At 40.7% G+C, this 63,152-nt stretch overlaps 1 protein-coding gene across 5 annotated transcripts; it reads left to right on the top strand.

The window, feature by feature from the left end:
- The first annotated feature begins 8,396 nt into the window (after positions 1 to 8,396).
- PCBP4 (poly(rC) binding protein 4) lies at positions 8,397 to 62,770 on the top strand. Of its 5 annotated transcripts, none has more exons than XM_088134033.1 (14): positions 8,397 to 8,609; positions 9,097 to 9,252; positions 29,007 to 29,176; positions 29,711 to 29,734; positions 29,829 to 29,861; positions 30,945 to 31,061; positions 31,747 to 31,878; positions 32,320 to 32,448; positions 33,553 to 33,627; positions 36,626 to 36,670; positions 37,416 to 37,491; positions 40,425 to 40,477; positions 45,231 to 45,400; positions 51,367 to 62,770. In XM_088134033.1, exons 3-14 carry the CDS (start codon positions 29,066 to 29,068, stop codon positions 51,488 to 51,490), a joined length of 1,089 nt encoding a protein of 362 aa, XP_087990159.1. In that variant the 5' UTR covers positions 8,397 to 8,609; positions 9,097 to 9,252; positions 29,007 to 29,065; the 3' UTR covers positions 51,491 to 62,770. The 5 variants fall into 5 exon arrangements, with proteins under 5 accessions (XP_087990159.1, XP_025020989.1, XP_007425952.1 ...); XM_025165221.2 differs by lacking the exons at positions 9,097 to 9,252; positions 51,367 to 62,770 and adding exons at positions 17,371 to 17,427; positions 46,745 to 49,985; XM_007425890.4 differs by lacking the exons at positions 9,097 to 9,252; positions 51,367 to 62,770 and adding exons at positions 17,371 to 17,457; positions 46,745 to 49,985 and having other exon boundaries at positions 8,398 to 8,609.
- Positions 62,771 to 63,152: the final 382 nt, after the last annotated feature.

The following is a 63,152-nucleotide window of genomic DNA, read 5'->3' as shown; positions in this document are numbered from 1 at the left end:
AAGTAGCATTGCCTCCTTAAAAGATCAGAAAAGTATCAGCAACTGTGCTACTAAATTCAAGACTTGAGGCTCACAGCCCAAGACACTGACCATCCACAGAATCTTAACTAGGTGGTCTTCAAAATTAAACTTAGCCTCAGGCAGTATAGCTCTAAAATTCTAGGAAGGGACAAGAATTAGTCTCAATTGCAATGCAAATTTGCACAATGTTGGAGGGGAAATTTGTGGTGTAGCAAGTAAGAATAATTAGAAGACTGAGAGAGCTCTCTCTTTTACTGTATCTGTATTTACTGTACTGTTCTATCAGGTTGGTCAAAACTTCAGCAGAACAATGGGAAATCATACAGTAACAGAAAGAGTGAACCTCTAGTCCTCCAGATCTGAGTGATTTATACCTTCCATCATCCCTGATCATTGCTAGAAAGGACTGATGGGAGCTGAAGTGCAACATTTGGAATGCCATCTGGAACAGATGGATCTGTCTTATACAATACCAGATTATTTATCTAACCAGGACTGGGATCTTCTCTGTGTAGAGCAAAAATATGCAACATTTGGGATCAAAAAGCCACAACTGGCTTTGGAGTGGTATGTGGGGACTGTACTGCAAAATGTAGATGGGTTCAGGACAAAAGCTTACATTCCTTTTAAATTTAATTAAAATCAAATTAAAGCTGTTAGCATAATTACTCCTCATGTATTTAACAACTTTTTCCTTCTGTAATATTCCGAATTACAACATGGTGGCAATTTTGGGATGGGCTTCAGGAATCACCTGCAAGACTTTCTAAACAACATCCAACCCTCAGACTGTGTATCAGTGAGGTAGGCCATGTGCCCTGCCTAAGCTGAGGCTGACATCATTGCACTGTCCTTTCCCTTACTGCAAATACAGTCTAACTTAATACAGTATAAAAGAAAATGCCAGCTCAGCCCTGGTATAAAACCACAAGTAGATTCCTTTAAACTCATAGGGGATTATTACATTAACAACCAAGGTGAACAGATGGGAAACAGGTTAAAGATGGCTATTCCAGAGCCACCTGGCCTTGTTCCTTTGTGCTTGTGTTCCCCAGATGGACCCTGGACAGATGGAGCCAGCAGTAAGAAGTAGTGAAGAAGTCTGTAATTGTCACACTGAGTAGCTGAAGGCTGGGATGGCTGACAAGCATCCAACTTTATCCTGTCAGGCAAAGGATTTGTTGGCAGAGAGTTGGCCAGCCCTGACGGGTCTTTACCCCACAGCCAGAGACATCCCTTGAAATCTAGGATCTAAAGCCCTGGGGATTGACTGCACCTCAAAATGCGCTGGCATTTCTATGAAGCTGAGACTTTTAATACTGAAATGTTGCGGTATGAAAACACATCAAAGCTACTGGAATGTGGAGTGGACTCATGTGCAGAGGCGTCGGTGTAAAACGAGTAACTGATGGAGAAGGATACAAGTCCTACAAGACCAACCACAGCTATATTAGCCAAGAATATAATCTGCCATGGTAGCACCACTTTTAATGCATCTTCAAGCCAAGAGATGCCAGGGCTTCTGATTTCTGGCCCTCCACATGTTGCTACACTTTCTTTCCAGCCAGCTGCCGTAACTAAGCTGACCAATGGTGAGGGATGCTGATCGGTGTAATTCAGCAATATCTACAGGGCCAACGTCCTTCACTGCATTCAAAGCATTCCGCAAGACTTAATGTCAGAGGATCTCAAACCTGCCTTCTAGGTGTCTGCTGGAGTTACAACTTCCAGAATCTCAGCAAGCATCACTAAGAACTATTCAGAAAAGGAGCATGGCTAGAAAATGGCTCTGTAAATCACTACTCATCTGTAGCAAATAAATTATCTCTGTGACACGGCAGGTTAGTTTTTGTAACTGGAGAGACTAATGTTTTGCTTCTCTGCACTCCTAGTTCCAGGCCTTTGAACAAGCTTTCTTAGGCTTAACACATTTTATTTCATGGTAGTTCAGTGTAGCTTATTGTCTTGCCATCCAGTTTTTGATCCTGCATTTGATTCTATTGTAGTAATACAGATTTTTCTGTTTATGTTACAACAAAGCATGAGAATATGGACAAAAACTTACCAACCTCTTTTTTATATTTGCAAGTAAATCACTTTTGTAAAGTTGGATTTTAGTAGCTGCGAAAAAAGTAAGGTTTACTGGCTGGATGAAAACGCAGCTCTTTTTACTTTAGCTTTGGAAAGGGGGAGCGCGCTATAGAAAGTCCAGTTAGGCTTTCGTTCATAGCCCTTCATTCCTGTATGTCCTAACATGGTGCTGAGGCTGCCATAAAAAGCACTGGATTATTTCCATACAAATATAAGTAACAAAAACAAATCCACAAAGAAGAATTACCCTCATCAGTAATCTTTGCCCTAGTAAAAGCATGGTGCCTGCTGTTCCTTCTTTTTTTTCCACAATGGTGAGCCCTTGCTTTCCCTGGGAGCACACTGCATTCCGGAAGGTTGATATCCCATGAATGACACCCATCCAGACTCTGTCAGGTCTCTGCAAGCTAAGCCCCCATCTGGCTCTGTTCATGGGCACACACACACATGCAAGTGTGCACACACAAACACATGCCTCATTCCCAGCTTCCAGAGAGAACTACTGGCTTTCTACCTTTTGTTCAGGTGAAGAAATGATCTGATTATGTTGCTGGTGGTCCACTAAGGAGGAAGTTCACAGAAGAAAAATCTGCCCGCTACTAGCTGTGACCCTAAATGAACACTTTCCCCATTCACTTCTCAGCTTCAAGGAATCTTCCACTATCCAGGATATGGAGCTTTCCTGACTGCTAAGGTCCTACCTTACAGTGGATATGGTGCCACAACAGGTGCTTGGGACCGAGCCCTCAGCGTACTCACGAAGCAGACTGACAACAACGGCAGTCCCTTCCCCCTCCCCACCTTTGGAGCAGTTGTTGTTTAGTGCATACACAATCTCTTATGTACTCAGTTGCATCCAGTTCCTCTGTTTGGATAGTTGGTAGCAGCTCACATTACTGTGTAGCTTTTCTCACATCCCACACAAGCGTCACAGATCTCTGCCAAGGCTGTGCTGATGACTGCTTGCTGGTGTAAGCAGCATTCTTTATTGTGTGCTTCAGATTTCTGTTCAGATTTAATTGTGAGTGAATGGGGTGAACTCTACCCCACCCCCTGCATATAAACATTTCCTTTTCTCCCACTTACGTGTTCAGAAAACACGGGGATAGTGTCATAGAACTATAGGCCAAAACAACAGATGAGTTTTGCTACTCATTACAGAATTCGGGTTGAGAAGTAACTTTTCTTCAGGACAGATCAATAATCTATCCTCTTCCCATTTTTTTAAAACTTACATGTACAGGGGAGTCCCTTGATGCACTGGCCTTCCTATGTTGATAGGAAGGTTTTCAGATGAACTGAAAGCACAACTAGTACAATAGTGCATGTGATCAGAGGCCTGATTGCACAAGGATCTCCATCACATAGACCACCATCGTCATAGCGGTATTCTTTTGACCTATCTAGGCTGTTTAACAGAAGTAAAAAAAAATCTGGAAAATTTAAATCCAAATTGCTTCTTTTATGGGGGAAGAGAATGGAAATGTTGGGGGGGGGGGATACTTTTCAAAAGTACCATTTACAGATCTAAAGTCAATTTGTTGCTTTACAAACAATGACCCCCAGGAGGCACCACATTACTGGATAGGCAGATGTTATTCTATGGGGTTCAAACCCTCTATTGGAACTTGAACTCACATAACGTTGCACTTTAGATGACTCTATACCATGTCTTAACTTTAGAATTGACACTTTTGAACTCTGGTGTTGGAGAAGACTCCTGAGAATACCACGGACAGCCAAGAAAACAAACAAATGGATCATTGAACAAATCAACCCAGAGTTCTCACTTGAGGCACAAATGACCAGGTTCAAATTATCCTGTTTTGGACCCATTATGCAAAGATCTCTCTCTCTGCAGAAGGTTCTAATCCTGGGAAAGGTGGAAGGAAAGAAAAGATGATGACTAGCAGCAAGGTGGATGGACTCAGTTACAGTGGCAATGAGTGCATTGTTGGAAGATCTGAAGGACCAGGTTAGGGACAGATTATCATGGAGAAAATCTATCTATGTGGTCACTAGGAATCACAATGACTTGATGGCCAATATCAATTAAAAGATCTTGATGTTCAGCAGTTGCAGGAAGGGGTATCTAGAAGCATTATCAGAATGGTATATACAACCCACCTTCTGTCAAGTTCCCAAAGCAAAGAGATACAGATGTTATATCATGCCCCCATTTACAGTGTTGTACATGACTTCTGCCCTGCCCTAGTTTTACATGGCTTCCAGGGAGGTGGAAGTCATGTAAAAAACCCCATACTTGGAGGTGTATAACATCTGTCATTTTACAAACGTAAAAGTTGTGTTCACCCAGCTTCCTTAATCTGATTATTAAGTGAATCCATTTTCTAAGTTTACACAATACATTAATGAAACACTTTGGGTCTCAAAACATTCAAAGCCACTAAAAGCTAACCCAGGTTAGTGCTAATCAAGGTTAGTATGCTCCGCTCTATTTTTTTAACTGACCTGGTTAACAATATTATGTAAACCCATATATTATACATAACAACTCCTAAAATAATTCAATTATATTGTATATCAAAAGTATACAATTTATTTAAAAAATGGTTGATTCATACATCTAAAAGGAGGGTTGTGAGTGATTTTGCCAAAACATATCATATGAGTAAGAATTCAATATAATTTACATACGTTATTAAGATATAACCATATAGATATTATAAACTAGAATTCAATATACCTTTCAGAAAACCCTGAAGCCTCTCCCAGCCTGGAGAAGGATAGGAGATCTAAAGAAACCGCTTTTCTACTGTATTAAAATGATAGTGTCCCCTGAAGGCAGAAATAAATTTCTTCATTGTAAATATGGCTTGTCTTCAGCAGAATTTTAATGATCCTGGATAGAAAAACTGAATAGCATACTTATTTGAATGTAGAGGTTTGCAATCCTTAGAAATAAAGTATATAATGCTAGAAAATCAACTTCTTGTTTCAGGAACCTGGTCCTGTATCTTTGGTATTGTCCATGATACACAAAAAAGAGGAGCAACCAGAAGGGTCACCCTGCCTTTGTACGCTGAGTACGCTTACATCTATACCATCTGCATTAGGTCCCCTTCACCACAATCACAGGTATAACAATGGACCCACCTCTGCTCAGCAAAACCAGCTTACTATTTCACAGGGCTGAATGTATTTCGTTGCATGTTCCCTTTTTCCCCTCCCCCCCTGCAAAAAAAAACATGTATTTGTGGCAACACTGGGCAATTTAAGAGATCTGTTGGCAGTCATCTGCTGGCAGTAATACTACTGCCAACAAATAATTAACATGCATGTGTGAACTGATTGCTCCACTCGCCTTTCTTTCTGTGATGCCAACTAAAATAGATAGGCGCATTTAAACAGCAATTGCATTATGAGACAATGCTAAGCATCCGAGTTCCCTTCATTACTTCCCTTGCAAATTGTCGGTCCTTCTCTTGCATTTGTTAGTCTGGTACAAACAGCTGGCTATGTTACAGAACCTGCTGCACGGACTGAACAATTATATATTTATAATTATAGTCCCCTGTGACTGCAGCACACGGGGTCGTCAGAACATCTTGTAAGCTAACTGACGTGTTGTAAAAGGCACAAAGAAATTGGGAACTTTCTCAAAATAAGAGCAAGTTATTTGCTTAACTTCATTGCAGCAGAAAAGGAGGGAAAAGAGGCACTTTGCTTTAATACTTCGGGAAAATAATGCATTCATTTACCTTATGATAAAAGCAATTATCAGTGGAACCCTTTTTCCCTAAAAGTGGTGGGCTCCCCTTCACTGCATATATTCAATCAGAGGCTGGGCAACTCTCTGTTGGGGAAGTTTTAATTCTAATTCTTGCCTTGAATGGATGGGGGTCTCAGCTATCTAACTCTGATTCTAGGAATCCTTCTTTCATGTTTGTGTAATAAATAATTGACCTAAAGGCCATAGAGGACTGCAGCTCCATGGTAAACCACGTGATATCAGTTGAGGGTCCCATATTCAGAGCCTAATGCCTGGATCAGGTAGCAAATGATGGAGGGGGGGGCTCCTGAGACCTTCGGGAGTTGCCAGCAGCTAGAGGGATAAATAGCCTGACCTGCTGCACATACAAGGGGGCAGAGGTGGCATAGCTGTTGAATGATAGACAACATATGGATTTCCTTTTCGTCTTGCACTACAGGGCCCGTCTACTGTAAATGGATTATATCTTTCATCAACAATCCACTCTCTTCCTTATACTTCTCTCAGCTGCAGCAGCTTCTATTAGAGGACAGAATTTACTTTTAGGCACCTTTTTTCAGCCAGTGGAGGCGAGGAGTAATCACATATCAGAATGCTTATATTTTATTTATTTATTTATTAAATTTTTCAACCACCCATCTCCCTCCAATGTGGTCTCAGGTGAAGTTTTGCCATGCAACATCTCGCATTTCCATTTCGTACCTTTTTTTCTTTTTCTTTTTATTAGACATGAAAGGTTTGTTTTTTTGGTTTGGTTTTTCCAGCCCAGAGCTATTGTTTAATTTAAGGCGGGGGAAGGAGCAATCCTCAAATAGACATCATAATGCAACCCTGTATTTTCGTTTGCACTGGAGCACCGAGACAGGAGTTCAGCGTACTGAATAAGGGGGCTGTCACTGAAACAGTCCAGAAGCAATTCAGAGCATGGCTGAAAGACTGCTAACTCTGAGTGGGCAACAAAAGCACATTGCACCCTGCTTTGTCATCGTCATGGGCTCCTAGTCTATTTCTGAGCCCAGTTGACCTTTAGGGCTCTTTTTCACAGCTCAAGATTAGGGTTTTCTCCACACATATTTTTCAAGTGAAGGAGGCTGTAAGACAGTGTTGTCCAAACTTGGCCACTTTAAGATGAGTGGACTTCAACTCCCAGAATTCCCCAGCCAGCCATGCTGGCTGGGGAATTCTGGAAGTTGAAGTCCACTCATCTTAAAGTGGCCAAGTTTGGACAACACTGCTGTAAGAGAAAGAGCCTCTTCAGTGGTGGCCCCCAGCTGTAGAACGATCTGCCCAGAGAAGCTGCTCTGCATCCATTTTGGTCTCATTTCAGCACTAGGTAAAAAATGTTTGAAAGCCCTCCTAATCCGTATGAATATCAAAAACATCTCCGTAACTATTCTAAACATTTCTTCTTGTTTTTATTATTATTGATTTTTTTTTAAAAAAATCTTCTGTTCAGCCTGCCTATAAATAACCAGAAGCATGGAAAGGGCACAGAGCTTTTAAAGACAACCTATAGCTTTCCTCTGGACTGACAGGAACACAGAGTTCCTGTTCAGAGGACATGGTCTGTGCTAATGGTGCTGATACTCTCTCTGCTATAAGACTGCAATGGCCCTGAGGGTGTAAGAACAGTTTTATCATCTTCCTGAATGTATTCTGCCAAGACGGAAAGTATATTCAAATAAAACGGCTCTTGTCCTCCTCCCTCCAAATGTAAAATGAATTATTGAAACCGGGTGGCTCCTTGAAAGGTACATAGGTCTTACATACAGCAGCCTCTTCCCAGCTTAGTGCTCCCCCCCCCCCGTTTGGATTTCAATCACCATAATTCCCCACGAACATGTCTGGATTTCACAAATCCAACCACATTGTGGAGGGAGGGGGTACTAGTTTAGCAGCGTGGAGGAAATCTGGTTGAACTATCACACAACCAAGAGATATATTGGCGGAGGGTTCTTGATCTGGACGGTTGAAAAATGCAATCAATGCAAAAGACATCATCATAAATCCAAAACTCACACATTTAAAGGATTGAGCCTATCTTGCTTTAGAACAATCTGACTCACTTTTCTTGCTGGTGTGATTGCATGATATGCACAAGTCACCACAAAGACGCGGTAACCGCACAGGGATCCTACATCAGGGAAACAGCTTCAACTACCTCCCCCGCAACCCTTATTGCAGAATTGAAGCAAGGCACCGTTTTGGTTTGACAGACAGCAAGCAACCAAATCCACCTGCGTTTCGGGTAAACAAATCAAGGGGAAAGCAGCAAAAGAGGGAAGATCAACTACTGCAAGCGCGAGGAGGGCAGCCTTCCGCTACCTCCCGCCCTCGCTGGCTGGAAAGCAGGCTAGCGGTGCCCGCTCGCTCACCAGTTTCCAGGAAAAGAATGCAAACTACAACAGAGGAAGGGCGATCTGCATTGCAAGCGGGGGGGGGAGGAAGGGGGGTGTAATGTCTCTGTCCTTGGCAGATGGTCTTACCCAGTGTGCATTGTTCCTTTAGTGTCTCCTTTATCCACTGTAATTGGATCCTGGAGGGAGCCAGCGAGCAAGGGAGGGACGGAGGGAGGCTGGGCGAGACCGCTGGGGGCGGAGGGGAGGCAAAATAGTCCCGAGGCTTTGGCCTGCGCCTCCCTCGCCTGTCAAGCGCTTGATTTCATTGTTCCAGGCTGATGTCACTCCCAGTTGTTACAGACGCTTCTCCGGGTAACAATGTGGGACTAGGAGGCACAAAAGACCTTTCTGGAGATACCCCAAAGGTAAGAGGGAGAGAGAAGTCTCTGCGTCGGATCCATCCACCAACTTCGGGGGAGTTGGGGATGCTAAAGGACCCGGGCGCCGAGGGGGAGCGAGCCCGGAGCAGCATGCGCACCCCCGGCACGATCGCCTCCAAAGCAACTTTTGCAGCTGCAGGAGTCGCTCGCTCGCCTGCCCGCCGCTGCATGCAAGACGCGCGGCTCACGGGAAAGTGCGCGGCTCGGCCGGCGGGAATTCTAGGGAAGGGGAAGAAAAAAGTTTGGCCTTCCATTTGCCTGAGCCATGTGTTTCCGCGCTAGTTTGGAAAGGAGTTGGAAGCTTTTCTTCAGGGAGCGGTCAGGACGGGGTATGGTGGTGCGGCAGCTGACCGCGCAGGGACCAACGGCACTGGGGACGGGTGGACTAGTTGCTGATGCCCAGTTTTCCCACGCGCGCACACACCGCGACGCGCCATCCCACGCCACACTCTTAGCCCTTCTATCCTTGCAGTGTTCAGATCCAGCGCGTCCCAAAATCCGATGCCTGGGAAGACCGCTTTTCCCCCGAACCCACCGATTAGTAAATCCAGTGGCATGATCTGGCGCAGCGTCTTTGCAGAACTTTGGCACGTGTGACCGGTCGCACGGACTTCTCACGTTCTCGGAGGCAAGAAAAAGTGTTGAGTTGTTGAGGCGGGTTGGAGTCCAAGTAAGAAAGGGGCTATGATCTCTCGCCGAAATCCGGCGACCCCTCCTTGATCTTCCTTAATTCCCAGCTCTGGACTATGTACTAAACCTCGCTGTCGCTCTGGGATCCTTCATCCTTCGGATGCCACTCTGTTCGCAGCTGACCCGCCTGCTCTTTCCATTCGTTTTCCTCCTGGATGATCCCCTCAAACGCAGACTTTTCTGGTTTAAAATCTTCAGCCAGCGAGCTCTTCTGATTTTATTAGCTTCCTCTCCTGCTTGGTCTGCCTGGTCCTCCTTTCTTTCACTGGCCAAGTTCACCCGCACAGATGAGTTGTTAGCACCTTTCAACTAACTTGTCCGCTATGCCCTTCTCCATACCCTGTGGTTGCTTACACCTGCCCGCTGCCCCCCCTCCAATTCCTATATTTGTACCCTGTTCATCTTCTTGTCCTGAGCTTGGAACTGGCATGGCCTATTTCTGTGCTCAGATTGCTATTGCGGTGAAGCCCTTGGGGACAGCTTGGGTGATGAATCTCTACCCAGCTCATTCCATTTGTCACACAGCCTCTGTTTCCAGCACCTGCCCCCCCCCCGCACTTTGGCAGCAGATTGCATTTGTTCTGTACACATCCTTTTGTTCCCTTCCACTCCTCTCTCGCCAGCCCTCTCCCAGTCATTTCTCACCCTCTTTATTAAGAGAGGCGGGGGGAGCACCAAGTATGATAACCAAAAAGAAGGGTGATGATGGTACTGGCATGTCAAGGGAGGGGAACGTTGTTTCCGCCAGCCTTGTGTTAGCATGATGTCGAGAAGGACAGACTTCATTTTCTGGCTGCATAGAACTCTTTTCAGCAGCATGTGACATTCTTTTCACCTGGTGCCCTCCAGCTATGTTGACACTGCAACTCCCACAGTTCTCAGCCATGCTGGAGAGGGCCACTGATGGCCCATTGTGTCACATGGACCACAATACAAAATGGCCCACTGTGTCACATGACCACGCTAGGGCATTCTGTGGAGATAAATTAGATTTGTCTCCCCAAAGCTGTCTGACCATTATTGTGGAGGAGGCTCTGGTATCAGGTCCTAAACACATTTACTTAAAAATAAGTCCCAGATAGTCTTAATTCCAAGCAAATGTGTTTAAAATCAGAGACGTCAGCTCTACCCAAGGTGGTACCTCCAGATTTGTTAGAACTACCAACAGCCTGAATGTCTAGCCAAAGCAGCAGATCTGGAGGGCACAATCTTGGGAAAGGCTGGAGAAGCCAATTTCTTACAGAAACCCAGAGTTAAAGTGAGCTTTTGCTTACTGTAATGTCATTTTCTCCTAAAAGGCAGAAGCACAAGAAGGGCCAGGGGTGGGAAGAATTCTTACATGTTTTCTTTCATGTTGGAAAAGTGAAAGCATACAATTGTGATCTTGCCAGCTCCAGGTACAAAGGCCTGACCTTATTCACATCCAGAATTTTTCTCCCCAGTCAGGGATGTGCAACTTCTGTCAGCTGAAGGGCCGGACCACGCTTTTATGCAGCTTGTCAAGAGCCACGCTCCAAAAAAAGGCTGGGTCGGAGCCCATTTTGAGTGCAAGATCAGGAGTTTTAACACATGAAATAGGCTCCTTGAATATCTGCAAGGCTTAAGACACCCTTAATCTTTCCCCTAAAAACAAAAAAGGGTCACAGGTCTTTGGCTCCAACTTCTCAGGGGCGCTGATGGTTACAAAAAGATGCTGGAGGGCCACGCACAGCTCTGGGCTGTACCTTTTACAGAATTGTCCAACCATTTTTGTCTTATTTTAAAGCAATCATTGACCTCATTAAATAAGTAAATAAGAACCTTGTCTCTTAGGGATGCGTCTTCCTCCTCCCTCCACCCTTCTGATAATAATCTGTTTCATGTGACCAGCTAACTCATCCATAAGGGCTTCTGTTTGGGAATTCTGCAGGGCACCCTCTACAGTAAAAGCCCTGTTCTAGTGGATTTTTCATCCTCCTCTGGTGCTTTTACAGCCTTGATTAAATTATCCCAATTCCCCTTTCTCCTCAAACATTTGCCTCTTTGTCTTGTTAAGATCCACACATCCTCCACCCTTCCCTGTCCATGCAGTTTGGGAACTGCACATCAATATTCAGAGCAGCAATGAGGTCATTTTTCCAAGGGCTTCTCCTCTCCTCCTCTTCACTATTCAGGAAACACACCAGGAATTGTTCTTGTGCTCCAGTAAGAGATCCCTCTCATGTGAAAGCTGGGGGTGAGTGGGGGAAGATTAATGAGAAAGCTGCCCACATAAGCAAGCTTCCATTGGCAGCTTATTAAAACTATGTTATTCTTTGTGCTCTCCAGCTGCATTGGTAGGAAAAGGAAAGAGAGTTCTTACTTGGAGTAGCTTTGTAAAAAGCTAAGACACAATCAGTCATATGGGCATTTCAAGAAAGTATCGGTGTTCAGGCATTATTAGGAAGATAAAGTAAAATCACTGAGTGATTAGGATTTATCATTTTTAATTGCTTTACGGTGTGATTAGGATCAGTCCCAAAGATCCTTTCTCACCACTGCAGCATATCCCACTATTGTCATCAGGTGATAAAAATAAGTTCTGCTAATAGCAATTTCAAACTGGTGAGGTACTCCTTTTAAAGAGTCCTCTTCTGAATTTTTTCCAGCGGACCTATTCATATTTGATTCTTTCTACTGGGTGGAAAGAATCAAAGGCAGCTACTCTTTAAAATAAGAAACAGTTGGAAAGGATTGGATGTGGGAAATTGTTAGTCTAGCTTCATTACAACAAAATCAACATTAACTTTTAGCAGAGTTAGTGTTGGTTTTGTTATGATGAAGCTAGACTAACGGTTCCACCTCTGTGTTTCATTTCTGTCTATTCCAAAGAAGGTTCTTACAATTAGTAAATTAAAGATACTCTAAAGAAGTATCAGGATGAGCTCAAGAAGGACAACACTGATGATGTCATGCAACTGGGAGGAATTGAGTTTTCTCAGGGGAACAGAATGAGACAATAAATCAGATTGCAGATAATCAAGGTCAGGAATGAGAAATGATGCAGAGCCCTCTTTACCACAAAGCAAAGTGAAACACTTGTCTCAGATATCAAATTGTTAAAGGAGCCCCATTTTCTTTTTCCAGCATCCGTTCCCATATATCAGGGAACTCCAGAGACTGTAGGCATTGTTTTGATTGGTACTTTTAGGTTTAAAAATGTCTAAAGCAAACATTCATAATTTGTCAATACACGCTTTCAGAGGGAGCTTTTTTAAAAAACAGCAATTTTATTTGAAAGCTTTTCTTGCATGAATGTTTATGGGTTTAGGTTTGACTACAGTATTTCAGACCAGACTGTAACAGGCCTTTGGAATAATGCCTGTGGGTCTTACTAGGCCTGGGCCCAAGTTTCTTCAGCCTGAATCCATTTTGTGGAGCCTGAATGTCCAGTGGTGCCAGGAGAAGGGTTATAAATGCACTGCGAGGGTGATTTTCTGAGATGCTGGTAAGAAGAGAAATTTCCTAGTGGTACAGACATGGTGAAACCTTTTGCACTTTTTTTTTTTTTTTTTGCGCATACTGAAAGAGATGATGCCTGAGGTCTAATTTTTTGAGAACAAAAGGTGGCAGATCTATTCACCATGAAATTCTGTATGTGCAAATTATACACCCAGCACAAAAAGTAGAAACCAATCTTGTCAGTCTTGGAAAAGGATGGGAATAGTGCCAGGAGCCTGCTACTGAATGCTACAAAAGCTTGTATGAAATTAAAAATGGCCCAGGAGTCCTGTGGGAATGTAAGGATTAAGTAATATATTTATCATCTTATAAGCTGTCTTGGAGCTTGCACTTAGTACACAGATTCATGAATGCGCAAATATCAAGAGGTGAATAATATGATACACATAATAATAAGGAGCATTTGTGTATGACATTTCACATGTACTGAGTACTTCAAGTATAGTAATGTAGCCTGGCAATATTATTACTGTCCTACTCAGTTGCTGTGTATGGTCCAATGCGCAGCCCTGTTTCCTTAGCTCAGAGTATACACAGCTTTTCATCAAAGTGGGGGGGGGAAGGTGATAACCGAGAGGTGGCTTGATGATGTGTGCTAGATGGGCTTGATAGCAGGTTGCATGTACTTTTCCATCCTGGGGCTGTGATGTCATTCAGGATGGGATTTGGGGGCAGAACGGCAAGCCAAAGGGCCCCCAAACATAGTGTTAGTTTATTCCGGTTTAAGATAGAGATTACTGTCTGAAGCCCAATGCCAAAATTACAGCTGCACCATCGTCTCAGGGTACACCCTGCAGCAGCCAGGAGGGCTTCTTGGATTGGTAAAGTATGTTACAAGCCAGTTGCTGGAAAATGGGCTAGGCTATGGAGCATTTTCTTTGTAAAGCCATAAACTAGTAAGTTTAACTTTAAAACTGTGTAGGCGACAGCTCTACAGCTCTAGGAGAAGAGACTAGTGTAAGATTTGCTGGATCCTTGATCCTTTTCTTTGAGGGAGATAATTTGACGTTGGACTCTCCCTCCTATCTGCCAAAGGTTGGCTTTTTCTAAGATCAGGAATCCCATCTTCAGCCACAAAAGAGAACATGCAGGACAGGCAGGCTAAGGATCAGCTAAATCCAAAGTCTCCCTGTCACCTCATCCCAGAGACCCCAAAAATAAAAAGAGGTTCAAGATTTAACAAAAGGAAAAAAATCTCTAAAGTGGAATAGTGAATTCTGAATTCTCACTTCCATCCTGCTGATTTGCAGTTGGAACATATTCACTCTCAGATATTCTAACAAGAGCTTGATTTGCTCACGTGTGAAATAATTTCATTAAATAATGTTTTATTACTTAAGAATTACGTATAATGAAAAAAAGTGTATCCACAAATTAGAATGTAGCCAAGGAAATATTGTAATCCTGGCTAATAGGAAAAAAAGACTTTAGTTTTTTACAAGAAAGGGAGGTACAAAAAGCTGCCCTATTTATGCAATAAATAAATGCATATGAATGAATGAAATTAATTAAAGCAACTTTCAAACTTTCACTGTCAGTTTTTCCAGGCTTCCTGCATCCATTGACTAGGATATCACAAAAGATGGTTTTCATGATTCTTGTACATGGGTGTGGATTCTAACTAATACATTGGCTAAGGTTAGTTTTATTCAGGATAAGTGGGTTAATAATAAGATATGTGGTCTGGATTATGAGGCAGATAAAACCCCAAATCCCCCTCCCCATAAATTAATTCACCCAAAGAAAATCCAAAGAATCAAATCTCCAAATTAAAAAAAAAATCAGTTTATCAAGTTGTATAACTCTTTGATTGTGATTTGCTTTCTAGGACTTAAGGTCCCATCTTCATATTTTTTCAGTGATCCATATTAATATTCACTTATAATTAATGAGCCTGCACTGGTATTAAGTTTTCAGTAAACCTCCTCTATATCCTGACCATTGGGTAATGTTTGATCTTGGTTCTTCAAGTTGGGTTGCTCTGGGTCTTTTTATTGAGTTGACCTTGTCCTACATTACTTCATGTTGCTAATCTCAGTAAGCATTTAGGGTGTATTAGAAGAACAGTGATCTGGACCCTTGCATTTCTACAAAAGCCTAACATATTAACCTGATGTGACAGGCAAGGCCTATCTCAAAAACATTAATATCACATCTCTAACTGTCCAGTGACAGCCCCTGGCTAATCTTGTCTGTGCTCAAAAGCTAGGAAGGATTTGGTCTGATTAGTACTTGGTTGAAAGCCTCCAGAGAATTCCAGAACTGTAGACCACCCTGGGAAAATTGAAAAATCACCCTGAAAGAAGGCAATACAGCCAACCACTTCTGGGTTATTGCCAGGAGAACTATGTGGATATATCCTTGAAGTCGCCAGGAGTTGAGATAAACTTGAAGGAACTTCACTTTAAGCTTGCCTAATATTAGATGTTTGTTTGTTATGACCCACCCAGATATATATTAATGTGTTTTTTACATAGGTCACTAATGCACTGGTATCTATCTTGCAAATTAAGAACATTTACTTGATTGGGCCTCCTAGAGAAACAAGAAAAGGCCATCTTTTGAGACCTCTGACCCAGTAATTCAGTAGGTTCCATAGCACTTTGGCAACCCACCGCGTGAACTGTTTGTGGCTACAGCTGGATAAAATTCAGTTTTCTCCTCATGCTTCCTTACCCTCTGATGGTAATCTGAGCGTTTTGAGAGCTGTGCTGAGACCTGGGAGCCAAAGTGCTGTCAATGGATCAGGCACTAATAAGATGCGAGGGCTGATGATCCCTTCCATTGGCAAATATTGCTACTCTTACCATCTGCTGTCTTTTCAAGCTGCTGGTTGCTTATACTGTCTGTGGCATCTTTGTTTTCCCTGTCATCTGTGAAATCAACAATAGCCACAGCAGGAGATTTCCTATCAGACGGGCTTACTTTGCCCCAATTTCTAGAGGTGGGGGGTTGGCATTTCTTCCTACAACCAAATCCGTCCAAAGTATGAGCAAATGTTGTTTTTAAGATGTCTGCTTGTTCATTATTCCACATAACTGAGTAGCTGTTTACTTCTCACTTGTCCTTTATTTTTGAAATTTTATTCAGCCGGCAACAGAGGTAAAGCAGCATTTCTCAGTTTCCACTTTCTGTGAGCAAGTCACATATCTGCTGCTCAGAATTTCATCTCTGTAACTTTATGTCAGAAATGTAACAGTGACAGTAAAATGCCTATGTAATCCACTGAGCAGTCTTTGTTTTTTTAATCACAAGATCCTTTGTCATGGTAAAAATAACTACTTGGATTGTGCGAACAACCGTCTAGGATCTAAATTGACCCTTATAGCATTGACGTTACTGCTGAAACTTCTAAACTAAGCCAGTCTCCATGGTCACCAACAAAGAATCAGGATATAAATGAGATTAAATGCTCAATGAGGTTGTGTTTCAATCACATGTATGGAGTTATATTGATTACCTGCTCAAGAAAAATGCTTAGAGTATTTTGCTATGTTGAACCATGCAGATGGCATGTCAGTGTGTGATCAGCCAAAGTAGATGGTAGCTTCCCATGATCAAGAAATATGACACAAGCTGAAGTGTAACATTATGCTTTAGTAACATATGACAGTATGTTTATATGTGAAAGCTCTACGTTCTTTAGTCAAAATAAACTCTGCTTACAAAGTTAAGCTCCCTCTATTATTTCTACTCTTCTTTTCTTGTCAATGTATTTATGCCCTAATGTATAAACCTCTAGCTGCACATTAATAATAATAAATGCTTGGTATAGGTCAAGAGCAGAAATCCATCTGCAGAGATAATGTTAAGAGAAATTCATCTGCAGAGATAGCTGTTGGCAGCAGTTACATTTTTTATTGCATGACTTTGAAAAAATATGCGCCCACTGCCAGTTGGCTTGTGAGTAAATAAAATATAGAAAGCAACTTCTTTTACATTGAACATATATTAGGCACAGAAATATAGAAGAACATCCTTAGTGGAAAACTAAGTATTATGAAGCATGCAGAATAAGGGGAAATTACATGGATAAGTAACCTTAATAGTGGTATAAATTTATTTCAGCTGATTACATTGAATTGTCTTCTATAGCATTTTTTAAACTTATTGACTTAGAGAATAAATAATACCTTCATCTATTCATACCTACAGTTTATAATAGAATATTGGGTTGTTCCCAAGGTAGGGGAATGAGGTAGCAATATATCACATTCTTAGTCATGTGCTTTGATGAAGTTGTCAGGCCCCTGGATTCTTTCAGTCCTCTTGGGAACTCATCTGGAATCAATGCTACTCTGGTGTTACCTGCCATGCAGTAGGCCAAGAAAGGCTCAACACAGTAAATCCCCTTAAAATTACATTCCAGAGGTCCCCAAATTTCTGAAGCTGAGGTTATATTTGGGATTTTGAGAACATGTTATGGGCACTAAGCAGCTTTCCTATCCACCAAATGGCTGCCATAGAAGAATCTAATCATTTACAAAGCACTGATTTACCAGAATGCTACCTGAAGCTAGTCCCTCTCCTGCATGATGCTCTCTACCACCCCTGCTTACCTTTGTCTTTTTTCTAGGCAGCTGTGCACACTTCTAAACAAAGTACTGTACTTCAGCCACTGATCATGCTTATGGTGAGGCCCAGAAACATCTTGAAAATAAAGGTGATGTTAGATGTGTGTTGGGAGTGGGTTGGGGTACTTTGCAGCAAGCTGGCTTTCTTTTTTATGTAAAAGAATGGGTGGGATAGGAAGAATGGGTGGCAAGAAAAGTGTCTACAGGCACATTGGTGCTTCTAGATGTGACACTGGGGTCCTCTATTTTGTCCTATGCAGTTAGAAAGCTTTTGTCAGCCTTACAGCTTTAGAGCCACTTGAATTTCATGCCATGATAAAAGTTCATTCTACCTTTTTTCACAGCATATCAGAATTTGGGGTTTGTGAAATTAACATAAATAATCACAAAAACAGCTTTAGGAAACAATGTCCCATAGTTTCCTAATGGGAATATCTATCCAACTAATGTATCAGTTTGGATAGATTTAGATATTTAGGAAAAAGTAATACAAAAGATTGACATCAATGACAGAAATGTAATTATGACTCTCTGCTATTCAGTATTAAAACAGAATTCAAGTCATTGTAGAGTATCTGCATTTAAAATCACTATTCTTAAAATTCTATTTGTTTTAAATACTCCCAGTTCTCATGCCTTCTGCCTGGTTTTGTATATGGTAAACATGTAGAAACAAAAGCATAATGGAAGTTAAGCATACCAAATTTGAAATACGTTCATATTTATCAATTAAACCAATTAATTCATATCTAGAAATTCAAATAGCATTCAGTAGGTAAAAATTGAATTAGCCTTGGCTACCTACAGTACCATTCCTCTATGACTTTAAAAAATTAATATCTACCATCTCAAAACCATTCTTAAGATTATGTTAAATTTTTGAAACAGGTAGAAACAATATTTAACTCCAGGTCTTTCCCCTTTTTCCCCATCCCTAAATCATCCTCTTTTTAAGCATGAGGATAAATTTATTCTATTCAAAGGATGGGATAGAAGATTTTATAGAATTAACGATTAAATTATTGATGGAAACACTGGTACTGATGAATATATTCTGCAAAAGATTTGTCACAAGCTCCAATGAGTCAAGTTCAATCCTTCTCTCATGAATTATTTATGTTTCATCAGCTCAGACTATTATCAGCAGTTGAAGGATGGTATACATCTACTTCACTGAAAGCAAGGGATTTCTTTCAATCTTTTACATAACTTTTATATTAATCATAAGTCTTTAAGAACTTTAGGAGGGCAATCTAGGATCACTAGATGAATCTGACTGGAACTTTTGGACAGAGAATTTAATGCAATTTGTCAAGCACTGACCATGAAGATAATCCACAGGTGGCATTCCACTCTGTTAAAATTACAATTATGTAAGTTTTTTAATTTTATTGGTAGGGTTGCCACCTTTGTGACTACGGGCAATTAGCCAATGCTTCAAATTAATGATGTTGATGAACTGTTGTTGAAATTAGATGATCATTCAACTGTCTTCACAGTTAATCCTGTTAGTTTATTGTTCATTCTTTCCTAGCAGATAAGAACTCATGCAGCATAAGAAATTGATTCATTTCCTATTGCCAGTACTAGGTTTTTTAACCCATAACACTAGAAAACTCTAGTACATCTGATCAGTGGCATTTAAAAGTGTTGGAAACTGCTTTGGCTGAAAAATTCAAGCACTTCAGTAACCAATTATTAACTATATTAACAATAGTTTTCCTAGGGAGGCCACTAGGAAATTCCAGGATGTAGGAAAAAGGGGGGGAAAAAACACTGCAGTATTCTTCAGAATTGCTGCAAAGAATATGCATCAACGTGTATGAATGTGTCCATACAATCACCAGGAGATCAGCATCTCTCATCTATCCAAGTGATGGCATAAAGTCATATTTCAAGGCAAGTTTGGCTCACAGTGATTTCACAGGCACATCTGTGTAGCTTTGTTGTAAATAGTAGAGAAGTGGTTTTCTTTCAACTTCCTGGTCTAGCCTGTCGCCCTAGGATTTCCTTGCATCTGAAGTTACTGCCTTTGGCCCTGCTTAATTTTTCAAGATTAATTGACTAGGTACTGCCTAGTCAACCTTGCTGGGCAATAGCATAATCTTCACCCACTGTTCTTATCTTTTTTTTTTTTGCAAAATTAGAGGCTTGATTTGGTAAGCAAGCATGCTTCTCTTTGATCCAGTCCAGGAGAGTTTTATCACATAAGGCTGCAATCTGCATATTAAGCAGCCTGTCTCACTTGAATCAGTGTAAAATATTTTTGAGTAAAATTGCACAGTAGTGGATTGTAATCAAATTTAATCATGATATACAACTATACCATCATCTTTAGAAATCCAGATACCTGAAGATAAGAAAGGAAGCATATGTGCAAACATGCATAGCGACACAAAAACAACACATGTAAAAATTGCCTAGCATTTTGATTATGATATTTGAAATAATAGTTCAAGGTGGTTTGGTTTGGCTTAAAACACCTCCGTCTGAAATAGAAGATTTCTCATCCTGTGTTAAAAAAACAAAATTAATATGATAGGCTTTTCTTTGACATGCAGTATTAATGCAATCATCACGAAATTTAACAAAGATTTGATTTCTCCTGGGAAACAGAAAGTAGAGAAAAGGATCACCATAACAGCCAGTTAAGTAGAAAAATACCTGGAAAAAAACTTCACAAATACAAGGCTAGTTGTCGGTAATTCCTCTGACTGAGAGCTTAACCTTTAGCTATGCAAGAACTGACATTAAAAGAAAAGCAATTCTGTTTTGGTCAAAAGGCTTATCAGCAGGAGTGTATTCAACTAAGTATTGTCCTTATTTTCTCAAAATTTCACAAATACTTATTTTACTGCAATTAAGGTGACAACTTATACGTTATGTTGCCAAGTAAATGAGAGTTGGTTATAGGCATCTATGTATGTAGTGTGTATACTTTTTCTAAAGCCTTACCACATAGGAGTGGCATGCAGGGCTCCCTTCTTTAGAAGGTAGAAGTCTGATGGCTTGACTGTAGTTGTCCAGCCTGCCATAACTTGTCCTCCCAAACAAAGCCCTAGGTTTTCCTGACACTCAATCTCTCAGGCAAGAATAAAGGCGGTAGAGTCTAAATAAGCCCCTTGAAACTCTTTGATAAGACAGTTGCCGCCTGGGACAGCTGAGAGATCAGAAGGGAGGTGGTGACCACTGCTGCATTTACACAGCTGTTCCCTTTTCGCCTCATCCCAGGGTTAACTAGCATTTTCATTCTGCTTTTCTTTTGGATTTTCAGGAGGGATTTAATATCATTTATCTTAGATAATCAAAGAGGAAATCATAATCACCAACCCAAAGCTCTTTGGAATTCCTTGTTCCCCACAAAAACAATAACTACAGACTCAGGTCAAGATGGGAAGTACATTGGCCAGCAATCCACAGATGTCCCTGGTGTGTCAGAGAGAGATTCAGAGTGTGAAGAGTGAAGTTAGGATTGAGGCAGCATGGTAAAGCTTAGGTAGAGGGCAGTACTGGTTTAAACATGGATTTAGCAAGCAAACAGACATGCGTTGAGTGTGGACACTTGGGAATGGGAAAGGTCTTTCCACAGTGAGGATAGAAGGAGGGCGCTGAAGTTGATTAATGGATTCATTTCATGCAAAAACAATAAAAACAGCAAAAAAGACAAAGTAGTTATGGGACAGCCTTATCACAGATTGTTTGGAAGATTGTTTGGCATCCATGGGTGCTAATTTCTTTAGAGAGAAGGGTGGCTAGAGTTTCACTTGCCAGCTTGCTCAGGGATGTGAGCTCCCACCTCTGATGATACTGGGTAGACCCAGCACTTTAACAAGAGAAACTCCATCCATCTCTAAGCTACTTTTCTTCCAGCTGGCAAGCGCCTCTCCCATTTATTAAATAGGAGGAGGAAGGAGTATTACGTATGTTCACCGCCTTGAGTTATTTATAAAAATAATAAAGGTGGGATTAAAAGAAATCTTAAAAAAACAGTAGTGCCAACCTGAAATAGAAAGGAAATAGAGGCATAGAGAAAATGATGGGGTAGACTAATATTTGGTGCTCCTTGCTTATACCATATGAATGGTACATTCATAAATTCAAAAGCAAAACAATGGCAAAAAGGGAAAATATATTTCACAAGTTACAAGCTACTTTATCACAGAGTATTTCCAATGGGAACTCTCTGTCTAAATTATATGTTGTACTGAGGTTGGCTATGAAAATGGGAGTTTGGGAGGGTGTAGTGCAAATGAAACAAAAATGTATTTATTGCATTTCTTAGCTATCTTTCAAAACGGTGTAATTCTAAAACACTAACTCCATGCACTTTTGTTTGGGAGTAAACTCTATGGAAGTTCCCTGAAGTCAGTAAAAATGCATGAGGCTGTGTTAAACAGTAATGTACATAAACATCAATTTTTTAAAAAAGTAAAACTTCTAGGCGGTCTTTCCATGATTTATCTTGTCCCCTGCCTCCTCCCTGATAGAGTGGCAAAGCTTTTATTTCTGCATAGAAATTAGGAAAAAGTCACATTTTCAACTAAAAAGAATAAGAATTACCTTAATGCAATTTTAGTGCAAATGGTTCCAAGCACTGAAATGTAATAGGACTGTGTGCGTGGTGAGGCTTTAGTTTGCAACTTCCAAAGTCTCATTATTTTCTACAAATATGTGACTGTGTCATTTGACACTTGCTTTATTTCTGTAAAAAATACATGTGACTATAGAACAGTTTAAACAAGATAGGTGGGAATCCAATAAATTAGAGGGCAGCCACAACATTTTCTTACATCCACAAAGTTTATTCCAAACACTTCCCTTTGCTTCCTTTCTTACAGTGACTTCTCTACAGCCCCCACTAACCACCATATAACTCATCAAGTAATTTCCTGTTACTTACAGGGTTCCTTCTTTAAACCTTGATCAAGAATTTGGAGATAATGGGGATAATCGGAAGAGGGGGGTGGCAAAATTCATCACCAGTCTGCATCTGGTCTAGCCATCAGATTACTCTTTCTACTTTATTGGTTGAGTAGCAGTCCAGTTCTTTTGTGGTTTTTCAGGGGGAGGATGGTATTTTTCTTTCCTTCTGGCTCCAACAAGTGAGTAGGGAATTAAGGAAAGTGTTTGGAACAACAGGCTGAAGCACAGCTTGGAAAGAGGGAAGCTCCCCAACCTCCTCCGTACAGTGACAGGAAACTTAAACCAACTTCTTGTATATATGCGTATGTGATGACTATATTCTAAAAAGCACACCTATTAGTTATCTATTTACTGTGGTTACTTTTATGGCTGACCCTAAACAGCTTCCAACGTCAAACAATACAATGAATGGCAAAATAATAATAATTTCGGTAACAAATCCATTACAATAAGCACAGCACCACTTCTCAACTGGGACAACGTAATGTATTCCGTGTCATCTTCAGTCCCCAAGGCTTTTCAAACTTGCCGGGTCTAAGCAAGTTTCCAAACAATGGAGACGAAAGGGTCTACTCTCAGCTTCGGGATCAAGCTGATACCCAGCAGGAAGGCCCACAGTAGGGAGTACTCACATCAGAGCCCCCTCCTGCCAGCTTTTTTGATAGATGGGGATTTTCAGAAAGCATTCTCTGCAAAAATATGATGAGATGATTGCTCTTGTTTGTAAAGGACTTTTTGCAACTATTTATAACACCTGAAAAAAGAGAAGTGAAGAAGGAAACAGGTATCTTCATGTGCCTGTTCTTGAATAGAAGACTGCATCGTTAGACAGTTCATTTCGTTTCATTTATTGACCATCCTTTGCATGTCACCACTCATACAACTCTACCTGGCTTAAAATATATAAAACAAAATTATGAATAATACACCATATGAATAATACACTATAAAAAACTGGCTGCCGATATGTAAAGCTTTCCAGACCAAATGCTGTCCAGCATGTTAATGACTGTTAACCATTTTTCTAAAGAACATGAGGGTGGGGGCACACCTGATTTCAGGGGAAATGTTCCTGGCGGGGGCGCTGCTGCTAAGAAGATGATTCTTCAGGTTCCAATCCCTGATACCTTTGATATGGGCACCTGGAGATTGTTTGATAGTAGACAGTTGAAAACAAAAGCAGTAGCTACATTGGGGCCAGCTCTTCCATATCATAAGAAGCAAATGTATGTAGTCACTCTTCTCCATAATTATAAAGTCTATTATGATTCTTTGAAATGTATAGTATTCCAGGCATGCAAGAACCCCAGTATCTTCACTAGTATCTCCCTGGGTAATGACCATTTGTGTAACCAGAGTGGTGAGAATGTATTTTAATTTATTTAGTTTGCCATCTCACTCAAGATCTGGTCTGCAAAAATCAGGACACCCACTAGATGGCAGAAAAGAAATTATCATCTCACGGCCATCCAGATTTTTGCAGCTCTGATCTGGTAGTCCACTTATTATTCTGCCTAGTTCCAGAATCTTCACCACACACACACACACACGTTTCCTTCATTAATTTTTGTTCATTGAAAGCAATGTCCCAATAAACAGGAGTTTGGGGGAAAATCTGGTTTATAGCAAGCCTTTTGATGTCCCAGTTTCTGATTTGTATGCCACTTCTTTCCTGATCAAAGAATTCATCTTCCTCTTGCATTACAAGAATTATGCACCACTACAAATAGTATACATTCTTTAGTTGTATTTTTAGCCTCTTTCAACAGAACTGATTAACACTACCTAATTCACAATCTAAGAACCTATTTCATTATCCCTGATAAGTCTTCCTTTCCCCAAGCACACATTCTTCCCTGCAAACTGTGAACTGTTATTATATACATGTGCATAACAGTGCAATTAAGTAAATTCCATGTTTATTAAGGAAAATAATTAAAAACAATATCCTGTTCTTCCTATGCTCCTGTGGGAGAAAGCATGTATATCTGGAAAACAAAGATTAGTCTGAAGATATTAGAAACCAGTATGGTTAGTAAATAGACTACTGGATCAGAAACAGGGAGAACAACCTGGATTAAATGAATTCTACTAAACCAGGGCTCTCAGTTGATAATCTGGAACACTTTTTAGCCTCATCTGTTTCACAGAACTGTTATGAAGATCAAATGGAGGAAGGGAAGAATGTAAAATAAATATAAATTCATGTCATGTTATCTCTTTTATGTCTAATAATGTAGAATATGAATGTGACAAATATATATGCTCATTAGGGAGATGGACTAGTAGTGGGAGACCTGGGTTTGATTGGCAGGTAAGCTATAGTATCAGCCACTTTCATTAATATTACTCGCTTCACCTGATATTTGTTTGTCGGTATTAAAATCCCAAGCTGTTTTTACCTAGCCTGTGCCATGTCCCCAACAGCCTGAGCTGGGTCCTGTAAATGTTCTCTTTTCAATTCCTTATGTCAGTATTGTAGAGAAGACATGTATGCAGGTTTTTAATTGTGTTCCTTCCCAGAATGATTTATTAGGATTTCAGTAAATTATGATGGTAAATTAATAAAAATAATTCTAAGAACGTTCACCCACAGAAGGCAAGTAACAAAAGGAATCCCTTTGTGTACTTACAGTAAAGGTATTCGTTTTTTCCTAAAAGTTTGCAAGTGGCCCAGCTAAATAGGCAGATAAATAAATCTATATTTTCATTTTCTTCTGTAAATATTTGTTACAATTTCTAAAGCTCCCAAACAGAATGATGCATGTAAGACAAAACATGTAGAAAAATGCCAGCTTTACAAGGTCTACAAAAACTCATATTATCACACATTTTATAAATGTGTCCTTGGATTTACAAAAAGACTATAATGGATGGGTTATTTTAAATGTAGAGATTAACTATAGAAAATACAGAGATATTATGATCTATACAAAGGCTATAATGGTACTACGGCATTAATTGTAACCCATTCCCTTTGCAGATAAATACATGTAAAGGATTTTTAAGGTGCTTTAAAAAACAAAGATAATGAGACCTTAGTCTTTCTGTATTTGGTAGGAAGTATTTCTAAGAAAAGGGATATGTCTTTAAAAATAAAAGCTCTGCTTTAAAACAAGATGACAGCTCAGTACATTTAAATTCAAACAATTAATTTACTTTACAGCCTGATTCTCTGCATTGTACTCAGAGCAACTTCTTCCCAAGTAATTTCAATGCTTGACTGATTGTAACAATGCACTTTAAGATGGTGTTATGTGGTATTAATTTAAGGAAGTTTCACATTATTATGACTTGTAGAATTTTCTGTATACTATCTTAGGAGTACAGGGACCCTAAAAGAAACAAATGAATAAGCAGGTTTATTCTGTTTATTTTAAATCACAGGACAATCTCAGCTACAAACTTAGCAGCAAGCAGCAAGATCCATCAGTGGCTTAGAAAAGAGATGATGGGTGGGGGGGGGGCATGAGAAAGGCATATAAAATACACTCAGATCAGAAAGTGAATAGAAAGGGTTCTTTTCCTTTTCTCATCATGCTTGAGCTGAATAATAGGAAATTCAGGGTGGATTAAAAGCAGTGCTTCCTCATTACAGAATTTGCTACCTCTAGATCAGTGTTCCTTAAAGTGTAGTCCTAGGACTCCTGGGGGTCTGTGAAATCAAAATTATTTGCCAGCCCATATTGAAAAATAATACAATATTAAAATCCCATCAAACCATTATGAGAAGCAGTAGCAGCAGCAAATGTGTCGATTTTAATTTTTAATACAGTAAATATTGATAAATATAACCCAAACAGACAAAAGCTCTTTTGGGGCCCTCCATCGTTTTAAAACTGGGAAGGAGTCCAGAGAGAAAGACGTTCAAGAAACGTTGCTCTAAATGTAGCGTCATCCAGTCACCCACTTCCTAAAGGGGTTAAGAGGGCGATTGATAAAAGTTAAGAACCAACGGTTACTAGCCATAATAGTTTTACATGATGGCCCCAGCATAGCAGTTGATGCAGTAAGGAAAGAGAAGGGCATGATGGGACTCAGGTGGTTTCCCTTACAAGCTTCCCAAGGGCGTCTCATTACCAGCTCTGGTGGCTTGACCTGATCCAGCATGTCTGTTTCCTATAATCTGAGGCCATCTGGAGTTAGCTCAGCACTTACCACAGTACCTGCTATTTGCCTGAGATAGTTCAGTAATGTAGTTAAATCTACTACAGTAACATTTATTGTTATGTATCATGACATGCATATTTCTGAAGTTCTGATGCATGGGACCAATTCCAGAGGGATTCATTCTGGCTGTCCTGAAACAATTTCTTAGAAAGGGTTTTGTCTGTATATTGTCATATGGAGTATCCTGTAATGTCAAACTAGATTGTCTCGGAGGCCAGGAGTTTCAAAATAGCCCTTTATCATATACCCTGTCCTATTTTTAACCCCTAGGTTGCTTTGTTGTGGTTGAGTACACAGGCTGGAGAAAGGATTCCTAATGCTAAGTCTTTTGTCCTTCTGCAGTCTCTCTCTCTCTCTCTGCCATGATATTATAGGATGTTTCCAAAAAAAAAAAAAAAAGCTTTTAAAAAATACTTTGTACACACACACACATACACATACACAAACATACCAAATTCAGGATGACCGCCAAAAACATCACTACTTTAAGTAATTTGGTAATATTTTCCTATTTATATATTGATCATGTGGAAGCAGACAGGCACCCAGACAGACAGACGGCATCAATCTCTGAAGTAGCATCAGTTTTCCTAAAAGCAAGCACTACTACATGAAGACTGAGCCTCTTAAGGCCTTTCTTTTAGTAAGCTGACAGTTCAGATCTTTCTCTCTCTTGCTAGCCATATTGCAGTTGACAAACTGTTTTCTCATCTCCTGTATGCATCTACTGCAGAACACTGGTCTGTGCCCCACCCTTGTTGGTAGGCGTGCTTGGCTGGGGCCACTGGAAAAAAAATCACTAAGCATTAGCAAGCAATCAAATATATGAAAGACGACCACTTAGCAGCTCTTGCAATGCCTTCCATTAAGCTGTAAAGAAATAGTGGAGGGAAAAAAGTACATTTTTTCTTGATTCCATGCCAAAACCTGCATCAATCTCTGCAAGTGTTTTTCTCCCCCTTAACAGCCTCTCCCCACCATTTACTTGTATTCAGTTTATTCTCTAAACTGAATTCAAGGAAAGTTTTCTGATGCACATATCTAGATAAATATACACACATACAGACATACACACACCCATTCTCTAAGTGGGAGAGAAATATTTGTGGGGGAGGGAATCTGCTCTCTTAGAAAGACAAAGTAAGATAAGGGTTTTGAGAAACAGAATAAATACCCAGCCACCCCTATTATGTCCTTTATAACCCTGTTGCCCTTGCATTTCCTGCATCTAAGTGAATCTATATCTATCTATGCATTTATATTAATCTTCCCCAACCTGGCGCCTCTCATAATTCCCCAGATAGCATTGTCAGAGGGATTATGGAAGTTGAACTGCAACACATCTGGAGGGCCTCAAAGTGTGTAAGGCTGATATATCTATAGGCAGGTCACCTGGTTTTTGTCATTGGGTCATGATAGATATCTGGTGCCAGGTGCCTTCCTATCTAAGCAAAGATGTGTGCATATAGGAAACACTCTTGGAATCATAAATTGGAAATCTTTCTTTGGGCTTTCACTGCTAACTAGAATCATCAGTCTTTTACTTCCGCTTTGGCTTTTATACATGGATGGTACCTGAGAAAGGAAGGATCTCAGGCAAGGAGGAAACGTATCTTCTTCGCATCTATTGTAAACAGTTTAACTTCATAAAGCTTGCAGTGTCAGCTATGGAAAATTAGCCTTCCTTTCTCATCAGGGAGGCATAGATGGATCAATGTCATTTCAGGAGTAAGGAGGAGAGGAAGAATAGTTGAGCTGCACGTAAGAGTGGGACTGTCCTCATAATCAGCCTTCCCTGATCCACCTGATTGCTTTCTACCATGCAGATACAAAAAATTCCATAAATGGCTTCTCTTCAAGATACAGTTGGAGTAAAAACTTGTCCTTTGTGTATTAATGGCTGGATTCATATATCATGCTAAGCCATGGCTGTTCTAGACATAGTGTGTAGAACAACTGCAATGACCTGGTTCATACATAATGCCAAGTCATAAAGCATGCTTTACAAATCACCATGGCTGCATTCACATACCATGTTCACTCAAAACCAAACAACCATATTGTGACTGTAGGTGTTTTGTGAATGTAACCTATATACCTGGCAGGTAGGTAAATAAGTGTTTGTGGATGAATATGATTCCATATGTGTCTACTTGAATAAATATGGCCATCATGACTATCCATTAGCCCTGCAGTTGGCTTTAACACTCTTTACATTTTAAAATAGATGGATGAGAATATTTCACCTTTTTCTTAGCTGGATCAGATATAAATATGTATTGCCTTTTGTTTTCTCCTTCCTACAGAGATCTTTTTGGGGTGAGTTATATCTGGAAAGGCAGCCATGTTTGCTTATGTGATGCTTCCCTTCATCGCCATAACCATTATTCTCCAGGTGCTCTGACTCTGAGACAGGAAGCATGAAGGGATGTTGCATGAAAGCCAACCGCTTCCTACTAATCGCCATTACCCCTCCAACTCTTGGGGCTGATTTACAATCAAGGTATCGTGTGAGACTTTTCTATTTCTCTCTGTGTGTTTGCAGATTTGCCGACTTCAACACCTTCTAGACCCAGGGTGTTGATCTTCCTCAGAAGCAGATCCATGCATTCCTACACTGTGGCATCACCAGATAGGATGAGTGGCTCAGATAACGGGCTGGATGAGACAGAACTCAGCATTACGCTCACTCTCCGAATGCTTATGCATGGGAAGGTAGGTGCATTAGGACTGCCACATTAGGCTTTAGTCTTGGTCTCTGTACAGTCAGCAGCAAACCTTGCACTGGGGCAGGGCCGTCATCTGAACTGCAGGGAAGTGTCATTTTGCTAATCCCAGAGTTAAAGCCTAGTGAGCTACAGTGCTGTTCCCAAACTGGTATGGGAGTTTGAAATATTCTCTCCAACTTACAGTATGTTTTTCCCACTCTGCAGAGGCTCTTGAGGTGCAATTGTGAACTAATCAATGAAAGCAAAATAGTGGGTTAAATGGCCAAGGTGGCCAGATTAACCCATACAAGTTCAACATTATTTTTTCAAAAGGTCCAATAACGGAGAAGAGAAAGAATGGTCGTGAAAAGGGATAATAACCCTTTCATTTAAGTTGTCAAATCATGAATGAGCTTTACTTTCTTTTTTGAGAAGGTGGGAAATTTTTTCCCCATTTTCTGGCAAAAATACACATTTAGGCATTGCTAGACTCTTACAAATTCAGATCTCTCCTCTAACTCCATTTCTCTTGTCTCTGCAGGAAGTTGGCAGTATCATAGGCAAGGTAAGATTGATGCAGGTCACTCTGTGTGCTTCCAAAATTTCTTTGCTGTCCTTTCATCTAAGACTAATTGCCTTTGTTGTCCTTGATCCTATAGAAAGGAGAGACTGTGAAGAAGATACGGGAACAGGTAAGTATCATGGGGAAAAATAGCCCAGATACGGGGTGGATGATCTATTCCAGTGTTTCTCAACCTCAGCAACTTTAAGATGTGTGGACTCAACTCACAGAATTCCCCAGCCACATCTTAAAGTTGCTGAGGTTGAGAAACACCTATCTATTCTATAGTTCTAGCTGGATGGATTTCTAACAAATGCAAAAATCTACCGTGGAGAAAGTGGGGAGGCAGAATGAGGATCAAGAGGAATGTGATGGAAAATGTGGAGAGACAGTAACAGGAGCAACCTATACAAATCTTGTTAGTCACTATTTTTCTGAATACAACTCATAATTATTCTGAAGTACAGATTCTGACATAATGAATACACTTCCTTCTAGCTCCTTATTATCATAGAGTAAACACTGTAGTGGATGAGATCAATATTTCTATCCTCAGAGACACTTTAATACTGTACTGTGTGAACCTGCCCAATGCTGGTGCTCTTTCCTTTCAAAATTGCCGTGCCATTTTTTGAAGCAGCGTGTTTCTGTATCGATGGTTAACTGCTGCTGCTGGATTTGCCAGTTTTATTTCAGTATTAATCTAGGCTAGATTCACAATGCAAAAGATTTCATGAGAACAGGACTAGAAAATAGAAATGATGATCAGAAACAGAATTGATTATCTGTTTAAATATATTATTGCATTCTACTGATGCAGTAATAGTAAGAGGACGCTAAGTAAGTAAGAGGACACTACAGATATGAATACCACTGACTTTTGAAATTTCTCCTGTCTTGTAATGAGAGGATTTGATTCTCACGTAGCAGATACATCTCTCAAAGAAATACAGTCGTTGAGAAAAAGAGAGGTGAGCCTTGTTTCTAATTTAAATTCAGACAGGAACTCACGGAACAGACAGGGCCTACCTCTTCTGTTTCTCAGCCACATCTGCAATATGCAGATAGCGGCCAGCTACTTCACAGACTGTTGGGATGATTACCGATAAGATGTTTACAAAACATTTTGTGCCACTTGGTAAAAGTGTTCTATAAACATTTATAAAACTTAAAACTTATTTACGTTGTTATTCCTGGTTTGCTGTGTCTTTAGAGTACTGCCCGGATTACCATTTCAGAAGGATCCTGCCCTGAGCGGATCACCACAATTACAGGCTCTACTGATGCCGTTTTCAGAGCTGTTTCCATGATTGCCTTCAAACTGGAAGAGGTGAGGTAGCCCCAAACTCCATCTGGCTCATGTTCCTCCCAGAGCATGGCTTACTTGTTCACATTAAGCATATTGTGGCACTAAAGAAATCTACTAGTTTTCCATTAAAGGTAAATGTTTTCCAGTGAAATCTGGCATTGGCCATAGAAATGATGTCTAGTTATTTAGAACCTACACAGGCTGTTGCTTCTGTGATCAAATTGTGAGCAAAAAAAGGAAGACATTTAGGCAATTTATTTTTGAGAAAATGGGTTTTGTGGTAGGGTTTTGAAAAAGCAAAGTTCTTGATAATTTTCCGTCACACACCTCATTAAAGCATTAAGCATTCATTTGTCATAATATACTTCTCTTAGTATATGAGATTAAGTTTCCCTAGGAATTAAAAATGACTATATTAAAGCCAGTAGTGGTGATGGGACCATAATTATATCATACCTAATTATATCTATGTTTAAAAAATCAAGACAGAATATTTTGGGATGACAGCCTATGCAAAATAACTGGCTATCATCAAATAGTAGACCTTAGAAATTTGGAGAGAAGAGCCAGATTCTTAGGCTTAATTTTTTTTTCTTATACCTAGAATGAGGGCTCTAACACAGAATGCTACATACTAATAATAGCTGAATGTGATTGTGAAGGGATCCATTTGCACTTGAACTTAATGCAAATTCTTTTATTTTAGGACCTGGGAACTGGAGCAACCAATGGAGGAACCATCTCCAAACCACCAGTGACACTGAGGCTGGTCATCCCAGCTAGCCAGTGTGGCTCGCTCATTGGCAAAGCCGGAGCCAAAATAAAGGAGATCAGAGAGGTAGAGACTTCAGTCATCATATCTTGCTCGCTTGAGCAAGAATGCCACTTTCTTCATTTTTATTTTCTGTACCTTAACTGTTTTTCCTTCCTAGTTTTCACGGCTACTGATCTTATGTTCTGAGAGTGCATTATGTAAATCTCAGAAGCTGCTATTCAGCCATCTTGCACACTTTTTTCTTGCTAATTAAAAATTAAAACTAAATGTACAACTTTTTTCACTTGCATTTCTTTGTGAAAGGCAAATTAAGGATTTTGTTTGTATGAGAAGTCATACCTATATGGGGGAAGAGGTATCACAGGAGACATTTAGATTCTCTGAATAAAGTAGCTTGCTGTAGTGATCTCACAGGATCACAAAGTGTTCCTGACCCAACTCCATGTAAGTAGAGGCTGCTCAGAAAGACGGAGTGTTTGTTTCTGATCCCTGCTCTCATTCCAGACAACAGGTGCTCAAGTCCAGGTGGCTGGAGACCTTCTGCCCAATTCCACTGAAAGGGCTGTGACAGTCTCTGGAGTACCAGATGCCATCATCCAGTGTGTCCGACAGATCTGCGCGGTTATACTGGAGGTACAGCTTTTGTTCACTCTCACGTGTCAAGGGAGAGTGACACTCTCCAAGGCCTGCTCCTTCTTATCGAAGTGGAGAAGTGGTGCTTCATGGCTTGGTATTTGGGTTTTGATATACTCCTTGGGTACTTCAAAACGTGTATCGGCTTTGAGTGCCGTTGTGATTTTTTTTCTGTTGGGCCACTGTGTGGGTACTAAAAAAACTCAGTCCCAACACAGGTATAATTTTCAATTTTAACAGCAGCAGCAGCAGCAGCAGCGCATGTATACGCATGCACACCTGTTTATGCATGTGCACTTCTTTATTTGCAAACATTTTTTGCCGTTAATAACTTGCTGTCTAGCTGCTTTTCTACTCTAAGGAGAAAAGATGGAGGTTCCTGAACCTGTCCTTTTCATCGGGGTAGAGATTTTGATCAGTCAGATGGTCTATAAAGATTTAAGCATCTCTCTACCACATTACTGTTAATTCAGGTTTGCAGCTCCCAGGCCCACTTCTTAGGGAAGCAAGCAAGCAAAAGAGGCATTTAGGTAATTGCCGAGTCAGACAGTTAAGTGAGTTAAGTATCTAGTACCCTATTCTAGATACCGTGCTTTAGGATTTCAGGCGGAACCTTTCTCAGCACTACCTGGCCTTCTGAGCACAAATCTGGTACTCCATGGCTGAGTTGTGATCCTTTACCCGGAAGACTCTTCTCATGTGTTGATTGCACAGGGGAAGATGGATTCCATAGTAGTTATCTTGGGGTAGCTTTGATTCATGAAAATCTGCAATCTGCTTCAAAGACAGATTTCCTTCACAAGCACTAGGATCTAGAATAAGTAGCATCCCTTCGTACTCTTTAGTTCTCTCTTCCATTAATTGTCTAATGGTGGTAAGAGACTAGGCATGATCAAAAGTGATTTGTTACTTTTCATACCCTGCCCATACCCGAAATTACTCAACATAACCAAACCGGAGGTAGCTAAAAATATCCCCTCTTACTTGATACAATGTCAGAGTGCCTGTTGCATGACACAAGGCAGTGGCTGTCGGCATTAGAATGTAGCTTGGGGTATATAAAGATATAACCGTATAGTGATATTTCCTTTTGATTTCCTTCAGTCACCGCCAAAAGGCGCCACTATTCCCTACCACCCCAGCTTGTCCTTGGGACCGGTTCTTCTGTCAGCCAATCAGGTAAGAAACACGTAAATAAACTATGTTTTGCGAAGACATAAAGAGAGTAAGCCTTTTGGCTTTGGGTTTACCTGTTAACCTCTTAACATTTCACATAAAATATGTAACCGGTTTGAAAAGTATCTGAATGAGTTTATGGGTATTTGTCATTTATCTGCCTGATTTTCATGCTTCATATTTGTGATGTGAGCAATTCTTAGATCACTCAGTGGCCATGTGCATTAAGACAGAGAATCCCCAAAGGAGTAGGCAGTCTTTGTGATCTGGTGGGCATCATTCAAAGATCATATCTAACCAGTTTGGTCCAGTTTGTTGGAACTGGTTGTTATATTTTTGTCTAAGTTGCATCTCATATTTTGTCATTCCATGATCAGTTGAATAAAACATAGGAGTTTTATGTTGTAAAAACATACACTTGGAGATTTGGGATGGGGGAGGGAGGGCTGGCAAGCAAATTAGCAGCACTAGTAGGAAGATGTTTGAAAGATGGGAGTTGGGTGGGCCAGCAGGAAGACACTGGGGATGAAGGGGCAGGTTGGTGAGAAAGCACTAAGAAGAGGTTGAACAGCCCAGCAAGAATATGCTGGGAACATGGGGGCAGACCAGTAGGAATATTAGCTGCAACAGTGGGAAGATGCTAGAAAGGGGAATGAAGTATCCAAACCAGTTGCTGCCTGATGTAGATGACACTCCCAGCATAACTGGAATTTTGATTGCCATTTATTGAGAGCAGTTGTGATACACTATTGGATGGGGGGAACTTGCCTATTTACAATTTGTGTGCAGTAGTGAATGTGGCCAGCTATAAAACATTTCCCAGAAGGCAAACTGGCAAGTTGCTGTCTACCACTACTGCTAACCCCAAGAATGCTCTCTACCACTCTAGAGTGATCTTTTTTCTGCATTGGTGGAATGCTTCCAAACAAACCATTGGGTACATTTTTATCTTCTGGGGCCAAGATATTTTCTTGTAAATGAAGACTATACTAGAAACTGGTGCTTTGTTTGCAGCACACCAACTTCCCATGTATTCCTATATCATTAAAAGAATCTAACCAAAAAGAGTCCAGAGTTAATGAAGGTGTCTATGACCACACCGATGTTTGATGATAACACGTTGCCTGCCTTGAAGACCGCAAAAGGATTCTAATTTGAGCATCCTGATGACCCTGAAGGGGACCCCAGAAGCTCTCAGCAGTCACTGAAGCAAGGGACTGACCGTACATGGAACAATCTTTCCTTGTTTCTCTATAAATCAGGAAAAACTATTCTTAGTAAGGGATTCTGACTAGAAGAGTGAGGTTTAAGGGGTGGTTTCAGAATCTTCCAGAGAGAGAGAGAGAGAGAGAGAGAGAGACACCGCTATTTCTAAACTATAGGCAGTCTCCCAATAACAAATCATACTAGATGGGTGTTCTTTTGTGAAAAGTCTGAAATGCGTTGTTTGTATCATTGTTATATTAGCTTTGAAATCTAAGTACAATCTAACTGCTAAAATAAGCCAAGTAAAAGCAGAATAAGCCATGAGAGGAAAAAAAGTGTTATTCGCCAAGGCTGCATAGTAACAATTGACCGTACAATCTTGCACATGCAGAGTCTGGCGTAAGTCTCATAGTGTCAGTTTCTCCCAGACAGGGATGCACAGGATTGCTGCCTGACCCAATAAGTGCTTATGGAGAAAAAAATGGAAATTAGCATGCTATAGTAAGTCAGTTTACAGGGATTTGAGCGCTCAGTATAGAGACTTCACTATAATTCTGAACAAAATCCATTATTGTTTTGTATGTTTTTTTCTTGCAGTGTTCTACACTGATGACCCTAATGCACACAGTATTAACTTTAACACTCTTCGTACTCCAGTACAACTGAGAAGCATTAACTACTGTTTAAAAATTAAAACATATTTACTAGGTGGCCAAAGATGTATGAGTTAATGGACAAAAATGCTGAAGGACTGAATAAATCAAATTACAACTTCATATAAATGCTCTTAATAAAATGAAGGAGAATGATTTAGTCTCACCCAGTGACAAAGAACTGATATATATTCAACATTTCTTGGTATCAGCCAGCAGTTTGAGTTAACTATAAAGGTGTAACGGGGTGGGCGTCCCATTTTAAAATAATACATAGTGGTACTTAACTATTCTGAATTTTAAACTAAGAGTATCTCATTTACATTTCAGTTCAGATGAAATAAATCATAAGTGGAGAATATTGTGTGAATTGAACAAACAAAAGGCTTAAACATGTTAGATATGGAAATGGCTGGGGGGGTTTTATAAAAGAAAAGGCTTGTTCCATTAGGCCATTCATATTTGGTTGGAAAAGAACATTTGTTTTGGCTACTCTTTACAATAATGTATTGTTTGTATTTAGTTGATACGTTGAATCTTATGTGTTCAAGAGACAAAATCACATAGATGTCCCTGCACACTGATAAAACTTCTGGTAGAATGTCTATAGCTCATGAATACTTTGTTTTTATAATCCTTACAACTGAGGGATCATTGAGCATTTTAGTTTCTAAGGCTGTGCAGTGCTTTGGATTCAATTCCGAAAAGGTGGTTCAGAGTGCACAGTGGTTCAAATGCAGCACCTGCCTGCGACTATTTAAAGCAGCTGAGTCTTTTTCCAGCAGCAAAAAAAGCTGAGTCTGTACCTAGCATCAGGGGGCAGCTCTGTGATCCTGGGAAGAGACACGCCTGCTTTAAAGAATTACAGACAGGCGCTATGCTTCCATCCCATGGAACTCTGAAATACCCTTTTAACATCAAATAGGAAGTGTTGTCCAGTCCCTTAAGTTTCCAGGAAACTTTTCTTCCACTGCTGTTGTTTTTTTCTCCTGCAACTGCAGCTGCTCCTTCCCTCCCTGTTCTTCTCTGGTTTTTTCTTTCTTTTTTATTCTTAAGCCCTTTAAATACATAAAGTTTACAAGTAAGCTCTAATATATCTTTAAAACACCTTTCTTCTCTGCTACTCTTTCCCCTTTTTGTAGGGATTTTCCATGCAAGGACAATATAGTGGAATATCTCAAGCTGAGGTGAGTCCAGCTTTGCAGTCTATACTTACATTTTAAACCCCAAGCCTTCACCTTCTGTGGTTCTCATATCTTATTTTTGGTCTCTGGGCTTGGCCCATCCCGTATTTCCTATTTTCTTGAAAAGATTATAGGAGAGTCTTTCCAACCAGGTGCTTCAAGCATATTAGGCTCCCCCATAGTGTCTGGAGATCATGGACTTTGAAATCCAGCAGGGGCATTGTATTTAGGTCAGCTATTAAAGGCTGTGGCAGAATTTACAAAAGCAGGCAAAAGCACTGGAGAATTGCCCGTGTTTTATGTAGCATGACTGAATTTTAACCAGTCAGTGAACCTTGGCCTTCAGGAAAACCAGTCTCTGTATCCTTAGTGGTAACTCTGTTTAAGTGGACTGAGACAGTCTGATCCCACAGCTATAGCCAAAATCTAAATTAAAATTGACATGAGGCATAGTGAAGCATAAAAAAAAAACCCTGTTGTTATGAGATGGACAGCTCGATATTGCTTCTTAAAAGATATCTTCAAAAAGCTTACTGCCCCAGATTTATTTGAAACAGTGATACAAACACTGTGGTATGTATAGTTTCATTGGTTCCTTTTCCTACGCAGGTAAAATGGAACACTTTTTCCAGCCAGGGGAAAACCTTGAGCTTTGGGATAACCTCCAAGATACTGTTGAGAACCGCTGATGTAGAATTGACAATTCTTTATATTTAAGGGTTATCTTTTTTTTCTTCCTGTGGTGCAGGTGACAAAGTTGCAGCAGCTTTCCGGACATCCTGTCTCATTTTCATCCTTGGCACAAACTCCATCTATAGTTGCAGGTAAGAGAATATGTGTGAGGGTTCTGTAAGGTGACCGGTGAAGGTCCTAGAATCCTTTGCATCAATATCTGCCCTGGGATCAGATAAGGCTATAATTTCTAATAATCTCAGACTCCTCAGTACAAAGATTTTGCAAGCATATTTTTTGCTTGCAGAGAGAAGTAGATGCACACATATTTATAGTAACCCTAGTCAGTAGTAATTTTTCACCAAGAAATGTCACTTGTTGTTGTTGAGTCGTTAAGTCGTGTCCGACTCTTTGTGACCCCATGAACCATATTGCACCAGGCCTTCCTGTCCTTCACTGCCTCCCTGAGTTTGCTCAGTTTCATGCTCATTGCTTCAGTGATGCTATCTAACCATCTCATCCTCTGCCGTCCCCTTCTCCTTTTGCCTTCAATCTTTCCCAGCATCAGGGTCTTTTCCAAAGAGTCCTCTCTTCGCATTAGGTGACCAAAGTATCTCAGCTTGAGCTTCAGTATCAAAAATGTCACTTAGAACAATATAATAGAACATGAATAAATGAAACATTAAAGGGAAGCATTACATTCTGAAGAAAAATATGTGACTTTTATTGAAATGTAAACTATCTTTGTTAGGGTTATAGACAAACCTGTGTAATCATTCTTTCATATGATACCTTTGAATTGCATATAATATGCATAAAAATGAATCTGCATTAAAAATGAGTTTTAGAGGATTGGTAACAGGTACATATTAATAACTAGTGAATAGCTGAAGATTTATTTGGGATATAAATACTAAGAGAAGTAAGCAAAAGGATCGTGGAGAACGTTGTGAAAGCCTTTGTCAAGACACTTATGTCTGTAGCCTGTAATTTTATAGCAGCCTGCCCCAACCTGGCACCCTCTGAGTGTGAGCATAGCTCCCATTATCCCAAGTTAGCAAGGGCAGAGTGTGGCTGGATGAGAATTATGGAAGTTGTGGTCCAGCATATATGGAGGGTGCCAGGTTCAGGAAGGCTGTCTTTTAAGGAAAAAGAAAACAGCCTAAGGAATAATTAAAAATAATTATTAAGGGAAACTTGAGTCAGAGACATAAATAGGAAACATGTCTGTGAAATTACACAATCGGTGAAGTAGCTCTATTAGGGTAATACTTAATTGATTCTTTAATGTACACCCTGATTTTTATATATAATCCCCAGGACAGTCACCCACATATCAAGATGCTTACAAAGCCCAAGTGTAGCTCACTTGGATCGTTCTCAGTCTGCTTGAAAAACTGTAATTGATTGTGCCAAACACAGACATCTAGATTACATCATCTACACCAGGACAGGAAAGAAATATGGTCAGAGAGGGAGGGAGAAAGCTGTTATGTCCAATTTCCAAAGTGGCTCTCAGCTTCCAGAACAATCGGTAGCTATTTCCTAAACAGTGACTAGAATCCTGATTCATAATAGGTCATGGTTTATTGAATAAATTGCAGCAGCCTGGGTTCATACATAACTAAAGCAGAACCTGTAGTTTACAAACAATAATTATTGCACTCACAAAACAGGCTAAGCTAAAACCATAGAAGCCACATTACAGCTTAGCATTATGTTTAAACCCAGATGTTAAAGACAATTATTAAGAGCCATCAGTCACTCCCCCTGTTAAAGAAGAATATTTTGCAAATTCATGTAGAACAAAAGAAATAAGCTCAAGAGGCCAAGCATACACTCTTTCTCAGTGTCTCTCATTTTCTTTCTCTAAATACACAAATACAGACATATACTGAGAGGGATGGAGAGAGAGTGGGGAGAAAGTGATTTTCAACTGCTTAGGCCTTTATATGCCATGGGCACTACTTGAAACTTTGAGGGAAACTAGATTGGAAGAAGATGAGTGTGGTTTTAAAACTCGAGGAAGAAACGTCAATAACCTGTGCTATGCTGATGACACTACTCTGATAGCTGAAAATGCAAATGACTTCATCACGCAGTGGTTTTTCCTGTGTCACTCTATGGAAGTGAAAGCTGGACTTTGAAGAAGCAGGATAGAAAGAGTATTGATACTTTTGGACATTAATGCTGGAGAAGACCCCTGAGAATACCTTGGATAGCCAAAAAAACAAACATGGATCATAGAACAAATCAAGCTACAGTTCTCACTCGAGGCACACGTGCCCATATCATATTTTAAACACATCATGTCTGGACTCTCTTGGAAAGTCTGTAGTGCTGGAAAAGGTGAAAAGAACCAAAAGCAGTGGATGCAAGCACTGTTAAAAGATTTGAAGGGCTAGGTTGGGGACAGATCATGCTGGAGAAGGTCTATCTGTGTGGTTCCTAAGAGTCAACATTGAATTGATGCCATATAATCAGTCCTGTGACTTGGATGAATAGGAGCTGTCCATCTGGATGAAGCTACAAGTCCAAAGATGGAATCTCTACTAATAGAAGGAGCTCAGATAAACAATGCATAACAATGAGAAGACTTTCTTTGGGGGTTTTGTTTACTCATTCACTGAACTTGGCTTTTCCAAGTAGCCCCTGTAAAAATACAGCAAATCCATGCAATTGAACTAAAACTTTATCATCTGAGTAAGGACAAGGATTGTTTCCTATTTTGTTAAAAGAGTATCTGTAGCCAATGGGGTCTGCATCAAGCAGGAAGAGGCTGGGATAGGCTGGAATTCCACTGGGACTATCTAAAATTAGTCCAGTGTAATGTGACCTAAGTGAAATGGCATAAAACAAAAGCCTCTTCTTGGAGTTACTGATTGCTTTGCAAGAGCTGGGAAGCCATCCAATCCTTTTTGTGTCCTCCCTGCTCTTTGTAACTATGGTGCCTAGAAAGGATCTTTAAGATGCTAATGTTTCAGTTCTAGCTTATTCTAGGGGAGGCAGGAATATGAAATACCAGTTCAAGGAGTAACAGAAGACCCCCAGTAATTCTATGTCTTCTTTCTTTCTTTCTCTGTAGGCCTGGATGCAAACTCTCAGAACAGCTCTCAGGAGTTTCTGGTTCCCAATGATGTAAGTCAGACTTTGACATGAGCTGCCTACTCTGCTGAGTTAATGCTGTGGTTGGTTTAGTCTTTTGTTTGCACTGCTGCAATTGTGCTCACTTCACTTCAGTTCCTCCCATTTCACATCAGTGTAAAAGCTCATTGGGCATAAATCCAGACCCTTTTTCATTCCATTCCTCTGCTCCTGTTCACAAATGTCTGTAGAGAGGGACTCTGTTCCGATCAAAGCAGAAATCTACTCCCCAGCCAAATCTCTTCCAATAAAGGGCCAGGTTTTGCCAAGCAACTATGTCAGAATCAAAAGTCCCAGTTCTTTGGTTGTTGCAAATTAGAAAGCTGCCTTATGCCGGGTCCAGCTATTTTTTTCAACTGGACTAATATTGTTTACTCAGATGGATAGCAGACCTGCAGAGTCTTGGATAGAGAAAGGGCTTTAACTTCATCTGTTACCCAATTCCTTTGAACTGGAGTGACCAGTTGATTAATTAGGAATCTTCTTCATGAGAACCTTGTGTTCTGCCACAGAACTATGGTCTTTGGAGAATACAGTTAGGTAGCAAACAGCTTTTCAAAATAGAGTTAATATGCTAGCCTTCTACTAATAAAAAAAGGCAACTTTTTTATTCCAGACAATTATTTTTAGCCTTCATGGGTTGCAAAAGGTGTGGCTGGATACAGTAATTTCATAAGAATGGGCAGACCTGAAAATTCCAGACATTTTTTTAAACATTGGCAGGGTGTGGCTTGTTTGTTTTAAGATAAAATAGGTTTTTCAAGCCCCTTAAACATTTAATGTACCTATTTTAAGAAATTAGTTTTGTTCAGAGTTGTTGGGAGCCAATGCAGGGCCCAGAATATGGGGATAATATGCTGTCAACATAGAATGCTTATTGGCAAATGGACTATTTCATTTTTACCAATTGCAGCTTCTGGGTGGTCTTCAAAGACAGACTTACATATGGTTCATTACAGTAGTCCTGATGAGCATTGATAAGAACATTAGTTCTTCTGGCAAAATCCTGCTTCAGATAGGGTTACAAACAGCACGTCAGCCAAAGCTGGGCAAAAATCCCCCAGTCACAGCTTCAGCCAACTCAGTTGCCATATGATGTGAACCCAGAAGGACCCCCAGGTTACGGACCCCCACTCCTTCGGGAGTAGTAATTCCTGCCAAGAGACAACCCTTGGGCTGGCAGAGAGCCTTGATGCACAAACAACAGCTCTACCTTGCTTGGATTCAGCTCCAGCCTGCTCTGTCCCATCCACACCCTGACAGCCTTCAGATATGAGGACAAGACTTCAACAGCATCTCCAGCATAGCCCAGGGTAGTAATGTACAGAGGACTTTCATATACAGTAGATGACAAAAAAATGGGGGAGGGGGAGGGGAAGAAAAACAAGCCCCCTGGTATCTCACAAGAGAGCAGCCACTGGGCTGACTCTCCTCATCTATAACCACCAAGCGGAACCACTGTGAAGCGGTGCCCCTGAACCTTATCCCTCACAAACGGTCTAGAAGGATACCCTGATCAATGATCTCAAAGGCCACTGAGAGGTCTAATAGGACTAGAAGGGGTGCATTCCCCAAAGATCATTGACTTGAGTGACCAGAGCTATCTCTGCCCCAGGACTAAACCTAAAGAACACAATGTTGTTGACAACTCTGTTAAGAAAAAGAAGCAGGTGGAAAGCCAATTCATAAGCTTAGTAATGCTTAAAAGTCCAAGCTTGATCACCATACCTAAGGGAAATGTTTTAAAGAATAATTCAGTCTCTCTCAACGTAGCTGGCAAACTCTGGGAGGAGGGTTCACAACCACAATTTGAATTTTATACTGACTCTGCTGCTGTGTCTTTAATCGCAGCCTGGCATGGAAACATGTAACTTAATAGTAGTAAAGGAATTACCTGGGAATAATTGAATCTTCAGGCATTAAAGGAAATAAAGATTGTTTTGCATCAACAGTTATTTGAGTTTGATAAGCAATTTACTTTCCCCCTTCATCACACGGTTCAGCTGTCGCTGCAGTCGTAAAGGAATGTAGAGATGACTTTGGAAGGGAGGAACTGTTAAGGGAAGTGAAACAGCAACTCAGTCCTGAGAAAGTGGAAAGCATGAGAAAAAATCTCAAAATAGTCCCACCTTGATTCTGCTTAATATAAGAGGGGGCAGAGAAAAACTCTGACAGACTTTTGTGATTCTGTTATTATACCCTACAACAGTAAAGTAGCATTTCTGGAATCCTTGTGGGACCTATTACCTGACCTGGCCTACCTCAAAGGACTAACAGTAGTGGACAAAGCACAATAATCATACAGGAAAGTCTTCTAAAGAGAGGAACAACAGTGGTAGAAAAAGTGTATTTCAGACCCATTTCTCCACAACTTCAGAAGCTTTACGCTCATTCCATCTTTGGGAGCAAAGGCCAGAATATCAGGCTAAAAGAGGAATGTGCCAGTTGCTCACCCACACAGCCAACCCAGCTGCAGGCCTGCTTTGCAGATGTCAGCAGATATTGCTGGGGAAACTGAAGACTTTGTTCAGCCATTTTTGAAGGCAGGAAGCATGTGGGTAGTAAGCAACATTGACCTTTACATAGCTCCCCAATTTTACATGCAAAAGAATAAGAACGATGGAAGGTTTTGTTTAAAGAAAAAGTCTTACAAAACAGGCTGCACTGTTTTATTATTGTAGGTCAGTTCCTGCCACAGTCTGGTAGAAACCTGAACTACATGACTTAGTTATTTTTTCCCCTTCCCATTCAGTAGCTTGTCTAATAGAATGTGGTTCAGTACAAAAAACATTTGCAGCTAAATAGCTTAAAACAGCACACCCCTGGGGACCCACCCAGCTGCAAACAGGATTGATCCTGTCCTTTTAATAACATCTGAGTTTGAACCTGTGACTCCCAGAAAAGGACAGGCTCCTTGGGCTGATCAACCTGAGCACTTCTGTACTAGATCCATGCCCCTCCTAGCTGGTAAAGGCCACCCAGTAGTGTGCCATTGGTCAGTGTGGTGGTATCTGTTTCTTTGAGGGAATGGTGGTGCTTCCTGCCTTAAACATATGCCCTCTCCTCAAAAAGCCTTCACTGGACCCAACTGTCCTAGGCAATTTTCATCCAGTCTCCAACCTTCCCTTTCTAGGGAAGGTTGTTGAGTAGGTGGTCAGGTTGCAGCTTCAGAGGCCCCTGGAAGATTCAGGTTGTCTTGACCCATTTCAGTCTGGTTTCAGACCAAGGCGTAGTATCAAGATGGTATTGGCACTTGTTGATAACTTTGGTGGAGCCAGGACAAAGGTGCTGTAATCTTTGGTTCTACCTAATCTCTTGACAGCTTTCGATACCATCAATCATGGTATCCTTCTGGACCACCTGCAGGGATTAAGAGATGGGGGTAAAGTGTTCTTGCGGTGGTTTTCCTTTCTCTGTGGCTGGGTTCAGTCAGTGTTGACAAGGAGGGAAAGATTGAGCCAGAATCCCCTCTTAAGTGGGATGGCTTAAGGTTTGATGTTCTCACCCCTCCTGTTTAACATCTGCATGAGGCCCCTGGGTGAGGTGATCCGTCAGTTTGGGGTCCAGTATCATCAGTATTCTGATGATACCCAGTTATGCGTTTTGGCCTGTGGCTGTCCAGGTGATATTGTCAATGTCTAGCCCCAGTGTCTGGAGGTTATATGGTCCTGGATGGGGAAGGACAGGCTTAGGCTCAACTCTGACCAGACTGAGTGGCTGTGGATGTTTGCACCTCCTGAGTCTGGAATGGTTCCATTTTTGTTCCTGAATAGGATTGTACTCCCTTCTTCAGGACTGGTACACAATTTGGGGGTCTTCTTGGACTTGTAGCTCTTGTAGCAGCTGGCAGTTGTAGACAGAAAAACCTTTGCACAAATTTATCTATTGTGCCACTTGTGCCCATACTTAGGCTGGGAGGCCTTAAGACAGTCACTCAAGTTTTGGTCACCTTGCATTTGGACTCTTGTAATGCATTGTACATGGAGTTGCTCTTGAAGGCTGCTTGGCAGCTGGTCTAGAATGCAGCAGCATGGGTAGTTTGGGGTACCATGGCATGCCCCTGTAACATCCTTCTCCATGAGCTGCACTGAGTGCTGGTAGGCTTCCAGGTGCAGCTTGGGGTGCTGGTTATCATCTGTGAAGCCCTTCGTGGCCTCGGACCAGGTTATCTGAGGGACCTCCTATCTCCAGTAGCTTTTGCCCATACTCCAGGTTCTCATCAATTAAATAATGTCACCTGGTTGGACCCAGAAGCAAGCCTTCTCTGTAATGCAACTGCCCTCTAGAACACAATTTCCTCCAAGACTTGTATGGCTCCACCCTGGCCTTATTTAAACAAGCCTGTAAAACCTGACTCTACCCTCAGGCCCTGGGTTAGAGTGGATGATAGGTCCCTTTATGATGTTTTGGTCTGTTGAATGTCTGTTTTCCCACTTTTTATTTTCTTTTTGACAATGTGTTTCTTTGGTTTTATTGCTGTATCACCCTAAGTTATGACAGATTGGGATGGCCTATCAATTCCATAAGTAAATAAGGCATTTCTGTATTTATTTGAATCTTGGTGGTTTCTGGTGCAAAGGTAAATACTACTGTAGGTCAGGCACTGAGAGTCCTCTTTCTCACTGCAAGAAATGTATTGCATAATGATTCACTGTTTTCCATGCATCCTAGTTCAGCTGTTTTCTTAGGGGGTGAAGTTCCTCATACCCTTCCCCTCCCAAGGTTGATCCTTCTTTGTCCTCCTTAGCTCATTGGCTGCATCATTGGCCGCCAGGGGAGCAAGATCAGTGAGATTCGGCAAATGTCCGGAGCACACATCAAGATCGGGAACCAGACAGAGGGTTCTGCCGAACGTCATGTGACCATCACAGGCACACCAGTCAGCATCACTTTGGCTCAGTACCTCATCACAGCCTGGTAAGAGCCAGTACAGCCACTGGGGGAGATGAGGCAGGGAGGAACCCTCATTTTTACATACAGTATATATGCAGGTATTGGTGTGGCTCCTTCCTGCTGTGTCCAAGCCCTAGGGCTTTTAGATGGATAGTTTTGTGGGAATCACATGGCGACCCTTTGCATTGGTGGGTGAATTGTTAGTTTGCAACCATCCTGCCTTTTATTTAGCAAACAGGAATGTTAAAAGGTAACACCCTGCAGCACTCCCCCCACTGTCACTACTTTCGCATGCTGTCTCTCCAGCCTAGATGACAGCATCCAATCTTTGAGTTTCTCATGAGCCAACATGAGACTATTAGCATTAACAACAGTGTTTTGGGCAGTTCTGCCTCTGCGTCTCTGTCAGATTCCCCTTGCAGCTGCAAACGCAGGCACAGATGCAGCCCTCAGTTCTGCTCAGGAAGTGCTCTTGTTTTCAGTATGGAATAACTGCCTTTTATCCACGAGATAATGATACTTGAGTGGAATATATGAAAGGAAATTTGTCATGGTGTATTATAATCTGGCACTTGAGATGCTTCAAGATTTGGAGCAGGAAATTACCGTTACTCTCTTTTTGTGCATTATGGCCACTAGGGGCACAGGTTGGAAAATCATGGCCTACTTATTGAAGAATGCATTTTCCTGTTTACACAGTCAGTTTTCCTGGGGAAATCACTCCAGAACTCATTTCATATTCTAATGCATTTACATATTCAAAAAGCTAAACTAAGATGAATTTTATCACCACTGCCCCCACCCCCCGCCTTCAGCCTGGACGGATAAAATGGTTTCAGGGTGTGAAATTCAGATATTGACTCAAGCCATTGGTCATGGGCCCAAGTCACATAAGTGCCTGAAATACCTTGGAATGGATAACTTCCTTGACATATCCAGCTCTGAACATTGATTGAGGAAGTAAGCCCTTTTTGTCATAGTAAGGGTTCCTTACAACAAATGTATGATCATAGTCCTAGGGGGATTCTGGAGAAAAATATCTTATCTGGATGCTGAAATGCTTCAGAGCACCTTGTTCACTATTCCAGTCTCTGTGTGTACCTGTTCTGTTGCACATGTCATTATGCATGCCAGTAAAAACACGTCTTTCCGTGAATGCATATCCATATCCATAACCATACTGTTATATATGTATTAAGCAAACTATACATATTAACCCATACCTATGCATATTATGCTGTGTGCAAGCTTGTTCCAGCACACATTGGTACATATACTTCCAAGTATATGTTCACAGATGTCTGCGTTTGTATATGTAAATGGGCATGCATGCACAGGTCTCATTCTTTCTCCCTTCTTGTTCTTCAGTTTAGAGACGGCCAAATCTACCTCCCAGACGCCCCCCGTTGACCTCGGCATGACTTTCTCCCAGCCCCTCACCCCTTCGCCAGCCCCAGCGCTGACAGCAGTGGCCGCACCTCCCCCAGCCTTGCTTGGTCCCCCCTATGCCATCTCCCTCTCCAACTTCATCGGCTTGAAACCCATTCCCTTCTTGACACTGCCCCCTTCCTCAGCCACGGGGCACAATGGCAACCTTGCCACCTACACGACCAAGATCTCCACAGCCAATGCAAGCAAGAAGGGTGAGAGACAGAAGTTCTCCCCATACTGAAGCAGGAAGGTGGGCTGCGGGGCAGGGAGGGGAAAATTTGGGGGACCCTCACATGCTTCATGAGATGGCATCAACATCAGGCCACACCAAAATGAGATTACATGGGGGAAGACTAAGTATGATGTGAGAGGCAAACCAATTGTATAGGAAAGTAAGGAGATGAGAGAGAATATAACCTCGGCAGCTGTTGAGAGCAGTGCTGACCAAGAGTCAAGACAGAGAACTGGTTCTTCTCCATAGTTCCTACTTGATCCTAGCTGAGAAATCTGTAGTGAATAAGACCATCTAAACTTACAGTTTCACCTCTGTTGAACAATTACTGCTCCACACTCAAAGTGTTGTTATTTTTTACCTTCCATAAACCCATCTGATCTTCTGGAAACAGCTTCTCTCCCCATCTGATTTCCTCTTGGGTTGTTAGGAAACCAGTTTACTTAGGGAATATTTGAATCGTGCACATATTCTGTATTCTATATTGAAGGCACTGGAGGTCTTGGGAAAGGTCTTATCTCAGTTGTGGGAGTAGATGAAGCTTATTAGACCAATGGGAATGATAGAGAATATGCTGTGCCACTGCTATATCTCGTGGGTGGTTGATTTCAAGGAAAAAAATGGAAAAACATCTGACTGATAAACAAGTAGAAGGCATATAGGATTTAAATATGACGGAACATACCAAGAAGCAAACTTTTTGGTTCTCTGTCCTAAACATGTCTCTCTTGATATGAAGCTGCTCATGTGTCTCATTCTAACTATATAAGAAAATTTTTAAAAGAAATCATGGCTGTTTGTGACAAACACGCAGGGTTCTGAATTTTTGCTTCCCCCTAAAAGATGGCTAGAATAAAAAGAGATTGAAAGGAATAACTTTTACCAGAGGCCCTCTCTTGTTGACAGGGAGTTGCATAGCAACCATTGGCATATATCTGGCTTCCCTGCTGAAAACCTGGGCAAAGGCTAATCAGATAGTGTAGTATATTACTAAATTTGAATTTCCAGCACTGGCTGCCAATTCTACTTAGTCTCAGTGGATGACACCTATCCCATGTCTTTTTTATGGCAGATACCTCAGGAAATCTCTTCTTAGCAGGTCATACAATATCTATCATGCCATGAATGCATCTTTGAATTTATCTTACTCTCATGGGATGTTGTCTCCAGTGAATGCTTACTAATACTGTTCCAATCCCTTATAGTGCAGCTCTAAGCATGCTTACTCAGAAATAAAACCCATTGTTGAGTGAGGTTTACTCCCTGTGAACATAGGAAACTGCCACCTAATAGCAAGTCAAACTACCAGCATCTCTGGTTCAGTGTTATCTCCTGTGCTAGCTGATAGTGGCTCTCCAGGTACCAGATAGAGGTTCCCAGCTCTACCTGGAGATGACAGGGATTATATCATGCAGCCTTAAAGAATGAGTACATGCTCCAAAAAATTATTATCCCGTTATCCACACTTCCCCTTATCTATTGTTATTGTGAGGGCACTTGTCAATGCAAATAAATTCATGTGAGTGAAGAGACAGTAATTGTGACTGATCCTGACCCTTCTATCTAGACAAACTGTCATCTCAGAGGCATCCAACTCACATTGCTACATTTGGTGATTATCTCAATAAATTGAGGTCCTGTCTAGCAGGAATTCAGTGTAGCTTACTCCTGAGTAAACAGCTACAGGTTTGCAATGTAAATGTACCTTACAGCCAAGGATCTTACAACCAAGTTCCTAACTGGTTATAGACAGTATAGCTTCTCCAAAGTGAGTCAGATTGCTGACTCAAGTTGGCATGTTGTATTTCTTTATTCAAATACTACAATGTTAATAGCAAACTGTTATCTTTATAAGGTATTGAATGGAATGTGCTTGTTCAGTGAATCAGAGGAAAACTGGCTGAAAAAGAAACTGAACTTGCCTTTTGCTCTGCCTCTCCTGTTGAACCAACTGGCTCATCATAAGTAAAGGTTTAGCCCAGGGCTGTGTGTAGTGTCTGCATTCAAGTAAAACAGAACAAAATGTTAAAATTCTGCATGCACTCAACCACATCCTGTGCCATAAAAAGTTCATATCTGATCTGTATAGATTATGCAACTATGCATATATATCTCCTTTGTGCATGGTAATTTTGGGAGAGGAATGTTTTTGTTTGTTTGCATTGTACCAGATTTACAATTCATGGGAGAAGCAAGAAAATCAACCTGCCTTTTTCTAAATAAATGCTAGTCTGTTTCCAAGCAGCACATCCTGTGCTTTTTGCTGGATTCCTTCAGGAATCACAGGTTTCACACAGCCCTGGTTATGTTGAGCTCGCACAATTGGGTACGATGCCAAAGGTGTCTGGAAAATAAGTTAACCAGACTGAAAAGAATTGTTTCAAGATAATTGGGTTTAGGGATATCTGTAGATGTGGAGCTTTGCAAGGCAGTGGCATCTTTTGCTGACAGATTGTTTCATTCCCCCAGCATTGCAAATATATTTAGTGGATGGCATGGAGAGGCCACCATGCTTGTATGGTCAGTGACTGTATGGTGATTAAAGGGTTGCAGTCAAAGAATGAAGAAATGCTGTAGGTTCATTGAGCTCATGAGATAAAATTCTCAGATGGTGTAAATCAACATACATCCCAGAATTTTGATTTCACAAGAAAGGGAAGGGTTGGAGCAAAAAAGAAAAAAAAGGGGGGAGGGCTGTTCTTATAAATCAATCCAACCAGTTGTCCATTTGGCATTGTACCCTGGCTGGTACAAATCTCTCTAATTTCCCTCTATCATTTGCTGGCAAAAAGCTCTCATCTTTTCTTGCGGCTCTGAGGAATTTCCCTCCTACCCCATAATCCCCTTTGGCTTATCTTTGGAAATGCTGTACATATAATTCTATATTTTTCCTCCTTTGTAACTTATCATTGATTTAATAAAAATATAAACTTTGTCAACTCAGAATTAATGTTGTACATTTGAGTCAGGCAAAACCCAGAAAATATTAGCCGGCCAGTGGAATGATTAATAAAAGGGAAAAAAGAGGAGGTTTTGTAATGTTTTATCTAAGAACGTAGTGAAGGCTAGCATTGTTCGCTTTTTTTTCCCTGGCAGCTGGACTCCTGCCCTTTGACAGCCAGAAAATCAGCAGGTGAAACTTTTCTTGTTGCCTTGAATGCCGGAGAAAATATTGTTGATTAAATTTCCGCTTGTCATCAATCCTGTGTTCACAGAAGACCTGCAAAGGGGGAAAGAGGCATCTCTAGAACATGTTGTAATTAATCCAGAATAACCAGCACACATTAGTTGTGTTTTGACTCCTCATAAAATAAATCAGAGTCTCAAGTTCATCAATCATAGAAATTATCTATGAGACCAAGTATTTCTAGATAGACTTTAAAAACCAAGGCTAACGTACTGTCGCATAATGGGTTTTTACAAATCTGGACTCTACAACCTGGTGCACATAGCCTGCTACACCATGATTATGATTTGTTAAATAAATAATTATTGATGAGTTCACAAAACATATTAAGCCATAAACCAGGAATTGCAACCTACAGTGGATGGGTCTGTCCTGTTATCATGGACCTTGACTGGTGAACATGAAGATTTTCCTGTTTTATTTTTGCAGCAACCCAGCGGGGCAATCTGCAGTTCTTTGCTTAGTACCAGGATGGGCAGTTTTTAAACAAATAGGTTGCCACAAACTGTGGTTGTAGAGTTAACATATTATGCAGCAAAAATCCAGATGACCATTAGCTGGTATCAAAAAGATACAGGATATTCTAATTCTTTGTTGCTATCCAGTGATCATTCAGATATTTGCAGCCCAGATATAGTAGCCCTAATGGTTACCCAGTTCACTGCAGACAGATGTGCTTTCAGACCATGTAAAGTGCCAGAACACATAAGCAGAGATTGTACACCTGGTTGCAGATCCAACCTTTGTAGCAGTCAGGTAGCCCCAGTAATGTTAGAACACTTCTCTGTGTCAGTAAAGGATAGAATGGGTACCTTACGGCCCTTGGTAGCCATCTGGACAGACTGCCATTGGTCCCAAGTCCCCTCTTCTGTGTTCTCAGGCAATTTAGCTTCCCCTTTTCCTCCAGCAAAAGAATTCATTATGGCAGCATTTCCACTCTCAATAGCAGCAAGAGCACACCAATAGTGACTTTTCTTTAGTGGATGGAAAGGGGAGCATTATACGTACATACATACATATCCAATATTCTATTCCCTTTGAGGGTTAGCCACATTATGAGGTATACAAAAACTTTTAAGGAAACAACCGCTTCATGCATTGCATTTTGTTCTTTAAACTTTTCATCTCTCTCTTTTTCAGGAACTCTACAACTCTGTATAACCACAACTTTTTCCATCTTCCCCTTCCTCTTAACCTAGTCATTCTTCATGTATTTATTTTAAATAATAATTTATTAAACTTGTATGCCGCCGACTCTCAATGACTCTGGGCAGCTCACAACAATAAAAAAAAATTATCAAATCAATAAAACATAAAAGTTAAAGATAAAAGACTGCAAGTACGATGAAGCGAGGGTCTCACTCTCCCTCATCAAAAGCCTGGGTGAAGAGCCAGGTCTTTACAGCTCTTCTAAACAACAGCAGACTGGGGGCCATCTGGATCTTGGGGGGAATCTTGTTCCAGAGGGTAGGCACTGCTACAGAGAAAGCACACTTCTGGGGTCCTGATACATGACATTGTTCAGTCAAAGGAACCTAGAGCGCACCACCCCTGCAGGGTAGAATCAGCCAGACAGACGTTATGGGGGACAGGCAGTCCCTCAAGTAACCAGGCTGTATGCCATGTAGGTCTGTATAGGTGACAACCAGCAATTTGAATCTCGCCCAGAAACAAATCAGCAACCAGTGCAGCTTGCAAAGCAGGGGTGTTACATGGGCATATCGAGATATGCCAATTACTGCTCATGCTGCCACATTCTGGACCACTTGAAGCTTCCAGGTGGTCTTCAAGGGCAGTGCCCTGTACAGCACATTGCAGTCATCAAGCTGTGAGTGACTAGGATGCGTGTGACTGACTGAAGCCCCACCCCCCCATCTAGGAAAGGGTGCAACTGGCGCACCAGATGCAGTTGTGCATGTTGGAAAATATGGGGTTTCAACCAAGCCTGTCTCACACAAAGCAGCAAAGCTAGGTCGCAGCGAAGCCACCCCTCCCTTTGTGCTCGTGTGAGACAGGCTTGGTTGAAATAGATGAATTTGTGCATGTTGATAGAATGTTAATGTTCTCCTCATGGCTCTTCAGAGGTAGAAATGAATCCTCTCTCCTCCTCATGGTTTTTGTAATAACATTTCACAACCCCAACAGTGCAGAGGTGTTCCTGGCCACAGCTGATACCAGCTGCAAGTCCAGGAAGACCCCCAGATTGCATACCAACCCTGAAGGGGAAGTGCTACTCCATGCAAGGTCAGAGGTAGAATATCCCCAGATCTGAGTGGCCCAAACACCCACAGCCACTCAGTCTTGGTAGTATTGAGTCAGAGGTGGTTCCTCCCCATCCAAACCTGCACAGCCTCCAGGCACTGGAATAGAACCTTGACAGCCTCACTTGGCTGGCCCCAAAAGATATAATTGGGTATCATCAGCATACTGATGATACTGAATCCCAAACCAGTGGATGACCTCACCCAGTGGTTGCATGTAGATGTTGAAAAGGAGGGGACAGAGCATAGAACCCTGCAGCACCCTACACCAGAAGGGCCTAGGGAGTGATCTCTCCCCCCCTCAACCAGCAACTGGACCTGGCCCTGGAGAAGGAAGAGAACCACCCTAAAAGAGTGTCCCCAATTCCCAACCCACAGACCCAGCTCAGAAAGATACTGTGGTCAACAGTATCAAAAGCTGCTGAAAGATCAAGGAGCACCAGGATGAATGCACCACCGCCATCCCGGCTCTGCCACAGGTCATCGACAAGTGCAACCAAGGCTGTCTCAATACTAAATCTTGACCTGAAACCCAACTGAAAGGGATCTAGATAATCCATTTCCTCCAGGGTTCTCATCAGCTGCAGACCTACCATCTTCTCAACAACCTTCCCCAAAAAGGGAAGGTTGGAGACTGGTAGGCAGTTCTTTTGTGATGTTGTGATTCAGTTCTCATTTATTCCTCCCATATGACCAAACCACTTCTTTCATACTGGCACTCATTTCTGTATTCAGTCTATATTCATTCATGACCTTATCTGTTCTTGTATTGCTACACACAGTTCTTGTGTATCCCATTCTCACTGCATTACCCTTATTTATTTTCACCTAATATGCCCAACTCTGACTTCCATAAGTGGTCAGAGCCACACTCTTACATAACCATTTCCATTTTTTTCACATCTTAAAATTTTATCATCTGATGCCCCATCCTTGGTAAACATTCTATCAACATGCACAAATTCATCTATTTCCACTAGCTTTCCACAATTTATGTATAACTTGCCATCGTTCATTTCCTGTCATACCCAACTACCTCAGTCTTTGTTACATTGATTTTCAGACCCTTACTCCTTTCATCATACAACCTATTTAACATTTGAGTTCCCAACGAACAATAAAGGTCTCCAAACACAAGTATACGTACATTTACATCCTCAACCCAGCACTCCATAAACATTCCCTATCCATAAATATATTAAACAGCCAAAAGGACGTTACCCATCCTTGTCTTATTCCCTGCATCCTGTTCAGCCATTTGCTAAGCATTTCGTTTATTCTCACACTTACTTTACTGCCATCCTATACTCTTCTTAGGGTGCAACCAATCTTAATTCCGTATTCATGTAAAACATGCCATAATGCAAGCCTATTTATCAGTACAAAACCAGTTTGGTGAGTGGCTAAGGTGCTGGACTAGAAAGCAGGAGACCTTGAATTCCAGGCCTCCCTTAGGCATGAAAACTGGCTGGGTGATTTGGGGCCAGTCTCTCTCTGTCAGCCCAGCCCACCTCACAAGGTGGTGGTTGTGGGGAAAATAGAAGGAGGGAGCATTCGGTACCTATGCCACCTTGAATTGGCCAAAAATAAAGGTGGGATAAAAATTAAATAAATAATGTGCTTTCTTTCGATTAAGAGTGTACAATAAACTCTCACATTCATACATTTTTCACTGAAAAGCAAAAATGTGGTCTGCACATTCCTTATTCAGCTTAAAGTGGCACTTCACTTGCCAAATTTTGCTCATTATCACCTCTAGTATAGTTTCACTCAGAATTCTGCCTGGCACCTTCTCAGACACATGTAACAAACTAATCTCCCTACAGTTGATCCCTTTCCCTTTGTAATGGGCAACAGTAGATTCTTCCAACTGTCAGTCTAAACACACATGTTAAACAACTTACCCATTTCATAAACAAACAACATCTGTATATTACCATTTGTCCAGTTACGCCATGTACACCTGCAGCCTTAGCATTTTTCAGAATTCTCACAGCATTTGATTTCTTTTTCATCCAGAATGAAACTTTTTAGCAGTCATTTCAATTCCAGTCTCTGACATATTATTATCATTTCCATACAAATATTCCTTCTTGCATTCCCTCACTTTAATTTTATTCCAAGTAATTTCATCATTTTATTTTTAATTCCATTCACTCTGCTAGAGGATCATTCACCTGCTTCCAGAACAAAATGTTTATTTCCATCAAAATCACACTACATTTTTTCTGCCTCTTTAATCTTAACTGTTCCTCTTTGACTACATTCTTTACTTTGCTACTGCCTCTTCTGCTTCATAATTCTGCCAAGCATCATCTTCATATTTCCTATTAGCATATTTCATGCACTTTGGGGCACTTTGTAATATAATTCTTTCCAATTTGTCCTTATTACCACTTCCTATTCTTTCTGCTGGGAGATTCATCTTTTTTCTAAAACTTTCATATGGGACTCCTACTGTCTTTTCCTGCAGTTACTCTATATTTTCACTCATTTCATTCATTTTTTTTCCATAGACATTTTTCCCAAGATCCACTCTTGACACCACCAAAATTGCCAATAATTAAAAGCTCTCATTACTTGTGTATCCTTCACTAATTCACTCAATCTTTCACCATAAAGAAATCAATAATGCTTTAGATTTATATACATTCCTTTGTCATATGTGTGCATGAAATAAACTTAACCCATGTTTTTGAAACAGATTTTTTTCTAAGCAGCTACTCTCCAAACAGTCAATTTTCTTTTTCATTCTGGAGTCTCCAAATGGCCCAATCATTTTTTTTTTCCTGCACTCTCTCTTCTTGGTCCCAGTTATCCATCCATGTCATCTAACAAAATAATTATTTTCCTTGGATTGTGGTCATTCAGAATGTTGTACATTTTTTTCCTAAAATTCCAATATCACCATTCAATGGAGCGTATCATGGAATTATCACCAACATATGGATTCTGATTTTCATATATACCCAAAACTATCTAGGTGGCATCAATTAATATTTTCTGATACACACCTAGCCCTTTCATAATTAAACCTACACCTTAACTTCCCTGCACGTATTCCTCCACTCCACTATGCAAGATCAGTCCACTTTCATTCAGATTTATTAATCTTTCCCTTTCCTCTTAGTTTTATATGCATGCACTTTCATTTCCTTCCCTTTCCCTCTACCACCCATTATGGTTTTGGTCAATTAAGGTTTTCACATGATGCTTTTTAATAGTATAGAGAAAGTCTAGCTTAGGTTACCACCTGTGCCACATGGAGCATTCCTGCTAATGGTAAAGATAGCACTTGTCAGACTGAACACAAACTAGTCACCAAAGCCCAGTTTTTTTACCCAAAATACAAGTATGCTATTCTTTGCAGACTAGACTCTCTAATTTAGAGATGTTTTGGCAGGCCACCATACTGCAGCCTACATTCCACCAACTAGGAGTTATTCGGTGTACTGATACATATTCAGGTTGCTGGGAACATTATAGCTACCTCTTCTAATGGCTGCAGTTCTCCTGTCAATGGGAGCAACAGTGATGTAATTGTGAATGAAAGTTGCTGCATTCCAGCTATCTATGGGATTGTTTAAATCAAGCCCAAGGGTCCCCCAAAAAGTGGATATAAATTTAAATAGAAGTGGTATTAAGGTACCATCTATAAGCTGGTAATCTGATTACCTGCTTGGTCTGCTGCCTAGGTCAGTGTTTCTCAACCTCAGCAACTTTGAGATGTGTGAACTTCAATTCCCAGAATTCCCTAGCCAGCATGCTTCAGTTCTGGGAGTTGAAGTCCACACATCTTAAAGTTGCTGAGACTGAGAAACACTGGTCTAGGTTATAACTGTGGCCAAGTCATCTCACAGCTCTTACAGTTCTTTTTCTTTAAACAGAGGTTTGTACTCTGTTTCTCAAAGAGAGGACTGGGTTCTCTAAAAGAAAACTCCTGGCCATCCTAGTAATATCTGAAATACCCCAAGCCAACTGATCTTTAATAAGCTAAGCCAGTTGCTGTGTGAAGGAGAAACATGAGAGCTGGTTACCACAGCATCTGCTAACATGTTACATTCATGGGCCAGCCACAGAGAGCTACCATAAATAGCAAAACAAAAGGGCAACATCACAAGATGCCATAAAGGAATACTGTAGTTTCTTGGATGGGTGGACAAATGCTTACATAAAGTATCTATACCCAGAAGAAGGTTTTCTGTGGGATGCTGTCAGGCTCTTGCTTTAAATCTTGATCAACACACCATAAGAACCCACTGCCCTCCATTGGAGCTACAGTATTTGGTACTCACTCTGGTGTAAAACATAGTGCTTTCCTTCATCTTAGACCAGTTGTTTAACCTGGTGCCTTGATATGTATTGGAGCTCAATTTCCAGAATTCTCATGAACAAACACATCTCCAAAGCACCATGTTGGAGAAGACTGATCTGGGTACTCGTGATAGTCAATTATATGCAGCAAGACAGTTAAGCATGTGCATAAGTAACAAGTCCTGCTATATTTATTAGGACAGCTTTCTTTAGTCTGGTGCTCTCCAAATATGCTAGGACTTTAACTTGTGGTCATACTGGCTGGAAATTTTGGGAATTGCAGTCCCAACACATTTGGAAGAGAGGAGGCTGTAGAGTTACTTTGACCCTGGGTCACTCTAGAACAGTGTTTCTTAAATACCCCTCTCAGGGATCCATGAAATCAAAATTATTTGCCAGCCGATGTTGAAAAATAATACAATATTAATATCCTATCAAACAATTGTGAGAAGCGGTAGCAGCAGCAAATGTGTCAATTTTAATTTTTAATATACTAAATATTTATAAATAAAACCCATACAAATAAAAGCTCTTTTGGAGTCCTCCATAATTTTTAAAAGTGGGAAGGGGTTCAGAGAGAAAAAAGTTTAAGAAACACTGTTCTAGAAAAGATTGAGAATGGTAAATTTAGGAGGATGGGGGTCATCAGTCCCATCCCAGCTGAGGTTGGCCTGAATTATACAACATGGAGACAACTGACATTTTTAGAACTCTACTTGGTTCTATTGTCTGATTTCTTATCTTGTAATACATTATCTTACCACTGCTCATTGCCTTTAGATCCCTGCAATGGAAAATGCTTGTACCTTTTAAACTGTAACTGAAAAGTAGAATTTTATCTCCTGGTTTCTACATTCATAATACTACACATGCATGTTTGCAACTATTAAAGTAGGTATAATGAAATAAATAATAAGTATTTGAACATGTGCTAGATACAATAATCAAATTAAAGAAACAGCTGCATGTAACTGCGAAACTTCAAAGAAAGGATAACAAAGGATGAGGGGAAAGAAAAGGTTGTACATGGATTTATTGATAAACTTCTCTGGCAAATCTATATATAGCCCTTTCTGTTTAAGAGAATTGCTGGGAAAATGGGAAGAGATGAATTCTGGATCTATAGGCTAACACTGCCCGCCATGTAGACAGCATGCAGATATGAAACTCAGCATCATCCAGCAAGAAAGAAACCATCAGTGAAATAGCAGTACTGTACCAATGAAGCACCTTTCTGCAATTTGATGTCAGACATCATACTGATTGGACAAAGAATACTTGCCGACAACTTCATAACAATTATTGTGAACTATTGAATATATAGCATACAGGTAGTCCTCGCTTAATGTCTACTTATTCAGCGACTGTTCAAAGTTATGACAGTGCTGAATGAGGGGGCCTTATGACAGGTCCTCATAGTTGTGGCCATTGCAACGTTCCTGTGGTCACATGATTGCAATTCGGGCACTTGGCAACTGGCTTGCAGTTATGATTCACAGAGTCCTACGGTCATGGATTGCTGTTTGTGACCTTCACTACTGGCTTCCAACAAGCAAAGTCAATGGGGAGGAGATCACAAATGGCGATCACATGACCGCAGGACACAACCATGTGGGATTTGCCTAATGATGGCAAATGGGACTGCCAGAACTGCCATCATAAGTTGGTGTGGCCGTGTGACATCGCTCCTTACGACTGCAGTGCTTAGGATGGAGTTCCCAATCCCAATTACCGTAAGTAAGCAAGGACTACCTATAATGTGAAAACAATAATGGATATTTTTTCCATTTCATGAAATAATCTAGGAGGCCTTTCATGGCATTCTTTTTTTTTTAAGTTATTATATAAAACTAACAAAAATAAGGGGGAAAAAAGTATATTACTGTGCAGTATTAACAATACAACATTACATTAAAAGAAGAAAGTGACCTGAAAAATTGTATAAAAAACAAGAAGTTTGACCAAATTGTTCAAAAGTCCTCTTCCTTGCCCCTTTGTTGAAAAGTTCAAATGTTGGTGAACAACACAGCTCAAATAATCTGCAGATTTATCCTTATAATGTTGTATATTAAATACTTGTTCAACCTGCCCCACACAAAAAAATCCACAATTCTTGATGTCTTCATAAATTCCAAAAACTGGGCAAGTTTTGGAACTAACCCCTCTCTGGGGGCTTCTAGGATCAGTTACCCATGGATTGTCCCAGCTTTAAATATTTCTCACTCTATAAATTTGCATGACCGTTGTATGGTTGGAAATTAACTACATTCAGAACACTGGACACAAGAAATCTTACCTCCTGATGGGAAAGTATTCATAGAATACAGTACTGTATTGGCAGAACTGGGATTTTAACTCCTGTAACAACAGGTAACAGAAATGTGCTCTAGTGACAATCTCATCTTTTGGAGACCACTCGCATTGTACTTCCTCTTTTTAGCACCTATGCTTGAAAATCCAGAGCCATTCTCGGTATCAACACGTAATTCTCAATTTGTACAACAGAAACAAACCACCACTATTCCAAATAGATGCATGTGTTATTTATTCAATCAATCAAATGAGCAAGAAAGCAAAAGTATCACAGAGAAAACTAAACGAAGCTTATAATAGAAATAAATCTTAAAGCAGATACAAGATCTTTACCCGGTTGATCTTGGCTTCTTTAATTAGGCGACTAGTCCAACCAGACAACAGACAGTTACGATGCTAAGTAAGCACAGTGAAAAGAAGAAGATCCAAAACAGCAGTCGGAGTTCTTTCAGGGTCTGAGGCTCTGGGGTTGTTGCTTTTACACTTTTTCAGGCTCTGGTGGTCTTGCCTTCTCACTTTTGATTGGTCCAGAGCTCAAGGTATGCTGGCACTTCTGACTGGTCAAGACTCTGCACTGTCCATTATGCTAACCCTGGCCGGTGGTTGGCCAGTCTCTCTCAGGCATCCCATACCTGGGTCTAATTTATACCGGCAGCACCATTCACCAGGGGAGTGAAGGATGATAAAGAGGCTTAGACTAACATTAGCAGCAACATTACGATACAAACCCTACCTCTCTTCTGTATGCAACATGATGTTGCACACACTCCCAAAAGGGATAGTGCTTCTGTCATGACATCACAAACACTGGTTTCATCATTCTGACAAAAGCCTGTGAACACCACTGCATCCTGAGAAGATTCTTCAATCCACCGCTCCAGCTTGACCTTTGTTGATGGAAGTGTCCTGAGTTCTATCTGGTCTCTATTGATTCAATTAGTCACTCTGTCTTCTATGTTGATAAACAATTTATATCATTTTTCCTCCTAAATGAGCATCTCTCTTAAGATCTTGCTTATTGAACAAGTAAACAGCTTATACAGCTGCACCTGTAAACTTTTATGCATCTACTGACGCTTAAGCCAAGTAGGCTTCAAGTCTCCATCTTGGTTCCAAATTCTCTATTTTTAATACTGTTTATAAAAGCAAGAGCCAGTTAGGTGTAGTGGTTAAGGCATCAGGCTAGAAACCAGGAGACCGTGAGTTCTAGTCCTGCCTTAGGCACAAAGCCAGCTGGGTGACATTGCGCCAGTCACTTTCTTTCAGCCCTAGGAAGGAGGCAAGGGCAAACCACTTCTGAAAAACCTTGCCAAGAAAACTGCAGGGACTTGTCCAGGCAGTCTCTGAGAATCAGACATGATTGAACGGATAGAAAAAAAATAAAAGCAAGGCCAAACAGTAATCAATACTATACGCCTCTAAACTGTATGACACAAATGTGTGATTGCTTTGTGCATAAAATTATAAGATCAAAAACAAGCTTAAAGCAAAGAAATACGCCCTTCTCATCTCCCAAATCTTAAAAAATCCTCAGAAAATCATACTATCATCCATGCATGTGGTACAGTTCTGCCCACTTTGCATACTTATCCCAATTGGGTTTTTTTCCCCCATCAAAATATTAAGTATGATCTTCAGCCATCAAAAGGCTGTCCAATGTTTGTTTTTAGCTTAAAATTACATGTCAATTCAGCCACTTTGGCTTATTAAGCAAATCATAGTTAAAGCTAATTGCAGCTCAGCATGATGAATGAATCCTTTCAAGCTGGGGGAGTGGGGAGAGAACCCTGTATGTACGTGTAGCCATTTCTATTACACAAATGAGTATCTCGTGTGGATTCGCTTTAAATGTAATAATAAGGAATTTAGGAAGCATTATAGAGAAACCTGTGTGAGTGCAGCTTGCTTCCCTGCATCTTTCCCATGCAAGAAGACAGGAGAGCTCTGTGTTACTATTGGGGTGGCATAGAAATCCTGTAAAATAAATACAATAAATAAATGCATATATTATTAACTCAGGAGCTTTCGGTAGTGTTTGTCTTGGGAAATGTTCCCCAGACAAGCTTTTATTTGATACCTTTGTTTTTCTGCTTAAATAAACTAACACAATGAAAGCCAGGCACACCTTTCATCAAATCACTTTTGTTGGCTGAAGCCTTCAGAGCAGCAGGAAGAGAGATTGTGGTACCATGTATTTGTTGTCCAAAGAGGAAAAAAAGGAACTGTTTCTTGCCTCCAAATGGCTACTTACCGTTGGAAAGGGTAAGGGAGTTTGATGCATCACTCCATTACTCTGAGTGTGGGAAGAGAAAAGGTCTATAACATGCCGTAAATATTAGTAATAGTAGTGGATGGAGACATAAAAGTAAAACAAGCCTTCGGCCTTGAACCTGGTCCTGACCAGTCCCATGTGTTGAGAATATGTAGCATGCCTGACCTTGTCACCAGTATCTGCAAGTCTTTGCGAGAAAAGGGCAAATATCCACTCACCCAACCACATGGCCTACTCTCCACACTTTGGGACAGGACTTGAAAAAAGGCCTGCGACTTGATCTGATGCATTACAATACTGTCTGAATTGTCTACCATTCAATCAGTATCTGACCTGAAGCTGAAATTAATAAGATTTATTTACATATAATGTGTAAAGGATGGAATCATCATTCCTGCTATACAGAAGTCTTGCTGGAAAACATGCATAGTCAGGAGAGAACAGAGCTTCATGATCTGTAGAATTTAGAGGGCAACTAAATGTATGTATCAATATAAATCAGAGGACCACTTATGCAGCTCCCAGAAACAGCAGGAGCAGGGTGAACGTTTCTCCCCAGGATGCCACCAAATTAAAATTTTAAAGTCACAAAAGGGGAAAGTTCTTAACTACATCAAGAATATCATCTTATTTACTGTGTGTTAATCCGTTTTAATTACATGTAAATCTGAATCATATTTATTCTTCATTTTAAGACGAGTTGGAGTAGTTTTGGTAGGTGGTTGCTGACAAGCCACTTAACACTTCTCCTGAAGTTAGGCTCTCCCCTTAACAAATGATCGCCGGTGAAATGGTCAAGATCAGCTTGCCATGCACAAATCTGAGTGGGATAACAGCAGATAAATAGACCATTTCCTTCTCACACAGGTTGGCAAAGCAGGGCTACAGTTACAATCAGGAGAGTTACTGATGCCATTGTGAAGGGCGTGATGTGGGCCATTTGCAATCCAAATGGTACATTCATAAGATGAGACCCAGTTCCTGATTAAAACATGATAAATGAGGAAAATACTATTCAAATATAGATACCATGCAGTAAACAACATTGGCAAAATGCCTGCTACTCTGACAAAAATGCTGAGATTGCAAAAACCATGGTGGCACAGAATTCTGGGAGTTGCAGTTTCAACAGAGATAGAGGGCATCATGTTGCAGAAGGGTGCCTTACTTTCCTTTTGCTGGAGATCTGTCTGACCACACATATGAGATCTTGCAAGTCCCAACATTGTGACTCCTGCAGTTCATCTTCCGTTATCAATCACTGACTCATTCATGCCCCCGCGCGTGCCTCTGTTTCGCTGTGGGATTCTCAATAAAAGAGCTTTAAAGAAAGAAAGTCTTTTTCCCCTGTATTCTACAAAAACCTATGCTATAATAAATCACTTTTAAAAGTATCAGACTCTTGATTGTTTTTATTGTCATGTAGCCTTTTTCCTTTAGTTTCTTCTTCTGGCTACCCAAATCTGACGGATTCTTCGGGAATCGAGAGATAAAGTGTACTGTTCTTAGTTCATTAGTAAAGGTAGCTACGGAGCTCTCACACTTTGCCAACACTTCCTTAGGTCACGTAAAGGAGACTAGTGAGAAATAATAAATTGAAACAACAGTTTGAGCTTTATTTGTTTTAAAACACCTGGGAGAAAGCGAGAGAAAGTGTATTTCCAGTAAATGTACCTTCTATTACCGTTCCACTCTGTGCTTCTCAAGACTTGAATTACAGCAGGGAAGAAGCGGGACGTTAGCCATTTTGCGTTGTAAATACGGCT

Source organism: Python bivittatus, unplaced genomic scaffold (genome assembly GCF_059951505.1).
Source record: "Python bivittatus isolate LINGU-HERP-01145 unplaced genomic scaffold, Pbiv_v1 ctg000080_np1212, whole genome shotgun sequence".
NCBI classification, from domain to species: domain Eukaryota; kingdom Metazoa; phylum Chordata; class Lepidosauria; order Squamata; family Pythonidae; genus Python; species Python bivittatus.
This window is presented reverse-complemented; position numbering and strand designations above follow the sequence as displayed.

Coding starts and splice junctions, on each gene's coding strand:
- PCBP4 (XM_025165221.2), top strand. CDS start 29,066: ATGCATTCCTACACTGTGGCATCACCAGATAGGATGAGTGGCTCAGAT. Junction 32,449..33,552: donor TCTGCGCGGTTATACTGGAG/GTACAGCTTTTG, acceptor GATTTCCTTCAG/TCACCGCCAAAAGGCGCCAC. Junction 36,671..37,415: donor GTGGAATATCTCAAGCTGAG/GTGAGTCCAGCT, acceptor CCTGTGGTGCAG/GTGACAAAGTTGCAGCAGCT.